We start from the raw sequence: 72,089 nt of genomic DNA, 5'->3' as shown, positions 1-72,089 counted from the left end.
CCCTATCCTATCCTCTATGCGATACTATACTGTATCCTATCCTCTATGCGATACTATCCTCTATCCTATCCTATCACCTATAATATGGTATCATGTGTCCTATCCTCTATCCTATCGTATCCTCTATCCTATCCTATCCTGTATCATAACCTATCCTCTATCCTATCCTATCCTCTATCCTATCCTATCCCCTATCCTATCGTATCCTCTATCCTATCCTATCCTTTATCCTATCCTATCCTCTATCCTATCCTATCCCCTATCGTATCCTATCCTCTATCCTATCCTCTATCCCGTCCTATTCTCTATCCTATCTAATACTCGATCCTATTCTATCATCTATAATATCGTATCCTCTATCCTATCCTATTCTCTATCCTATACCATCATCTATCCTATCCTCTATAATATCGTATCCTGTATCCTATCCTGTCCTCTTTTCTATCCTATCCTCAATCCTATCCTATCCTCTATCCCATCCTATTCTCTATCCAATCCTATCCTATCCTCTATCGTATCCTATTCTCTATCCTATCCAATCCTATATCGTATCCAGTATCCTATCCTATCCTCTATCCTATCCTATCCTGTATGCTATCCTATCCTATCCTCTATCCTATCCTATCCTCTATCCTATCCTATCCTCTATCCTATCCCATCCTCTATCCTATCCTATCCTCTATCCTATCCTATCCTTTATCCTATCCTATCCTCTATCCTATCGTATCCCCTATCCTATCGTATCCTCTATCCTATCCTATCCTTTATCCTATCCTATCCTCTATCCTATCCTATCCTCTATCCTATCCTATCCTCTATCCTATCCTCTATCCCGTCCTATTCTCTATCCTATCTAATACTCGATCCTATTCTATCATCTATAATATCGTATCCTCTATCCTATCCTATTCTCTATCCTATCCTATCCTTTATCGTATCCTATCCTCTATCCTATCCAATCCTATATCGTATCCTCTATCCTATCCTATCCTCTATCCTATCCTATCCTGTATCCTACCCTATCCTCGATCCTATCCTATCCTCTATCCTATCCTATCCTCTATCCTATCCTATCCTATCCTCTATGCTATCCTATAATCTATCCTATCCTATCCTCTATCCTATCCTATCCTCTATCCTATCCTATCCTCTATCCTATCCTATCCTCTATCCTATCCTCTATCCTATCCTATCCTCTATCCTATCCTATCCTGTATCCTATCCTATCCTGTATCCTATCCAATCCTCTATCCTATCCTATCCTCTATCCTATCCTATCCTCTATCCTATCCTATCCTCTATCCTATCCTATCCTCCATTCTATCCTATCCTCTATCCTATCCTATCCTATCTTATCCTCTATCCTATCCTATCCTCTATCCTATCCTATCCTCTATCCGATCCTATTGTCTATCCAATCCTATACTATCCTCTATCTTATCCTATTCTCTGTCCTATCCAATCCTATATCGTATCCTCTATCCTATCCTATCCTCTATACGATCCTATTGTCTATCCAATCCTATACTATTCTCTATCGTATCCTATTCTCTATCCTATCCAATCCTATATCGTATCCTCTATCCTATCCTATCCTCTATCCTATTCTATCCTGTATCCTATCCTATCCTCTATCCTATCCTATCCTCTATCCTATCCTATCCTATCCTCTATGCTATCCTATCCTCTATCCTATCCTATCCTCTATCCTATCCTATCCTCTATCCTATCCTATCCTGTATCCTATCCTATCCTATATCCTATGCTATCCTGTATCCTATCCGATCCTCTATCCTATCCTCGGTCCCATACGATCCTGTATCCTATCCTATCCTCTATCCCATCCTATTCTCTATCCAATCCTATCCTATCCTCTATCGTATCCTATTCTCTATCCTATCCAATCCTATATCGTATCCAGTATCCTATCCTATCCTCTATCCTATCCTATCCTGTATCCTATCCTATCCTATCCTCTATCCTATTCTATCCTCTATCCTATCCTATCCTCTATCCCGTCCTATTCTCTATCCTATCTAATACTCGATCCTATTCTATCATCTATAATATCGTATCCTCTATCCTATCCTATTCTCTATCCTATACCATCATCTATCCTATCCTCTATAATATCGTATCCTGTATCCTATCCTGTCCTCTTTTCTATCCTATCCTCAATCCTATCCTATCCTCTATCCCATCCTATTCTCTATCCAATCCTATCCTATCCTCTATCGTATCCTATTCTCTATCCTATCCTATCCTCTATCCGATCCTATCCTCTATCCTATCCTATCCTCTATCCTATCCTATCCTATCGTATCCTCTATCCTATCCTCTCCGCTATCCTATCCTATCCTCTATCGTATCCTATTCTCTATCTTATCCAATCCTATATCGTATCCTGTATCCTATCATATCCTCCATTCTATCCTATCCTCTATCCTATCCTATCCTATCTTATCCTCTATCCTATCCTATCCTCTATCCTATCCTATCCTCTATCCGATACTATTGTCTATCCAATCCTATACTATCCTCTATCGTATCCTATTCTCTGTCCTATCCAATCCTATATCGTATCCTCTATCCTATCCTATCCTCTATCCGATCATATTGTCTATCCAATCCTATACTATCCTCTATTGTATCCTATTCTCTATCCTATCCAATCCTATATCGTATCCTCTATCCTATCCTATCCTATCTTATCCTCTATCCTATCCTATCCTCTATCCTATCCTATCCTCTATCCGATACTATTGTCTATCCAATCCTATACTATCCTCTATCGTATCCTATTCTCTATCCTATCCAATCCTATATCGTATCCCCTATCCTATCCTATCCTGTATCCTATCCTATCCTCTATCCTATCCTATCCTCTATCCTATCCTATCCTCTATCCTATCATATCCTTTATCCTATCCTATTCTCTATCCTATCCTATCCTCTACCCTATCTTATCCTCTATCCTATCCTCTCCTCTATCCTATCCTATAATCTATCCTATATTATCCTCTATCCTATCCTATCCTCTATCCTATCCTATCCTCTACCCTATCCTATCCTCTACCCTATCCTATCCTATCCTCTATGCTATCCTATAATCTATCCTATCCTATCCTCTATCCTATCCTATCCTCTATCCTATCCTATCCTTTATCCTATCCTATCCTCTTTCCTATCCTATCTTCTATCGTATCCTATCCTCTATCCTATCCTCTATCCCGTCCTATTCTCTATCCTATCTAATACTCGATCCTATTCTATCATCTATAATATCGTATCCTCTATCCTATCGTATCCTCTATCCTATCCCATCCTCTATCCTATCCTATCCTCTACCCTATCCTATCCTCTATCCTATCCTATCCTCTATCTTGTCCTATCCTCTATCCTATCCTATCCTCTATCCCATCCTATTCTCTATCCAATCCTATCCTATTCCCTATCGTATCCTACGCTCTATCCTATCCAATCCTATATCGTATCCTCTATCCTATCCTATCCTCTATTCTATCATATCGTTTATCCTATCCTATCCTCTATCCTATCCTATCCTCTACCCTATCCTATCCTCTATCCTATCCTATAATCTATCCTATCCTATCATCTATACTATCCTATCCTCTATCCTATCCTATAATCTATCCTATCCTATCCTCTATCCTATCCAATAACCTATCCTATCCTCTATCCTATCCAATAACCTATCCTATCCTCAATCCAATCCTATACTCTATCCAATCCTATCCTCTATAATATCGTATCCCCTATCCTATAATATAATTTACCCTAACCTATTCTCTATCCTATCCTATCCTCTATCCTATCCTATCCTCTATCCTATCCTATCCTCTATCCTATCCTATCCTCTATCCTATCCACTCCTCTTTCCTATCCTATCCTCTATCCTATCCTATCCTGTATCCTATCCTATCCTATCCTCTATCCTATCCTATCCTTTATCCTATCCTATCCTCTATCCTATCCTATCCTCTATCCTATCCTATCCTCTATCCTATCCTATCCTCTATCCTATCCTATCCTATCCTATCCTATCCTCTATCCTATCCTATCCTCTATTCTATTATATCCTCTATCCTATCCTATCCTCTATCCTATCCTATCCTGTATCCTATCCTATCCTCGATCCTATCCTATCCTCTATCCTATCCTCTATCCTCTATCCTATCCTATCCTCTATCCTATCCTATCCTCTACCCTATCCTATCCTCTATCCTATCCTATCCTATCATCTATGCTATCCTATAATCTATCCTATCCTATCCTCTATCCTATCCTATCCTCTATCCTATCCTATTCCTCTATCCTATGCTATCCTCTATCCTATCATATCCACTATCCTATCCTATCCTATACCCTAGCCTATCTTCTATCTTATCATATCCTCTATCCCATCCTATCCTCCATCCTATCCTATCCTCTATCCAATACTATACTCTATCCTATCCTATTCCTCTATCTTATCCTATCCTCTATCCTATGCTATCCTATCCTCTATCCTATCCTATCCTCTATCCCATCCTATCCTCTATCTTATCGTATCCTCTACCCCATCCTATCCTCCATCCTATCCTATCCTCCATCAAATCCTATCCTTTATCCAATCCTATCCTCTATCGTATCCTATCCTTTATCCCATCCTATCCCCTATCCTATTCTATCCTCTATCGTATCCGATTATCTATCGTATCCTACCATCTATCCTATCCTATCCTCTATCCCATCCTATCCTCTATCCCATCCCATCCTCTATCCTACCCTATCCTCCACTTTATCCTATCCTCTATCCCATCCTATCCTCCATCCTAACCTATCCACTATCCTTTCCTATCCTCTATCTTATTCTACCCTCTATCCAAACCTATCCTCTATCCTATCCTATCCTCCATCCTATCCTAACCTCTATCCTATCCTATCCTCTATCGTATCCTATCCTATCCTCTATCCTATTCTATCCTTTATCGTATCCTATCCTCTATCCTCTCCAATCCTCTATCCTATCCTATCCTCTATCCAATCCTATCCTGTATCCTATCCGATCCTCTATCCTATCCCATCCTCTATCGTATCCTATCCTCTATCCTATCCTATTCCTCTATCCTATGCTATCCTATATCCCATCCTATCCTCCATTCTAACCTATCCACTATCCTATCCTATCCTCTATCCTATTCTACCCTCTATCCAAACCTATCCTCTATGATATCCTATCCTCTATCCAATCCTATCCTCTATCGTATCCTATCCTTTATCCTATCCTATCCTCTATTCTATCCTATCCTTTATCCTATCCTATCCTATATCCTATAAAATCCTCTATCCTATCCTATACATTATCCTATCCTATCCACTATCCTATCCTATCCTCTATCCTATCGTATCCTCTATCGTATCCCATCCTCTATCGTATCCTATCCTCTATCCTATCCAATCCTATATGCCATAATATCCTCTATCCTATCCCATCCTCTATCGTATCCTATCCTCTATCCTATCCCATCCTATATGCCATAATATCCTCTATCCTATCCCATCCTCTATCGTATCCTATCCTCTATCCTATCCTATTCCTCTGTCCCATCCTATCCTCCATCCTATCCTATCCTCTATCGTATCCTACCATCTATCCTATCCTCTATCATATCCTATCCTCTATCCTATCTTATCCTCTATCCTATCCTATCCTGTAGCCTATCGTATCCTCTATCATATCCTATCCTCTATCCTATCCTATCCTATCCTCTATCTCATCCTATCCTCTATCCTATCCTATCCTCCATCTTATCCTATCCTCTACCCCATCCTATCCTCCATCCTAACCTATCCACCATCCTATCCTATCCTCTATCCTATCCTATCCTCTATCCTATTCTGTCCGCTATAGTATCCTATCCTCTATCCAATCCTATCCTCTATCGTATCCTATCCTTTATCTCATCCTATCCTCTATCCTATCCTATCCTCTATCGTATCCTACCATCTATCCTATCCTCTATCATATCCTATCCTCTATCCTATCCTATCCTCTATCTTATCGTATCCTCAATCACATCCTATCCTACATCCTATCCTATCCTCCATCCTATCCTATCCTCTATCCAATATTATCCCCTATCGTATCCTATCCTTTATCCTATCCTATCCTCCATCCTATCCTATCCTCTATCCTATACCATCCCCTAGCCTATCCTATCGTCTATCCTATAATATCCTCTATCCTATCCAATCTTCTATCCTATCCTCTATCCTATCCTCTATCCTATCCTCTTTCCTATCCTATCCTCTATCTTATCGTATCCTCTATCCCATCCTATCCTACATCCTATCCTATCCTCCATCCTATCCTATCCTCTATCCAATCCTAAACTCTATCGTATCCTATCCTTTATCTTATCCTATCCTCTATCCTATCCTACCCTCTATCCTATCCTATCCTCTATCCTATCCTATCCTGTATCCTATCCTATCCTCTATCATATCCTATCCTCTATCCTATCCTATCCTATCCTCTATCTCATATTATCCATTACTCCATCCTATCCTCCATCCTATCCTATCCTCTATCCTATCTTATCCTCTGTCATATCCTATCCACTATCATATCCTATCCTCTATCCTATCCTCTTTCCTATCCTATCCTCTATCTTATCGTATCCTCTATCCCATCCTATCCTACATCCTATCCTATCCTCCATCCTATCCTATCCTCTATCCAATCCTATCCTCTATCGTATCCTATCCTTTATCTTATCCTATCCTCTATCCTATTCTATCCTCTATCGTATCCTATCCCCTATCGTATCCTACCATCTATCCTATCCTATCGTCCATCCCATCCTATCCTCTATCCTATCCTACCCTCTATCCTATCCTATCCTCTATCCTATCCTATCCTCTATCCTATCCTACCCTCTATCCTATCCTATCCTCTATCCTATCCTATCCTGTATCCTATCCTATCCTCTATCATATCCTATCCTCTATCCTATCCTATCCTATCCTCTATCTCATATTATCCATTACTTCATCCTATCCTCCATCCTATCCTATCCTCTATCCTATCTTATCCTCTGTCATATCCTATCCTCTATCATATCCTATCCTCTATCCTATCCTATCCTCTATCTTATCGTATCCTCTATCCCATCCTATCCTCCATCCTATCCTATCCTCTATCCTATCCTATCCTCTATCCTATCATATCCTCTATCTTATCCTATCCTCTATCGTATCCTATCCTTTATCTTATCCTATCCTCTATCCTATCCTATCCTCTATCTTATCGTATCCTCTATCCCATCCTATCCTCCATCCTATCCTATCCTCTATCGTATCCTACCATCTATCCTATCCTCTATCATATCCTATCCTCTATCTCATCCTATCATTTATCCTATACTATCCTCTATGCAATCCTATCCTGTATCCTATTCTAACCTCTATCCTATCCTATCCTCTATCCTATTCTATCCTCTATCGTATCCTTCCATCTATCCTATAATATCCTCTATCCCATCCTATCCTCCATCCTATCCTATCCTCCATCCTATACTATCCTCTATCCTATCCTATCCTCTACCGTATCCTACCATGTATCCTATCCTATCCTCTATCATATCCTATCCTCTGTCCTATCCTATCCTCTATCTTATCATATCCTCTATCCCATCCTATCCTCCATCCTATCCTATCCTCTATCGTATCCTACCATCTACCCTATCCTCTATCATATCCTATCCTCTATCCTATCCTATCCTCTATCCTATCCTACCCTCTGTCCTATCCTATCCTGTATCCTATCCTATCCTCTATCATATCCTGTCCTCTATCCTATCCTATCCTATCCTCTATCTCATCCTATCCATTATTCCATCCTATTCTCCATCCTATCCTATCCTCTGTCTCATCCTACCCTCTATCGAATCCTATCCTCTACCGTATCCTACCATGTATCCTATCCTATCCTCTATCATATCCTATCCTCTGTCCTATCCTATCCTCTATCTTATCGTATCCTCTATCCCATCCTATCCTACATCCTATCCTATCCTCCATCCTATCCTATCCTCTATCCAATCCTATCCTCTGTCCTATCCTATCCTCTATCTTACCATATCCTGTATCCCTTTTTTTTTTTTTTTTTTTTTTTTTTTTTTCGAGGAGGTAATCTCGTTACGGATACCCGAACCCCCCCGGGGGGGGTGGTCCGGGTTATGTGGGACTCCTCGGCTGGTTGGTGCAACGCCGAGTATACCCACTAACTCCTCCCCGTCCGTCCCTAGACTCCTGGGGGCACCCGTGCTCTGCGCGCGCATGTCAATCCGGTGTGCCCCCGCATCCTGTATCCCTTCCTATCCTCCATCCTATCCTATCCTCTATCGTATCCTACCATCTACCCTATCCTCTATCATATCCTATCCTCTATCCTATCCTATCCTCTATCCTATCCTACCCTCTATCCTATCCTATCTTCTATCCTATCCTATCCTGTATCCTATCCTATCCTCTATCATATCGTATCCTCTATCCTATCCTATCCTATTCTCTATCTCATCCTATACATTATTCCATCCTATCCTCCATCCTATCCTATCCTCTATCCTATCTTATCCTCTGTCCTATATTATCCTCTATCATATCCTATCCTCTATCCTATCCTATCCTCTATCTTATCGTATCCTCTATCCCATCCTATCCTCCATCCTATCCTATCCTCTATCCTATCCTATCCTCTTCCTATTCTATCCTGTATCATATCCTATCCTCTATCATATCCTATCCTCTATCCTATCCTATCCTCTACGTTATCCTATCCTCTATCCTATCCTATCCTCTATTCTATCCTATCGTCTATCCTATAATATCCTCTATCGTATCCATTCTTCTATCCTATCCTCTATCCGATCCTCTATCCTATCCTCTATCCTATCCTCTATCCTATCCTCTATCCTATCCTCTATCCTATCCTCTATCCTATCCTATCCTTTATCCTATCCTGTCCGCTATCGTATCCTATCCTCTGTCCTATTCTATCGTATATATTATAAAGTCCTATATCCTATCCTATACTCTATCCTATCCTATCCTCAATCCTATCCTATCCTCTATCCTATCGAATCCTCTATCGTATCCCATTCTCTATCGTATCCTATCCTCTATCCTGTCCCATCCTATCTGCCATAATATCCTCTATCTTATCCTATCCTCTGTCTCATCCTACCCTCTATCGAATCCTATCCTCTACCGTATCCTATCCTCTATCCTATCCCATCCTATATACCATAATATCCTCTATCCTATCCCATCCTCTATCGTATCCTATCCTCTATCCTATCCTATTCCTCTATCCAATCCTATCCTCCATCGTATCCTATCCTCTATCGTATCCTATCCTGTATCCAATCCTATCCTCTATCATATCATATCCTCAATCCTATCCTATGCTCTATCTTATCGTATCCTCTATCCCATTCTATCCTCCATCCTATCCTATCTTCCATCCTATCCTATCCACTATCGTATCCTATCCTCTATCCTATCCCATCCTATATGCCATAAAATCCTCTATCCTGTCCTATCCGCTATCCTATCCTATCCTCTATCTTATCGTATCCTCTATCCCATCCTATCCTACATCCGATCCTATCCTCTATCCCATCCTATCCTCTATCGTATCCTACCATCTATCCTATCCTATCCTCTATCTCATCCTATCATTTATCCTATACTATCCTCTATGGAATCCTATCCTGTATCCTATTCTAACCTCTATCCTATCCTATCCTCTATCCTATTCTATCCTCTATCGTATCCTTCCATCTATCCTATAATATCCTCTATCCCATCCTATCCTCCATCCTATCCTATCCTCCATCCTATCCTATCCACTATCCAATCCTATCGTCTATCGTATCCTATCCTTTATCCTATCCTATCCTTTATCCTATTCTATCCTCTATCGTATCCTTCCATCTATCCTATAATATCCTCTATCCCATCCTATCCTCCACCCTATCCTATCCTCTATCCTATACTATCCTCTATCCTATCCTATCCTCTACCGTATCCTACCATGTATCCTATCCTATCCTCTATCATATCCTATCCTCTGTCCTATCCTATCGTCTATCTTATCATATCCTCTATCCCATCCTATCCTCCATCCTATTCTATCCTCTATCGTATCCTACCATCTACCCTATCCTCTATCATATCCTATCCTCTATCCTATCCTATCCTCTATAATATCCTACCCCCTATCCTATCCTATCCTCTATCCTATCCTATCCTGTATCCTATCCTATCCTCTATCATATCCTATCCTCTATCCTATCCTATCCTATCCTCTATCTCATCCTATCCATTATTCCATCCTATTCTCCATCCTATCCTATCCTCTGTCTCATCCAACCCTCTATCGAATCCTATCCTCTACCGTATCCTACCATGTATCCTATCCTATCCTCTATCATATCCTATCCTCTGTCCTATCCTATCCTCTATCTTATCATATCTTCTATCCCATCCTATCCTCCATCCTATCTTATCCTCTATCGTATCCTACCATCTATCCTATCCTCTATCCTATCCAATCTTCTATCCTATCCTCTATCCTATCCTCTATCCTATCCTATCCTCTATCTTATCGTATCCTCTATCCCATCCTATCCTACATCCTATCCTATCCTCCATCCTATCCTATCCTCTATCCAATCCTATCCTCTGTCCTATCCTATCCTCTATCTTACCATATCCTCTATCCCATCCTATCCTCCATCCTATCCCATCCTCTATCGTATCCTACCATCTACCCTATCCTCTATCATATCCTATCCTCTATCCTATCGTATCCTCTATCCTATCCTACCCTCTATCCTATCCTATCCTCTATCCTATCCTATCCTGTATCCTATCCTATCCTCTATCCTATCCTATCCTCAATCCTATCCTATCCTCTACCCTATCCGAACATCTATCCTATCCTATCCTCTATCCTATCCTATCTTCTATTATATAATATCCTCTATCCTCTCCAATCCTCTATCCTATCCTATCCTCTATCCTATCCTATCCTATACTCAATCCTATCCTATCCAATCCCTTATCCCATCCTCTATCCTATCCGATCCTGCATCCTACCCAATCCCCTATCCTATCCTCTATCCTATCTTATCCTCTGTCATATCCTATCCTCTATCATATCCTATCCTCTATCCTATCCTATCCTCTATCTTATCGTATCCTCTATCCCATCCTATCCTCCATCCTATCCTATCCTCTATCCTATCCTATCCTCTATCCTATCATATCCTCTATCTTATCCTATCCTCTATCGTATCCTATCCTTTATCTTATCCTATCCTCTATCCTATCCTATCCTCTATCTTATCGTATCCTCTATCCCATCCTATCCTCCATCCTATCCTATCCTCTATCGTATCCTACCATCTATCCTATCCTCTATCATATCCTATCCTCTATCTCATCCTATCATTTATCCTATACTATCCTCTATGCAATCCTATCCTGTATCCTATCCTACCCTCTGTCCTATCCTATCCTGTATCCTATCCTATCCTCTATCATATCCTGTCCTCTATCCTATCCTATCCTAACCTCTATCCTATCCTATCCTCTATCCTATTCTATCCTCTATCGTATCCTTCCATCTATCCTATAATATCCTCTATCCCATCCTATCCTCCATCCTATCCTATCCTCCATCCTATACTATCCTCTATCCTATCCTATCCTCTACCGTATCCTACCATGTATCCTATCCTATCCTCTATCATATCCTATCCTCTGTCCTATCCTATCCTCTATCTTATCATATCCTCTATCCCATCCTATCCTCCATCCTATCCTATCCTCTATCGTATCCTACCATCTACCCTATCCTCTATCATATCCTATCCTCTATCCTATCCTATCCTCTATCCTATCCTACCCTCTGTCCTATCCTATCCTGTATCCTATCCTATCCTCTATCATATCCTGTCCTCTATCCTATCCTATCCTATCCTCTATCTCATCCTATCCATTATTCCATCCTATTCTCCATCCTATCCTATCCTCTGTCTCATCCTACCCTCTATCGAATCCTATCCTCTACCGTATCCTACCATGTATCCTATCCTCCATCCTATCCTATCCTCTATCCAATCCTATCCTCTGTCCTATCCTATCCTCTATCTTACCATATCCTGTATCCCTTTTTTTTTTTTTTTTTTTTTTTTTTTTTCGAGGAGGTAATCTCGTTACGGATACCCGAACCCCCCCGGGGGGGGTGGTCCGGGTTATGTGGGACTCCTCGGCTGGTTGGTGCAACGCCGAGTATACCCACTAACTCCTCCCCGTCCGTCCCTAGACTCCTGGGGGCACCCGTGCTCTGCGCGCGCATGTCAATCCGGTGTGCCCCCGCATCCTGTATCCCTTCCTATCCTCCATCCTATCCTATCCTCTATCGTATCCTACCATCTACCCTATCCTCTATCATATCCTATCCTCTATCCTATCCTATCCTCTATCCTATCCTACCCTCTATCCTATCCTATCTTCTATCCTATCCTATCCTGTATCCTATCCTATCCTCTATCATATCGTATCCTCTATCCTATCCTATCCTATTCTCTATCTCATCCTATACATTATTCCATCCTATCCTCCATCCTATCCTATCCTCTATCCTATCTTATCCTCTGTCCTATATTATCCTCTATCATATCCTATCCTCTATCCTATCCTATCCTCTATCTTATCGTATCCTCTATCCCATCCTATCCTCCATCCTATCCTATCCTCTATCCTATCCTATCCTCTTCCTATTCTATCCTGTATCATATCCTATCCTCTATCATATCCTATCCTCTATCCTATCCTATCCTCTACGTTATCCTATCCTCTATCCTATCCTATCCTCTATTCTATCCTATCGTCTATCCTATAATATCCTCTATCGTATCCATTCTTCTATCCTATCCTCTATCCGATCCTCTATCCTATCCTCTATCCTATCCTCTATCCTATCCTCTATCCTATCCTCTATCCTATCCTCTATCCTATCCTATCCTTTATCCTATCCTGTCCGCTATCGTATCCTATCCTCTGTCCTATTCTATCGTATATATTATAAAATCCTATATCCTATCCTATACTCTATCCTATCCTATCCTCAATCCTATCCTATCCTCTATCCTATCGAATCCTCTATCGTATCCCATTCTCTATCGTATCCTATCCTCTATCCTGTCCCATCCTATCTGCCATAATATCCTCTATCTTATCCTATCCTCTGTCTCATCCTACCCTCTATCGAATCCTATCCTCTACCGTATCCTATCCTCTATCCTATCCCATCCTATATACCATAATATCCTCTATCCTATCCCATCCTCTATCGTATCCTATCCTCTATCCTATCCTATTCCTCTATCCAATCCTATCCTCCATCGTATCCTATCCTCTATCGTATCCTATCCTGTATCCAATCCTATCCTCTATCATATCATATCCTCAATCCTATCCTATGCTCTATCTTATCGTATCCTCTATCCCATTCTATCCTCCATCCTATCCTATCTTCCATCCTATCCTATCCACTATCGTATCCTATCCTCTATCCTATCCCATCCTATATGCCATAAAATCCTCTATCTTGTCCTATCCGCTATCCTATCCTATCCTCTATCTTATCGTATCCTCTATCCCATCCTATCCTACATCCGATCCTATCCTCTATCCCATCCTATCCTCTATCGTATCCTACCATCTATCCTATCCTATCCTCTATCTCATCCTATCATTTATCCTATACTATCCTCTATGGAATCCTATCCTGTATCCTATTCTAACCTCTATCCTATCCTATCCTCTATCCTATTCTATCCTCTATCGTATCCTTCCATCTATCCTATAATATCCTCTATCCCATCCTATCCTCCATCCTATCCTATCCTCCATCCTATCCTATCCACTATCCAATCCTATCGTCTATCGTATCCTATCCTTTATCCTATCCTATCCTTTATCCTATTCTATCCTCTATCGTATCCTTCCATCTATCCTATAATATCCTCTATCCCATCCTATCCTCCACCCTATCCTATCCTCTATCCTATACTATCCTCTATCCTATCCTATCCTCTACCGTATCCTACCATGTATCCTATCCTATCCTCTATCATATCCTATCCTCTGTCCTATCCTATCGTCTATCTTATCATATCCTCTATCCCATCCTATCCTCCATCCTATTCTATCCTCTATCGTATCCTACCATCTACCCTATCCTCTATCATATCCTATCCTCTATCCTATCCTATCCTCTATAATATCCTACCCCCTATCCTATCCTATCCTCTATCCTATCCTATCCTGTATCCTATCCTATCCTCTATCATATCCTATCCTCTATCCTATCCTATCCTATCCTCTATCTCATCCTATCCATTATTCCATCCTATTCTCCATCCTATCCTATCCTCTGTCTCATCCAACCCTCTATCGAATCCTATCCTCTACCGTATCCTACCATGTATCCTATCCTATCCTCTATCATATCCTATCCTCTGTCCTATCCTATCCTCTATCTTATCATATCTTCTATCCCATCCTATCCTCCATCCTATCTTATCCTCTATCGTATCCTACCATCTATCCTATCCTCTATCCTATCCAATCTTCTATCCTATCCTCTATCCTATCCTCTATCCTATCCTATCCTCTATCTTATCGTATCCTCTATCCCATCCTATCCTACATCCTATCCTATCCTCCATCCTATCCTATCCTCTATCCAATCCTATCCTCTGTCCTATCCTATCCTCTATCTTACCATATCCTCTATCCCATCCTATCCTCCATCCTATCCCATCCTCTATCGTATCCTACCATCTACCCTATCCTCTATCATATCCTATCCTCTATCCTATCGTATCCTCTATCCTATCCTACCCTCTATCCTATCCTATCCTCTATCCTATCCTATCCTGTATCCTATCCTATCCTCTATCCTATCCTATCCTCAATCCTATCCTATCCTCTACCCTATCCGAACATCTATCCTATCCTATCCTCTATCCTATCCTATCTTCTATTATATAATATCCTCTATCCTCTCCAATCCTCTATCCTATCCTATCCTCTATCCTATCCTATCCTATACTCAATCCTATCCTATCCAATCCCTTATCCCATCCTCTATCCTATCCGATCCTGCATCCTACCCAATCCCCTATCCTATCCTCTATCCTATCTTATCCTCTGTCATATCCTATCCTCTATCATATCCTATCCTCTATCCTATCCTATCCTCTATCTTATCGTATCCTCTATCCCATCCTATCCTCCATTATATCCTATCCTCTATCCTATCCTATCCTCTATCCTATCATATCCTCTATCTTATCCTATCCTCTATCGTATCCTATCCTTTATCTTATCCTATCCTCTATCCTATCCTATCCTCTATCTTATCGTATCCTCTATCCCATCCTATCCTCCACCCTATCCTATCCTCTATCGTATCCTACCATCTATCCTATCCTCTATCATATCCTATCCTCTATCCTATCCTATCCTCTATCTTATCGTATCCTCTATCCCATCCTATCCTACATCCGATCCTATCCTCTATCCCATCCTATCCTCTATCGTATCCTACCATCTATCCTATCCTATCCTCTATCTCATCCTATCATTTATTCTATACTATCCTCTATGGAATCCTATCCTGTATCCTATTCTAACCTCTATCCTATCCTATCCTCTATCCTATTCTATCCTCTATCGTATCCTTCCATCTATCCTATAATATCCTCTATCCCATCCTATCCTCCATCCTATCCTATCCTCCATCCTATCCTATCCACTATCCAATCCTATCGTCTATCGTATCCTATCCTTTATCCTATCCTATCCTTTATCCTATTCTATCCTCTATCGAATCCTTCCATCTATCCTATAATATCCTCTATCCCATCCTATCCTCCACCCTATCCTATCCTCTATCCTATACTATCCTCTATCCTATCCTATCCTCTACCGTATCCTACCATGTATCCTATCCTATCCTCTATCATATCCTATCCTCTGTCCTATCCTATCGTCTATCTTATCATATACTCTATCCCATCCTATCCTCCATCCTATTCTATCCTCTATCGTATCCTACCATCTACCCTATCCTCTATCATATCCTATCCTCTATCCTATCCTATCCTCTATCCTATCCTACCCCCTATCCTATCCTATCCTCTATCCTATCCTATCCTGTATCCTATCCTATCCTCTATCATATCCTATCCTCTATCCTATCCTATCCTATCCTCTATCTCATCCTATCCATTATTCCATCCTATTCTCCATCCTATCCTATCCTCTGTCTCATCCAACCCTCTATCGAATCCTATCCTCTAACGTATCCTACCATGTATCCTATCCTATCCTCTATCATATCCTATCCTCTGTCCTATCCTATCCTCTATCTTATCATATCTTCTATCCCATCCTATCCTCCATCCTATCTTATCCTCTATCGTATCCTACCATCTATCCTATCCTCTATCCTATCCAATCTTCTATCCTATCCTCTATCCTATCCTCTATCCTATCCTATCCTCTATCTTATCGTATCCTCTATCCCATCCTATCCTACATCCTATCCTATCCTCCATCCTATCCTATCCTCTATCCAATCCTATCCTCTGTCCTATCCTATCCTCTATCTTACCATATCCTCTATCCCATCCTATCCTCCATCCTATCCTATCATCTATCGTATCCTACCATCTACCCTATCCTCTATCATATCCTATCCTCTATCCTATCGTATCCTCTATCCTATCCTACCCTCTATCCTATCCTATCCTCTATCCTATCCTATCCTGTATCCTATCCTATCCTCTATCCTATCCTATCCTCAATCCTATCCTATCCTCTACCCTATCCGAACCTCTATCCTATCCGATCCTCTATCCTATCCTATCCCCTATCCTATCGTATCCTCTATCGTATCCCATCCTCTATCGTATCCTATCCTGTATCCAATCCTATCCTCTATCATATCATATCCTCAATCCTGTCCTATCCTCTATTTTATCGTATCCTCTATCCCATCCTATCCTCCATCGTATCCTATCCTCCATCCTATCCTATCCACTATCCTATCCTCTCCACTATCCTATCCTATCCTCTATCCTATCGTATCCTCTATCGTATCCCATCCTCTATCGTGTCCTATCCCAGATATTATCCCATCCTATATGCCATAATATCCTCTATCCTATCCCATTCTCTATCGTATCCTATCCTCTATCCTATCCTATTCCTCTATCCTATGCTACCCTCTATCCTATCATATCCTCTATCCTATCCTATCCTCTATCCTATCCTGTCCTCTATCCTATCCTATCCTCTATCCTATCCTATCTTCTATTATATAATATCCTCTATCGTCTCCAATCCTCTATCCTATCCTATCCTCTATCCTATCCTATCCTATACTCAATCCTATCCTATCCAATCCCTTATCCCATCCTCTATCCTATCCGATCCTGAATCCTATCCTATCCTCTACCCTATCCTATCCTCTATCCTACACCATCTTCTATCCTATCCTATCGTCTATCCTATAATATCCTCTATCCTATCCAATCTTCTATCCTATCCTATCATCAATCCTATCCTATCCCCTATCCTATCCTATTCCTCTATCCTATCCTATCCTCTATCCTATCCCATCCTCTATCGTATCCTATCCTCTATCCTATCCTATTCCTCTATCCTATGCTACCCTCTATCCTATCATATCCTCTATCCTATCCTATCCTCCATCCTATCCTGTCCCCCGTCCTATCCTATCCTCTATCCTATCCTATCTTCTATTATATAATATCCTCTATCCTCTCCAATCCTCTATCCTATCCTATCCTCTATCCTATCCTATCCTCTATCCTATCCTATCCTATACTCAATCCTATCCGATCCTCTATCCTATCCAATCCCCTATCCTATCCTCTATCCTATCCTATCCTGTATACTACTCAATCCCCTAAGCTATCCTCTACCCTATCCTATCCTCAATCCTACCCTATCCTCTACCATATCCTATCCTCTATCCTATCCTATCCTCTATCCAATCCTATCCTCTATCGTATCCTACCATCTATCCTATCCTATCATCTATCATATCGTAACCTCTATCCAATCCTATCCTCTATCTTATCGTATCCTCTATCCCATCCTATCCTCCATCCTATCTTATCCTCTATCGTATCCTACCATCTATCCTATCCTATCATCTATCATATCGTATCCTCTATCCAATCCTATCCTCTATCGTATCGTATTCTCTATCCCATCCTATCCTCCATCCCATCTTATCCTCCAACCTATACTATCCTCTATCCTATCCTCTATCCTATCCTCTATCCTATCCTATCCTCTATCCTATCCTGTCCGCTATCGTATCCTATCCTCTATCCTATCCTATCCTATCCTCTATCTCATCCTATCCATTATTCCATCCTATCCTCCATCCTACTCTTTCCTCTATCCTATCTTATCCTCTGTCATATCGTATCCTCTATCCCATCCTATCCTCCATCCTATCCTATCCTCTATCCTATCCTATCCTCTATCTTATCATATCCTCCATCTTATACCATCCTCTGTTCCATCCTATCCTCCATCCTATCCTATCCTCTATCCTATACAATCCTCTATCCTATCCTCTCCTCTACCGTATCCTACTATCTATCCTATCCTATCCTCTATAATATCCTATCCTCTGTCCTATCCTATCCTCTATCTTATCCTATCCTCTATCCCATCCTATCCTCCATCCTATCCTATCCTCTATCGTATCCTACCATCTATCGTATCCAATCCTCTATCATATCGTATCCTCTATCCTATCCTATCCTCTATCTTATCATATCCTCTATCCGATTCTATCCTCCATCCTATACTATCCTCTATCGTAACCTATCCTCTATCCTATCCTATTCCTCTATCCTATGCTATCCTCTATCCTTTCCAATCCTCTGTCTCATGCAATCCTCTATGCAATCCTATCCTGTATCCTATACTACCCTCTATCCAATCCTATCCCCTATCCTTTCCTATCCTCTATCATATCCTATCCTCTATCCTATCCTATCCTCTATCTTATCATAACAACTATCCCATCCTATCCTCCAACATATCCTATCCTCTATCCTATCCTATCCTATATCCAAGTCTATCCTCTATCCTAGCCTGACCTCTATCCTATCCTATACTATATCCTATACTATCCTCTATCCTATCCTCTATCCTATCCAATCCCCTATCCTACCCTCTATCCTATCCTATCCTTTATCCTAGCCAAGCCGCTATCCTATCCTTATCCTATCCTATCCTCAATCCTATCCTATCCTCTACCCTATCCTATACTCTATCCTATCCTATCCTCTATCCTATACCATCCTCTATCCTATCCTATCGTCTATCCTATCGTATCCTCTATCCTATCCCATCCTCTATCCTATCCTATCCTCAACCCTATCCTATACTCTATCCTATACTATCCGGTATCCTATCCTATCCTCTATTACATAATATCCACTATCCTATCCAATCCTCTATCCTATCCTCTATACTATCCTATCCTCAATCCTATCCTATTCCCTATCCTATCCTATCCTCTATCCTATCCTATCCTCTATCCTATCCTCTATCCTATCCTATCCTGTATCCTATCGTATCCTCTATCCTATCCCATCCTCTATCCTATCCTATCGTCTATCCTATAATATCCTCTATCCTATCCTATCCTCTATCCTATAATATCCTGTATTCTATCCAATCCTCTATCCTATCCTATCCTCTATCCTATCCTATCCTCTATCCTATCCTACCCTCTGTTCTATCCTATCCTCCATCCTATCCTATCCTCTGTCCTATCCCATCCTCTATCGTAACCTATCCTCTATCCTATCCTATTCCTCTATCCTATGCTATCCTCTATCCTATCCAATCCTCTGTCTCATGCAATTCTCTATGCAATCCTATCCTGTATCCTATACTACCCTCTATCCAATCCTATCCCCTATCCTTTCCTATCCTCTATCATATCCTATCCTCTATCCTATCCTATCCTCTATCTTATCCTATCCTCTATACCATCCTATCGACCATCCTATCTTATCCTCTATCCTATCCTATCTTCTATCTTATCATATCCTCTATCCCATCCTATCCTCCAACCTATCCTATCCTCTATCCTATCCTATCCTCTATCCTATCCTACCCCCTATCCTATCCTATCCTCTATCCTATCCTATCCTGTATCCTATCCTATCCTCTATCATATCCTATCCTCTATCCTATCCTATCCTATCCTCTATCTCATCCTATCCATTATTCCATCCTATTCTCCATCCTATCCTATCCTCTGTCTCATCCAACCCTCTATCGAATCCTATCCTCTAACGTATCCTACCATGTATCCTATCCTATCCTCTATCATATCCTATCCTCTGTCCTATCCTATCCTCTATCTTATCATATCTTCTATCCCATCCTATCCTCCATCCTATCTTATCCTCTATCGTATCCTACCATCTATCCTATCCTCTATCCTATCCAATCTTCTATCCTATCCTCTATCCTATCCTCTATCCTATCCTATCCTCTATCTTATCGTATCCTCTATCCCATCCTATCCTACATCCTATCCTATCCTCCATCCTATCCTATCCTCTATCCAATCCTATCCTCTGTCCTATCCTATCCTCTATCTTACCATATCCTCTATCCCATCCTATCCTCCATCCTATCCTATCATCTATCGTATCCTACCATCTACCCTATCCTCTATCATATCCTATCCTCTATCCTATCGTATCCTCTATCCTATCCTACCCTCTATCCTATCCTATCCTCTATCCTATCCTATCCTGTATCCTATCCTATCCTCTATCCTATCCTATCCTCAATCCTATCCTATCCTCTACCCTATCCGAACCTCTATCCTATCCGATCCTCTATCCTATCCTATCCCCTATCCTATCGTATCCTCTATCGTATCCCATCCTCTATCGTATCCTATCCTGTATCCAATCCTATCCTCTATCATATCATATCCTCAATCCTGTCCTATCCTCTATTTTATCGTATCCTCTATCCCATCCTATCCTCCATCGTATCCTATCCTCCATCCTATCCTATCCACTATCCTATCCTCTCCACTATCCTATCCTATCCTCTATCCTATCGTATCCTCTATCGTATCCCATCCTCTATCGTGTCCTATCCCAGATATTATCCCATCCTATATGCCATAATATCCTCTATCCTATCCCATTCTCTATCGTATCCTATCCTCTATCCTATCCTATTCCTCTATCCTATGCTACCCTCTATCCTATCATATCCTCTATCCTATCCTATCCTCTATCCTATCCTGTCCTCTATCCTATCCTATCCTCTATCCTATCCTATCTTCTATTATATAATATCCTCTATCGTCTCCAATCCTCTATCCTATCCTATCCTCTATCCTATCCTATCCTATACTCAATCCTATCCTATCCAATCCCTTATCCCATCCTCTATCCTATCCGATCCTGAATCCTATCCTATCCTCTACCCTATCCTATCCTCTATCCTACACCATCTTCTATCCTATCCTATCGTCTATCCTATAATATCCTCTATCCTATCCAATCTTCTATCCTATCCTATCATCAATCCTATCCTATCCCCTATCCTATCCTATTCCTCTATCCTATCCTATCCTCTATCCTATCCCATCCTCTATCGTATCCTATCCTCTATCCTATCCTATTCCTCTATCCTATGCTACCCTCTATCCTATCATATCCTCTATCCTATCCTATCCTCCATCCTATCCTGTCCCCCGTCCTATCCTATCCTCTATCCTATCCTATCTTCTATTATATAATATCCTCTATCCTCTCCAATCCTCTATCCTATCCTATCCTCTATCCTATCCTATCCTCTATCCTATCCTATCCTATACTCAATCCTATCCGATCCTCTATCCTATCCAATCCCCTATCCTATCCTCTATCCTATCCTATCCTGTATACTACTCAATCCCCTAAGCTATCCTCTACCCTATCCTATCCTCAATCCTACCCTATCCTCTACCATATCCTATCCTCTATCCTATCCTATCCTCTATCCAATCCTATCCTCTATCGTATCCTACCATCTATCCTATCCTATCATCTATCATATCGTAACCTCTATCCAATCCTATCCTCTATCTTATCGTATCCTCTATCCCATCCTATCCTCCATCCTATCTTATCCTCTATCGTATCCTACCATCTATCCTATCCTATCATCTATCATATCGTATCCTCTATCCAATCCTATCCTCTATCGTATCGTATTCTCTATCCCATCCTATCCTCCATCCCATCTTATCCTCCAACCTATACTATCCTCTATCCTATCCTCTATCCTATCCTCTATCCTATCCTATCCTCTATCCTATCCTGTCCGCTATCGTATCCTATCCTCTATCCTATCCTATCCTATCCTCTATCTCATCCTATCCATTATTCCATCCTATCCTCCATCCTACTCTTTCCTCTATCCTATCTTATCCTCTGTCATATCGTATCCTCTATCCCATCCTATCCTCCATCCTATCCTATCCTCTATCCTATCCTATCCTCTATCTTATCATATCCTCCATCTTATACCATCCTCTGTTCCATCCTATCCTCCATCCTATCCTATCCTCTATCCTATACAATCCTCTATCCTATCCTCTCCTCTACCGTATCCTACTATCTATCCTATCCTATCCTCTATAATATCCTATCCTCTGTCCTATCCTATCCTCTATCTTATCCTATCCTCTATCCCATCCTATCCTCCATCCTATCCTATCCTCTATCGTATCCTACCATCTATCGTATCCAATCCTCTATCATATCGTATCCTCTATCCTATCCTATCCTCTATCTTATCATATCCTCTATCCGATTCTATCCTCCATCCTATACTATCCTCTATCGTAACCTATCCTCTATCCTATCCTATTCCTCTATCCTATGCTATCCTCTATCCTTTCCAATCCTCTGTCTCATGCAATCCTCTATGCAATCCTATCCTGTATCCTATACTACCCTCTATCCAATCCTATCCCCTATCCTTTCCTATCCTCTATCATATCCTATCCTCTATCCTATCCTATCCTCTATCTTATCATAACAACTATCCCATCCTATCCTCCAACATATCCTATCCTCTATCCTATCCTATCCTATATCCAAGTCTATCCTCTATCCTAGCCTGACCTCTATCCTATCCTATACTATATCCTATACTATCCTCTATCCTATCCTCTATCCTATCCAATCCCCTATCCTACCCTCTATCCTATCCTATCCTTTATCCTAGCCAAGCCGCTATCCTATCCTTATCCTATCCTATCCTCAATCCTATCCTATCCTCTACCCTATCCTATACTCTATCCTATCCTATCCTCTATCCTATACCATCCTCTATCCTATCCTATCGTCTATCCTATCGTATCCTCTATCCTATCCCATCCTCTATCCTATCCTATCCTCAACCCTATCCTATACTCTATCCTATACTATCCGGTATCCTATCCTATCCTCTATTACATAATATCCACTATCCTATCCAATCCTCTATCCTATCCTCTATACTATCCTATCCTCAATCCTATCCTATTCCCTATCCTATCCTATCCTCTATCCTATCCTATCCTCTATCCTATCCTCTATCCTATCCTATCCTGTATCCTATCGTATCCTCTATCCTATCCCATCCTCTATCCTATCCTATCGTCTATCCTATAATATCCTCTATCCTATCCTATCCTCTATCCTATAATATCCTGTATTCTATCCAATCCTCTATCCTATCCTATCCTCTATCCTATCCTATCCTCTATCCTATCCTACCCTCTGTTCTATCCTATCCTCCATCCTATCCTATCCTCTGTCCTATCCCATCCTCTATCGTAACCTATCCTCTATCCTATCCTATTCCTCTATCCTATGCTATCCTCTATCCTATCCAATCCTCTGTCTCATGCAATTCTCTATGCAATCCTATCCTGTATCCTATACTACCCTCTATCCAATCCTATCCCCTATCCTTTCCTATCCTCTATCATATCCTATCCTCTATCCTATCCTATCCTCTATCTTATCCTATCCTCTATACCATCCTATCGACCATCCTATCTTATCCTCTATCCTATCCTATCTTCTATCTTATCATATCCTCTATCCCATCCTATCCTCCAACCTATCCTATCCTCTATCCTATCCTATCCTATATCCAATTCTATCCTCTATCCTATCCTGACCTCTATCCTATCCTATACTATATCCTATACTATCCTCTATCCTATCCTCTATCCTATCCAATCCCCTATCCTACCCTCTATCCTATCCTATCCTTTATCCTAGCCAAGCCGCTATCCTATCCTTATCCTATCCTATCCTCAATCCTATCCTATCCTCTACCCTATCCTATACTCTATCCTATCCTATCCTCTATCCTATACCATCCTCTATCCTATCCTATCGTCTATCCTATCGTATCGTCTATCCTATCCCATCCTCTATCCTATCCTATCCTCTACCCTATCCTATACTCTATCCTATACTATCCGGTATCCTATCCTATCCCCTATTACATAATATCCACTATCCTATCCAATCCTCTATCCTATCCTCAATCCTATCCTATTCCCTATCCTATCCTATCCTCTATCCTATCCTATCCTCTATCCTATCCAATAATCTATCCTATCCTATCGTTTATCCTATCCTATCCTCTAACCTATCCTATCCTCTATCCTATCCTATCCTGTATCCTATCGTATCCTCTATCCTATCCCATCCTCTATCCTATCCTATCGTCTATCCTATAATATCCTCTATCCTATAATATCCTGTATTCTATCCAATCCTCTATCCTATCCTATCCTCTATCCTATCCTATCCTCTATCCTATCCTACCCTCTGTTCTATCCTATCCTCCATCCTATCCTATCCTCTGTCCTATCCCATCCTCTATCGTAACCTATCCTCTATCCTATCCTATCCTCAATCCTATCCTATCCTCTATCCTATCGAATCCTCTATCGTATCCCATTCTCTATCGTATCCTATCCTCTATCCTGTCCCATCCTATCTGCCATAATATCCTCTATCTTATCCTATCCTCTGTCTCATCCTACCCTCTATCGAATCCTATCCTCTACCGTATCCTATCCTCTATCCTATCCCATCCTATATACCATAATATCCTCTATCCTATCCCATCCTCTATCGTATCCTATCCTCTATCCTATCCTATTCCTCTATCCAATCCTATCCTCCATCGTATCCTATCCTCTATCGTATCCTATCCTGTATCCAATCCTATCCTCTATCATATCATATCCTCAAACCTATCCTATGCTCTATCTTATCGTATCCTCTATCCCATTCTATCCTCCATCCTATCCTATCTTCCATCCTATCCTATCCGCTATCCTATCCTGTCCTCTATCGTATCCTACCCTCTAACCTATCCTATCCTATATTCTATAAAATCCTCTATCCTATCCTATACTTTATCCTATTCTATCCTCTGTCTTATCCTATCCTCTATCCTATCCTATCCTCTATCCTATCCCGTCCTCTATCCTATCCAATCCTCTATCCTATCCTGAATCCTATCCTATCCTCTATCCTATAATATCCTCTATCCAATCCTATCCTCTATCCTATCCTATCCTCAATCCTATCCTATCCTCTACCCTATCCGAACCTCTATCCTATCCTATCCTCTATCCTATCCTATCCCCTATCCTATCGTATCCTCTATCGTATCCCATCCTCTATCGTATCCTATCCTGTATCCAATCCTATCCTCTATCATACCATATCCTCAATCCTGTCCTATCCTCTATTTTATCGTATCCTCTATCCTATCCTATCCTCCATCCTATCCTATCCTCCATCCTATCCTATCCACTGTCCTATCCTATCCACTATCCTATCCTATCCTCTATCCTATCGTATCCTCTATCGTATCCCATCCTCTATCGTGTCCTATCCCAGATATTATCCCATCCTATATGCCATAATATCCTCTATCATATCCCATCCTCTATCGTATCCTATCCTCTATCCTATCCTATTCCTCTATCCTATCCTATCCTCTATCCTATCCCATCCTCTATCCTATCCTATCCTCTATCCTATCCTATTCCTCTATCCTATGCTACCCTCTATCCTATCATATCCTCTATCCTATCCTATCCTCTATCCTATCCTGTCCTCTATCCTATCCTATCCTCTATCCTATCCTATCTTCTATTATATAATATCCTCTATCCTATCCAATCCTCTATCCTATCCTATCCTCTATCCTATCCTATCCTATACTCAATCCTATCCTATCCAATCCCTTATCATCTAATAATAATACACCATCTTCTATCCTATCCTATCGTCTATCCTATAATATCCTCTATCCTATCCAATCTTCTATCCTATCCTATCGTCTATCCTATAATATCCTCTATCCTATCCAATCTTCTATCCTATCCTATCATCAATCCTATCCTATCCCCTATCCTATCCTATTCCTCTATCCTATCCTATCCTCTATCCTATCCCATCGTCTATCGTATCCTATCCTCTATCCTATCCTATTCCTCTATCCTATGCTACCCTCTATCCTATCATATCCTCTATCCTATCCTATCCTCCAGCCTATCCTGTCCCCCTTCCTATCCTATCCTCTATCCTATCCTATCTTCTATTATATAATATCCTCTATCCTCACCAATCCTCTTTCCTATCCTATCCTCTATCCTATCCTATCCGATACTCAATCCTATCCGATTCTCTATCCTATCCAATCCCCTATCCTATCCTCTATCCTATCCTATCCTGTATACTACTCAATCCCCTAAGCTATCCTCTACCCTATCCTATCCTCAATCCTACCCTATCCTCTACCATATCCTATCCTCTATCCTATCCTATCCTCTATCCAATCCTATCCTCTATCGCATCCTATCCTCTATCCTATCCTATTCCTCTATCCTATCCTATCCTCTATCCTATCCCATCCTCTATCGTATCCTATCCTCTATCCTATCTTATTCCTCTATCCTATGCTACCCTCTATCCTATCATATCCTCTATCCTATCCTATCCTCTATCCTATCCTGTCCTCTATCCTATCCTATCCTCTATCCTATCCTATCTTCTATTATATAATATCCTCTATCCTATCCAATCCTCTATCCTATCCTATCCTCTATCCTATCCTATCCTATACTCAATCCTATCCTATCCAATCCCTTATCATCTAATAATAATACACCATCTTCTATCCTATCCTATCGTCTATCCTATAATATCCTCTATCCTATCCAATCTTCTATCCTATCCTATCGTCTATCCTATAATATCCTCTATCCTATCCAATCTTCTATCCTATCCTATCATCAATCCTATCCTATCCCCTATCCTATCCTATTCCTCTATCCTATCCTATCCTCTATCCTATCCCATCGTCTATCGTATCCTATCCTCTACCCTATCCTATCCTCAATCCTACCCTATCCTCTACCATATCCTATCCTCTATCCTATCCTATCCTCTATCCAATCCTATCCTCTATCGCATCCTATCCTCTATCCTATCCTATTCCTCTATCCTATCCTATCCTCTATCCTATCCCATCCTCTATCGTATCCTATCCTCTATCCTATCTTATTCCTCTATCCTATGCTACCCTCTATCCTATCATATCCTCTATCCTATCCTATCCTCTATCCTATCCTGTCCTCTATCCTATCCAATCCTCTATCCTATCCTATACTTTATCCTATTCTATCCTCTGTCTTATCCTATCCTCTATCCTATCCTATCCTCTATCCTATCCTATCCTGTATCCTATCCTATCCTCTATCATATCCTATCCTCTATCCTATCCTATCCTATCCTCTATCTCATCCTATCCATTATTCCATCCTATCCTCCATCCTATCCTATCCTCTATCCTATCTTATCCTCTGTCATATGCTATCCTCTATCATATCCTATCCTCTATCCTATCCTATCCTCTATCTTATCATATCCTCTATCCCATCCTATCCTCCATCCTATCCTATCCTCTATCCTATCCTATCCTCTATCCTATCATATCCTCTATCTTATCCTATCCTCTATCGTATCCTATCCTTTATCTTATCCTATCCTCTATGATATCCTATCCTCTATCCTATCCTATCCTCTATCTTATCGTATCCTCTATCCCATCCTATCCTACATCCTATCCTATCCTCTATCCAATCCTATCCTCTATCGTATCCTACCATCTATCCTATCCTATCCTCTATCTCATCCTATCATTTATCCTATACTATCCTCTATGCAATCCTATCCTGTATCCTATTCTAACCTCTATCCTATCCTATCCTCTATCCTATTCTATCCTCTATCGTATCCTTCCATCTATCCTATAATATCCTCTATCCCATCCTATCCTCCATCCTATCCTATCCTCCATCCTATCCTATCCACTATCCAATCCTATCGTCTATCGTATCCTATCCTTTATCCTATCCTATCCTTTATCCTATTCTATCCTCTATCGTATCCTTCCATCTATCCTATAATATCCTCTATCCCATCCTATCCTCCATCCTATCCTATCCTCTATCCTATACTATCCTCTATCCTATCCTATCCTCTACCGTATCCTACCATGTATCCTATCCTATCCTCTATCATATCCTATCCTCTGTCCTATCCTATCCTCTATCTTATCCTATCCTCTGTCTCATCCTACCCTCTATCGAATCCTATCCTCTACCGTATCCTATCCTCTATCCTATCCCATCCTATATACCATAATATCCTCTATCCTATCCCATCCTCTATCGTATCCTATCCTCTATCCTATCCTATTCCTCTATCCAATCCTATCCTCCATCGTATCCTATCCTCTATCGTATCCTATCCTATCATCAATCCTATCCTATCCCCTATCCTATCCTATTCCTCTATCCTATCCTATCCTCTATCCTATCCCATCGTCTATCGTATCCTATCCTCTACCCTATCCTATCCTCAATCCTACCCTATCCTCTACCATATCCTATCCTCTATCCTATCCTATCCTCTATCCAATCCTATCCTCTATCGCATCCTATCCTCTATCCTATCCTATTCCTCTATCCTATCCTATCCTCTATCCTATCCCATCCTCTATCGTATCCTATCCTCTATCCTATCTTATTCCTCTATCCTATGCTACCCTCTATCCTATCATATCCTCTATCCTATCCTATCCTCTATCCTATCCTGTCCTCTATCCTATCCAATCCTCTATCCTATCCTATACTTTATCCTATTCTATCCTCTGTCTTATCCTATCCTCTATCCTATCCTATCCTCTATCCTATCCTATCCTGTATCCTATCCTATCCTCTATCATATCCTATCCTCTATCCTATCCTATCCTATCCTCTATCTCATCCTATCCATTATTCCATCCTATCCTCCATCCTATCCTATCCTCTATCCTATCTTATCCTCTGTCATATGCTATCCTCTATCATATCCTATCCTCTATCCTATCCTATCCTCTATCTTATCATATCCTCTATCCCATCCTATCCTCCATCCTATCCTATCCTCTATCCTATCCTATCCTCTATCCTATCATATCCTCTATCTTATCCTATCCTCTATCGTATCCTATCCTTTATCTTATCCTATCCTCTATGATATCCTATCCTCTATCCTATCCTATCCTCTATCTTATCGTATCCTCTATCCCATCCTATCCTACATCCTATCCTATCCTCTATCCAATCCTATCCTCTATCGTATCCTACCATCTATCCTATCCTATCCTCTATCTCATCCTATCATTTATCCTATACTATCCTCTATGCAATCCTATCCTGTATCCTATTCTAACCTCTATCCTATCCTATCCTCTATCCTATTCTATCCTCTATCGTATCCTTCCATCTATCCTATAATATCCTCTATCCCATCCTATCCTCCATCCTATCCTATCCTCCATCCTATCCTATCCACTATCCAATCCTATCGTCTATCGTATCCTATCCTTTATCCTATCCTATCCTTTATCCTATTCTATCCTCTATCGTATCCTTCCATCTATCCTATAATATCCTCTATCCCATCCTATCCTCCATCCTATCCTATCCTCTATCCTATACTATCCTCTATCCTATCCTATCCTCTACCGTATCCTACCATGTATCCTATCCTATCCTCTATCATATCCTATCCTCTGTCCTATCCTATCCTCTATCTTATCCTATCCTCTGTCTCATCCTACCCTCTATCGAATCCTATCCTCTACCGTATCCTATCCTCTATCCTATCCCATCCTATATACCATAATATCCTCTATCCTATCCCATCCTCTATCGTATCCTATCCTCTATCCTATCCTATTCCTCTATCCAATCCTATCCTCCATCGTATCCTATCCTCTATCGTATCCTATCCTGTATCCAATCCTATCCTCTATCATATCATATCCTCAATCCTATTCTATGCTCTATCTTATCGTATCCTCTATCCCATTCTATCCTCCATCCTATCCTATCTTCCATCCTATCCCATCCACTATCCTATCCTATCCACTATCCTATCCTATCCTCTATCGTATCCTATCCTCTATCCTATCCCATCCTATATGCCATAAAATCCTCTATCCTGTCCTATCCGCTATCCTATCCTGTCCTCTATCGTATCCTACCCTCTAACCTATCCTATCCTATATTCTATAAAATCCTCTATCCTATCCTATACTTTATCCTATTCTATCCTCTGTCTTATCCTATCCTCTATCCTATCCTATCCTCTATCCTATCCTGTCCTCTATCCTATCCAATCCTCTATCCTATCCTGAATCCTATCCTATCCTCTATCCTATAATATCCTCTATCCAATCCTATCCTCTATCCTATCCTATCCTCAATCCTATCCTATCCTCTACCCTATCCGAACCTCTATCCTATCCTATCCTCTATCCTATCCTATCCCCTATCCTATCGTATCCTCTATCGTATCCCATCCTCTATCGTATCCTATCCTGTATCCAATCCTATCCTCTATCATACCATATCCTCAATCCTGTCCTATACTCTATTTTATCGTATCCTCTATCCCATCCTATCCTCCATCCTATCCTATCCTCCATCCTATCCTATCCACTATCCAATCCTATCGTCTATCGTATCCTATCCTTTATCCTATCCTATCCTTTATCCTATTCTATCCTCTATCGTATCCTTCCATCTATCCTATAATATCCTCTATCCCATCCTATCCTCCATCCTATCCTATCCTCTATCCTATACTATCCTCTATCCTATCCTATCCTCTACCGTATCCTACCATGTATCCTATCCTATCCTCTATCATATCCTATCCTCTGTCCTATCCTATCCTCTATCTTATCATATCCTCTATCCCATCCTATCCTCCATCCTATCCTATCCTCTATCGTATCCTACCATCTACCCTATCCTCTATCATATCCTATCCTCTCTCCTATCCTATCCTATCTTCTATTATATAATATCCTCTATCCTCACCAATCCTCTTTCCTATCCTATCCTCTATCCTATCCTATCCGATACTCAATCCTATCCGATTCTCTATCCTATCCAATCCCCTATCCTATCCTCTATCCTATCCTATCCTGTATACTACTCAATCCCCTAAGCTATCCTCTACCCTATCCTATCCTCAATCCTACCCTATCCTCTACCATATCCTATCCTCTATCCTATCCTATCCTCTATCCAATCCTATCCTCTATCGCATCCTATCCTCTATCCTATCCTATTCCTCTATCCTATCCTATCCTCTATCCTATCCCATCCTCTATCGTATCCTATCCTCTATCCTATCTTATTCCTCTATCCTATGCTACCCTCTATCCTATCATATCCTCTATCCTATCCTATCCTCTATCCTATCCTGTCCTCTATCCTATCCTATCCTCTATCCTATCCTATCTTCTATTATATAATATCCTCTATCCTATCCAATCCTCTATCCTATCCTATCCTCTATCCTATCCTATCCTATACTCAATCCTATCCTATCCAATCCCTTATCATCTAATAATAATACACCATCTTCTATCCTATCCTATCGTCTATCCTATAATATCCTCTATCCTATCCAATCTTCTATCCTATCCTATCGTCTATCCTATAATATCCTCTATCCTATCCAATCTTCTATCCTATCCTATCATCAATCCTATCCTATCCCCTATCCTATCCTATTCCTCTATCCTATCCTATCCTCTATCCTATCCCATCGTCTATCGTATCCTATCCTCTACCCTATCCTATCCTCAATCCTACCCTATCCTCTACCATATCCTATCCTCTATCCTATCCTATCCTCTATCCAATCCTATCCTCTATCGCATCCTATCCTCTATCCTATCCTATTCCTCTATCCTATCCTATCCTCTATCCTATCCCATCCTCTATCGTATCCTATCCTCTATCCTATCTTATTCCTCTATCCTATGCTACCCTCTATCCTATCATATCCTCTATCCTATCCTATCCTCTATCCTATCGAATCCTCTATCGTATCCCATTCTCTATCGTATCCTATCCTCTATCCTGTCCCATCCTATCTGCCATAATATCCTCTATCTTATCCTATCCTCTGTCTCATCCTACCCTCTATCGAATCCTATCCTCTACCGTATCCTATCCTCTATCCTATCCCATCCTATATACCATAATATCCTCTATCCTATCCCATCCTCTATCGTATCCTATCCTCTATCCTATCCTATTCCTCTATCCAATCCTATCCTCCATCGTATCCTATCCTCTATCGTATCCTATCCTGTATCCAATCCTATCCTCTATCATATCATATCCTCAAACCTATCCTATGCTCTATCTTATCGTATCCTCTATCCCATTCTATCCTCCATCCTATCCTATCTTCCATCCTATCCTATCCGCTATCCTATCCTGTCCTCTATCGTATCCTACCCTCTAACCTATCCTATCCTATATTCTATAAAATCCTCTATCCTATCCTATACTTTATCCTATTCTATCCTCTGTCTTATCCTATCCTCTATCCTATCCTATCCTCTATCCTATCCCGTCCTCTATCCTATCCAATCCTCTATCCTATCCTGAATCCTATCCTATCCTCTATCCTATAATATCCTCTATCCAATCCTATCCTCTATCCTATCCTATCCTCAATCCTATCCTATCCTCTACCCTATCCGAACCTCTATCCTATCCTATCCTCTATCCTATCCTATCCCCTATCCTATCGTATCCTCTATCGTATCCCATCCTCTATCGTATCCTATCCTGTATCCAATCCTATCCTCTATCATACCATATCCTCAATCCTGTCCTATCCTCTATTTTATCGTATCCTCTATCCTATCCTATCCTCCATCCTATCCTATCCTCCATCCTATCCTATCCACTGTCCTATCCTATCCACTATCCTATCCTATCCTCTATCCTATCGTATCCTCTATCGTATCCCATCCTCTATCGTGTCCTATCCCAGATATTATCCCATCCTATATGCCATAATATCCTCTATCATATCCCATCCTCTATCGTATCCTATCCTCTATCCTATCCTATTCCTCTATCCTATCCTATCCTCTATCCTATCCCATCCTCTATCCTATCCTATCCTCTATCCTATCCTATTCCTCTATCCTATGCTACCCTCTATCCTATCATATCCTCTATCCTATCCTATCCTCTATCCTATCCTGTCCTCTATCCTATCCTATCCTCTATCCTATCCTATCTTCTATTATATAATATCCTCTATCCTATCCAATCCTCTATCCTATCCTATCCTCTATCCTATCCTATCCTATACTCAATCCTATCCTATCCAATCCCTTATCATCTAATAATAATACACCATCTTCTATCCTATCCTATCGTCTATCCTATAATATCCTCTATCCTATCCAATCTTCTATCCTATCCTATCGTCTATCCTATAATATCCTCTATCCTATCCAATCTTCTATCCTATCCTATCATCAATCCTATCCTATCCCCTATCCTATCCTATTCCTCTATCCTATCCTATCCTCTATCCTATCCCATCGTCTATCGTATCCTATCCTCTATCCTATCCTATTCCTCTATCCTATGCTACCCTCTATCCTATCATATCCTCTATCCTATCCTATCCTCCAGCCTATCCTGTCCCCCTTCCTATCCTATCCTCTATCCTATCCTATCTTCTATTATATAATATCCTCTATCCTCACCAATCCTCTTTCCTATCCTATCCTCTATCCTATCCTATCCGATACTCAATCCTATCCGATTCTCTATCCTATCCAATCCCCTATCCTATCCTCTATCCTATCCTATCCTGTATACTACTCAATCCCCTAAGCTATCCTCTACCCTATCCTATCCTCAATCCTACCCTATCCTCTACCATATCCTATCCTCTATCCTATCCTATCCTCTATCCAATCCTATCCTCTATCGCATCCTATCCTCTATCCTATCCTATTCCTCTATCCTATCCTATCCTCTATCCTATCCCATCCTCTATCGTATCCTATCCTCTATCCTATCTTATTCCTCTATCCTATGCTACCCTCTATCCTATCATATCCTCTATCCTATCCTATCCTCTATCCTATCCTGTCCTCTATCCTATCCTATCCTCTATCCTATCCTATCTTCTATTATATAATATCCTCTATCCTATCCAATCCTCTATCCTATCCTATCCTCTATCCTATCCTATCCTATACTCAATCCTATCCTATCCAATCCCTTATCATCTAATAATAATACACCATCTTCTATCCTATCCTATCGTCTATCCTATAATATCCTCTATCCTATCCAATCTTCTATCCTATCCTATCGTCTATCCTATAATATCCTCTATCCTATCCAATCTTCTATCCTATCCTATCATCAATCCTATCCTATCCCCTATCCTATCCTATTCCTCTATCCTATCCTATCCTCTATCCTATCCCATCGTCTATCGTATCCTATCCTCTACCCTATCCTATCCTCAATCCTACCCTATCCTCTACCATATCCTATCCTCTATCCTATCCTATCCTCTATCCAATCCTATCCTCTATCGCATCCTATCCTCTATCCTATCCTATTCCTCTATCCTATCCTATCCTCTATCCTATCCCATCCTCTATCGTATCCTATCCTCTATCCTATCTTATTCCTCTATCCTATGCTACCCTCTATCCTATCATATCCTCTATCCTATCCTATCCTCTATCCTATCCTGTCCTCTATCCTATCCAATCCTCTATCCTATCCTATACTTTATCCTATTCTATCCTCTGTCTTATCCTATCCTCTATCCTATCCTATCCTCTATCCTATCCTATCCTGTATCCTATCCTATCCTCTATCATATCCTATCCTCTATCCTATCCTATCCTATCCTCTATCTCATCCTATCCATTATTCCATCCTATCCTCCATCCTATCCTATCCTCTATCCTATCTTATCCTCTGTCATATGCTATCCTCTATCATATCCTATCCTCTATCCTATCCTATCCTCTATCTTATCATATCCTCTATCCCATCCTATCCTCCATCCTATCCTATCCTCTATCCTATCCTATCCTCTATCCTATCATATCCTCTATCTTATCCTATCCTCTATCGTATCCTATCCTTTATCTTATCCTATCCTCTATGATATCCTATCCTCTATCCTATCCTATCCTCTATCTTATCGTATCCTCTATCCCATCCTATCCTACATCCTATCCTATCCTCTATCCAATCCTATCCTCTATCGTATCCTACCATCTATCCTATCCTATCCTCTATCTCATCCTATCATTTATCCTATACTATCCTCTATGCAATCCTATCCTGTATCCTATTCTAACCTCTATCCTATCCTATCCTCTATCCTATTCTATCCTCTATCGTATCCTTCCATCTATCCTATAATATCCTCTATCCCATCCTATCCTCCATCCTATCCTATCCTCCATCCTATCCTATCCACTATCCAATCCTATCGTCTATCGTATCCTATCCTTTATCCTATCCTATCCTTTATCCTATTCTATCCTCTATCGTATCCTTCCATCTATCCTATAATATCCTCTATCCCATCCTATCCTCCATCCTATCCTATCCTCTATCCTATACTATCCTCTATCCTATCCTATCCTCTACCGTATCCTACCATGTATCCTATCCTATCCTCTATCATATCCTATCCTCTGTCCTATCCTATCCTCTATCTTATCCTATCCTCTGTCTCATCCTACCCTCTATCGAATCCTATCCTCTACCGTATCCTATCCTCTATCCTATCCCATCCTATATACCATAATATCCTCTATCCTATCCCATCCTCTATCGTATCCTATCCTCTATCCTATCCTATTCCTCTATCCAATCCTATCCTCCATCGTATCCTATCCTCTATCGTATCCTATCCTGTATCCAATCCTATCCTCTATCATATCATATCCTCAATCCTATTCTATGCTCTATCTTATCGTATCCTCTATCCCATTCTATCCTCCATCCTATCCTATCTTCCATCCTATCCCATCCACTATCCTATCCTATCCACTATCCTATCCTATCCTCTATCGTATCCTATCCTCTATCCTATCCCATCCTATATGCCATAAAATCCTCTATCCTGTCCTATCCGCTATCCTATCCTGTCCTCTATCGTATCCTACCCTCTAACCTATCCTATCCTATATTCTATAAAATCCTCTATCCTATCCTATACTTTATCCTATTCTATCCTCTGTCTTATCCTATCCTCTATCCTATCCTATCCTCTATCCTATCCTGTCCTCTATCCTATCCAATCCTCTATCCTATCCTGAATCCTATCCTATCCTCTATCCTATAATATCCTCTATCCAATCCTATCCTCTATCCTATCCTATCCTCAATCCTATCCTATCCTCTACCCTATCCGAACCTCTATCCTATCCTATCCTCTATCCTATCCTATCCCCTATCCTATCGTATCCTCTATCGTATCCCATCCTCTATCGTATCCTATCCTGTATCCAATCCTATCCTCTATCATACCATATCCTCAATCCTGTCCTATACTCTATTTTATCGTATCCTCTATCCCATCCTATCCTCCATCCTATCCTATCCTCCATCCTATCCTATCCACTATCCAATCCTATCGTCTATCGTATCCTATCCTTTATCCTATCCTATCCTTTATCCTATTCTATCCTCTATCGTATCCTTCCATCTATCCTATAATATCCTCTATCCCATCCTATCCTCCATCCTATCCTATCCTCTATCCTATACTATCCTCTATCCTATCCTATCCTCTACCGTATCCTACCATGTATCCTATCCTATCCTCTATCATATCCTATCCTCTGTCCTATCCTATCCTCTATCTTATCATATCCTCTATCCCATCCTATCCTCCATCCTATCCTATCCTCTATCGTATCCTACCATCTACCCTATCCTCTATCATATCCTATCCTCTCTCCTATCCTATCCTATCTTCTATTATATAATATCCTCTATCCTCACCAATCCTCTTTCCTATCCTATCCTCTATCCTATCCTATCCGATACTCAATCCTATCCGATTCTCTATCCTATCCAATCCCCTATCCTATCCTCTATCCTATCCTATCCTGTATACTACTCAATCCCCTAAGCTATCCTCTACCCTATCCTATCCTCAATCCTACCCTATCCTCTACCATATCCTATCCTCTATCCTATCCTATCCTCTATCCAATCCTATCCTCTATCGCATCCTATCCTCTATCCTATCCTATTCCTCTATCCTATCCTATCCTCTATCCTATCCCATCCTCTATCGTATCCTATCCTCTATCCTATCTTATTCCTCTATCCTATGCTACCCTCTATCCTATCATATCCTCTATCCTATCCTATCCTCTATCCTATCCTGTCCTCTATCCTATCCTATCCTCTATCCTATCCTATCTTCTATTATATAATATCCTCTATCCTATCCAATCCTCTATCCTATCCTATCCTCTATCCTATCCTATCCTATACTCAATCCTATCCTATCCAATCCCTTATCATCTAATAATAATACACCATCTTCTATCCTATCCTATCGTCTATCCTATAATATCCTCTATCCTATCCAATCTTCTATCCTATCCTATCGTCTATCCTATAATATCCTCTATCCTATCCAATCTTCTATCCTATCCTATCATCAATCCTATCCTATCCCCTATCCTATCCTATTCCTCTATCCTATCCTATCCTCTATCCTATCCCATCGTCTATCGTATCCTATCCTCTACCCTATCCTATCCTCAATCCTACCCTATCCTCTACCATATCCTATCCTCTATCCTATCCTATCCTCTATCCAATCCTATCCTCTATCGCATCCTATCCTCTATCCTATCCTATTCCTCTATCCTATCCTATCCTCTATCCTATCCCATCCTCTATCGTATCCTATCCTCTATCCTATCTTATTCCTCTATCCTATGCTACCCTCTATCCTATCATATCCTCTATCCTATCCTATCCTCTATCCTATCCTGTCCTCTATCCTATCCAATCCTCTATCCTATCCTATACTTTATCCTATTCTATCCTCTGTCTTATCCTATCCTCTATCCTATCCTATCCTCTATCCTATCCTATCCTGTATCCTATCCTATCCTCTATCATATCCTATCCTCTATCCTATCCTATCCTATCCTCTATCTCATCCTATCCATTATTCCATCCTATCCTCCATCCTATCCTATCCTCTATCCTATCTTATCCTCTGTCATATGCTATCCTCTATCATATCCTATCCTCTATCCTATCCTATCCTCTATCTTATCATATCCTCTATCCCATCCTATCCTCCATCCTATCCTATCCTCTATCCTATCCTATCCTCTATCCTATCATATCCTCTATCTTATCCTATCCTCTATCGTATCCTATCCTTTATCTTATCCTATCCTCTATGATATCCTATCCTCTATCCTATCCTATCCTCTATCTTATCGTATCCTCTATCCCATCCTATCCTACATCCTATCCTATCCTCTATCCAATCCTATCCTCTATCGTATCCTACCATCTATCCTATCCTATCCTCTATCTCATCCTATCATTTATCCTATACTATCCTCTATGCAATCCTATCCTGTATCCTATTCTAACCTCTATCCTATCCTATCCTCTATCCTATTCTATCCTCTATCGTATCCTTCCATCTATCCTATAATATCCTCTATCCCATCCTATCCTCCATCCTATCCTATCCTCCATCCTATCCTATCCACTATCCAATCCTATCGTCTATCGTATCCTATCCTTTATCCTATCCTATCCTTTATCCTATTCTATCCTCTATCGTATCCTTCCATCTATCCTATAATATCCTCTATCCCATCCTATCCTCCATCCTATCCTATCCTCTATCCTATACTATCCTCTATCCTATCCTATCCTCTACCGTATCCTACCATGTATCCTATCCTATCCTCTATCATATCCTATCCTCTGTCCTATCCTATCCTCTATCTTATCCTATCCTCTGTCTCATCCTACCCTCTATCGAATCCTATCCTCTACCGTATCCTATCCTCTATCCTATCCCATCCTATATACCATAATATCCTCTATCCTATCCCATCCTCTATCGTATCCTATCCTCTATCCTATCCTATTCCTCTATCCAATCCTATCCTCCATCGTATCCTATCCTCTATCGTATCCTATCCTGTATCCAATCCTATCCTCTATCATATCATATCCTCAATCCTATTCTATGCTCTATCTTATCGTATCCTCTATCCCATTCTATCCTCCATCCTATCCTATCTTCCATCCTATCCCATCCACTATCCTATCCTATCCACTATCCTATCCTATCCTCTATCGTATCCTATCCTCTATCCTATCCCATCCTATATGCCATAAAATCCTCTATCCTGTCCTATCCGCTATCCTATCCTGTCCTCTATCGTATCCTACCCTCTAACCTATCCTATCCTATATTCTATAAAATCCTCTATCCTATCCTATACTTTATCCTATTCTATCCTCTGTCTTATCCTATCCTCTATCCTATCCTATCCTCTATCCTATCCTGTCCTCTATCCTATCCAATCCTCTATCCTATCCTGAATCCTATCCTATCCTCTATCCTATAATATCCTCTATCCAATCCTATCCTCTATCCTATCCTATCCTCAATCCTATCCTATCCTCTACCCTATCCGAACCTCTATCCTATCCTATCCTCTATCCTATCCTATCCCCTATCCTATCGTATCCTCTATCGTATCCCATCCTCTATCGTATCCTATCCTGTATCCAATCCTATCCTCTATCATACCATATCCTCAATCCTGTCCTATACTCTATTTTATCGTATCCTCTATCCCATCCTATCCTCCATCCTATCCTATCCTCCATCCTATCCTATCCACTATCCAATCCTATCGTCTATCGTATCCTATCCTTTATCCTATCCTATCCTTTATCCTATTCTATCCTCTATCGTATCCTTCCATCTATCCTATAATATCCTCTATCCCATCCTATCCTCCATCCTATCCTATCCTCTATCCTATACTATCCTCTATCCTATCCTATCCTCTACCGTATCCTACCATGTATCCTATCCTATCCTCTATCATATCCTATCCTCTGTCCTATCCTATCCTCTATCTTATCATATCCTCTATCCCATCCTATCCTCCATCCTATCCTATCCTCTATCGTATCCTACCATCTACCCTATCCTCTATCATATCCTATCCTCTCTCCTATCCTATCCTATATTCTATCCTACCCTCTATCCTATCCTATCCTCTATCCTATCCTATCCTGTATCCTATCCTATCCTCTATCATATCCTATCCTCTATCCTATCCTATCCTATTCTCTATCTCATCCTATACATTATTCCATCCTATCCTCCATCCTATCCTATCCTCTATCCTATCTTATCCTCTGTCCTATCCTATCCTCTATCATATCCTATCCTCTATCCTATCCTATCCTCTATCTTATCGTATCCTCTATCCCATCCTATCCTCCATCCTATCCTATCCTCTATCCTATCCTATCCTCTTCCTATTCTATCCTGTATCCTAGCCTATCCTCTATCCTATCCTATCCTCTACGTTATCCTATCCTCTATCCTATCCTATCCTCTATCCTATCCTATCGTCTATCCTATAATATCCTCTATCGTATCCAATCTTCTATCCTATCCTCTATCCCATCCTCTATCCTATCCTCTATCCTATCCTCTATCCTATCCTCTATCCTATCCTCTATCCTATCCTCTATCCTATCCTATCCTTTATCCTATCCTGTCCGCTATCGTATCCTATCCTCTGTCCTATTCTATCGTATATCCTATAAAATCCTATATCCTATCCTATACTCTATCCTATCCTATCCTCAATCCTATCCTATCCTCTATCCTATCGAATCCTCTATCGTATCCCATTCTCTATCGTATCCTATCCTCTATCCTGTCCCATCCTATCTGCCATAATATCCTCTATCTTATCCTATCCTCTGTCTCATCCTACCCTCTATCGAATCCTATCCTCTACCGTATCCTATCCTCTATCCTATCCCATCCTATATACCATAATATCCTCTATCCTATCCCATCCTCTATCGTATCCTATCCTCTATCCTATCCTATTCCTCTATCCTATCCTATCCTCTATCCTATCCCATCCTCTATCGTATCCTATCCTCTATCCTATCCTATTCCTCTATCCTATGCTACCCTCTATCCTATCATATCCTCTATCCTATCCTATCCTCTATCCTATCCTGTCCTCTATCCTATCCTATCCTCTATCCTATCCTATCTTCTATTATATAATATCCTCTATCCTCTCCAATCCTCTATCCTATCCTATCCTCTATCCTATCCTATCCTATACTCAATCCTATCCTATCCAATCCCTTATCCCATCCTCTATCCTATCCGATCCTGCATCCTACCCAATCCCCTATCCTATCCTCTATCCTATCCTATCCTGAATCCTATCCTATCCTCTACCCTATCCTATCCTCTATCCTACACCATCTTCTATCCTATCCTATCGTCTATCCTATAATATCCTCTATCCTATCCAATCTTCTATCCTATCCTATCATCAATCCTATCCTATCCCCTATCCTATCCTATTCCTCTATCCTATCCTATCCTCTATCCTATCCCATCGTCTATCGTATCCTATCCTCTATCCTATCCTATTCCTCTATCCTATGCTACCCTCTATCCTATCATATCCTCTATCCTATCCTATCCTCCAGCCTATCCTGTCCCCCTTCCTATCCTATCCTCTATCCTATCCTATCTTCTATTATATAATATCCTCTATCCTCTCCAATCCTCTTTCCTATCCTATCCTCTATCCTATCCTATCCGATACTCAATCCTATCCGATCCTCTATCCTATCCAATCCCCTATCCTATCCTCTATCCTATCCTATCCTGTATACTACTCAATCCCCTAAGCTATCCTCTAGCCTATCCTATCCTCAATCCTACCCTATCCTCTACCATATCCTATCCTCTATCCTATCCTATCCTCTATCCAATCCTATCCTCTATCGTATCCTACCATCTATCCTATCCTATCATCTATCATATCGTAACCTCTATCCAATCCTATCCTCTATCTTATCGTATCCTCTATCCCATCCTATCCTCCATCCTATCTTATCCTCTATCGTATCCTACCATCTATCCTATCCTATCATCTATCATATCGTATCCTCTATCCAATCCTATCCTCTATCGTATCGTATCCTCTATCCCATCCTATCCTCCATCCCATCTTATCCTCCAACCTATACTATCCTCTATCCTATCCTCTATCCTATCCTCTATCCTATCCTCTATCCTATCCTATCCTCTATCCTATCCTGTCCGCTATCGTATCCTATCCTCTATCCTATCCTATCCTATCCTCTATCTCATCCTATCCATTATTCCATCCTATCCTCCATCCTACTCTATCCTCTATCCTATCTTATCCTCTGTCATATCGTATCCTCTATCCCATCCTATCCTCCATCCTATCCTATCCTCTATCCTATCCTATCCTCTATCTTATCATATCCTCCATCTTATCCTATCCTCTATCCCATCCTATCCTCCATCCTAACCTATCCACTATCCTATCCTATCCTCTATCCTATTCTACCCTCTATCCAAGCCTATCCTATATCCTATCCTATCCTCTATCCAATCCTATCCACTGTCTCATCCTATCCTCTATGCAATCGTATCCTGTGTCTAATTCTACCCTCTATCCAATCCTATCCTCTATCCTTTCCTATCCTCTATCCTATCCTATCCTCTATCCAATACTATCCTCAATCTTATCCCATCCTCTATCTTATCCCCTCCTCTATCCCATCCTATCCTCCATCCTATCCTATCCTCTATCCTATACAATCCTCTATCCTATCCTCTCCTCTACCGTATCCTACTATCTATCCTATCCTATCCTCTATAATATCCTATCCTCTGTCCTATCCTATCCTCTATCTTATCCTATCCTCTATCCCATCCTATCCTCCATCCTATCCTATCCTCTATCGTATCCTACCATCTATCGTATCCAATCCTCTATCATATCGTATCCTCTATCCTATCCTATCCTCTATCTTATCATATCCTCTATCCGATCCTATCCTCCATCCTATACTATCCTCTATCCTATCCTATCCTCTATCCTATCCTATCCTCTGTCCTATCCCATCCTCTATCGTAACCTATCCTCTATCCTATCCTATTCCTCTATCCTATGCTATCCTCTATCCTTTCCAATCCTCTGTCTCATGCTATCCTCTATGCAATCCTATCCTGTATCCTATACTACCCTCTATCCAATCCTATCCCCTATCCTTTCCTATCCTCTATCATATCCTATCCTCTATCCTATCCTATCTTCTATCTTATCATATCCTCTATCCCATCCTATCCTCCAACCTATCCTATCCTGTATCCTATCCTATCCTATATCCAATTCTATCCTCTATCCTATCCTGACCTCTATCCTATCCTATACTGTTGGAATTTATTTCATAAATGTAGAACAAAATCAATCTATTACGTCTTTACAAGGTAGGATCGATTGAACCGGCTATTGACCTGTATATGTATACATTGTATCTTCAGTTAATATACATTGTATGTTGTCCCCGGCATGGGACCCTCGATCTTCAGTTGTTAATATTGAACTGTTGCTCCTCTGTTTCGATCTCTTGTGTTTCATTCGTAACGTTTCTTTCGCTGTGTAAAGACGTGTCTCACAACGTGCTTTGAGAGTTACCATTCTGATATAAATCTTATTTCGTATTTAATAATAGTGTGGTTTTCTTTAATACCCATACTCCCAAAAGGTTATGGGCCCAGGTTACTTTACATACCGTATTACGTCGTGTACCTAGTTACGTTGTGTGTAAGAAACATTTTCTGCAAAAATTAAGTTGTGAGAAAGTGCGTTTACCGTGTGTTAAATATCGTGCATAGACATAGTGAATTTAAGAAACTCAAAAAGACGATGGTTAAAGCGAGAAGGAATATTAAACCTTTCGACGGCGAAAAATATAGTACCTGGAAGTTCAGAATTCGCGCTTTGTTAACCGAGTTAGACGTAATCAAAGTGATTGATGACAACACCCCGCAAACGCTAACTACGGAATGGATTCGGGCTGAGAATGTCGCCAAAAATGTAATTATAGAATATTTGTCGGACTCATTACTTAGTTTAGTAAAGAAAAATAATAGTGCAAAGGAAGTGTTGTGTAGTTTGGACGCTATTTATGAGCGAAAGAGTATGGCTACGCAGTTAGCAGTGCGAAAAAGACTATTAGCACTAAAACTTCAAAGTGACGCGTCGCTAATCAAACATTTTACGGTCTTCGATGAAATGACTTCAGAACTATTGTCCGCGGGTACACATTTAGAAGAAAGTGACAAAGTGGCGCACTTGCTATTAACATTACCCGCGTCTTACGATGGAGTAATAACCGCGATTGAAACATTATCTGAAGATAATTTAACACTAGAGTTTGTAAAGACGAGACTTTTGGACCATGAGGTCAAATTGACGAGTGAGAACCGTGATACCAGCCTAAAGGTGCTTCACGCCGAATTTAGGGGAAAGAAACGAGAATTCAATTTCTCAAAACCTCAACCAAAATTGAAACGATATAAGACAAACAGGAACCAAGAAGTGAAATGCCACCACTGTGGCAGAAAAGGCCACATTAAACCAAATTGCATTTATTATAAACGAGGCATCCAACAACAGAGTGGTGAAAGAAATAAAACTGTGCAAACCGTTCAAATGACTGAACCTGCGACAAATACGTCAACGCCCACGTCAAGTTTTGCATTCATGGTGGGAGATTATCAATCAGAAATGCACGGGACAAACAAAATAACCTTCCTCTTGGATTCGGGGGCATCGGATCACCTGATTAACAGGGAAGACCTGACCCAAAATTTCAAGGTGTTGCAAACGCCAGTACGAATTTCTGTGGCGAAAAATGGGACATACATTGCAGCGACAAAACAAGGAACGCTGAATGTTACTACTAATTTGGGCATCCAGGGAACCGTGGACGATGTATACTACTGCCCAGATGTGCCGTACAATTTACTGTCCGTTCGAAGGATCCAGCAGGCGGGCATGACAGTTGTTTTCGACAAGGAAGGCGTTAAGATAAGTAAAAATGAAAATGTCATAATGTCAGGTAAGCCCCTAAACAATTTAACTGGCATAGAATTTTTGATAAATACTTTTCCTACTGTCCATGTCTCTAGAACGGTGAAAGATAATTATGAATTATGGCATCAGCGTTTAGGCCATATCGGAAAATCAAAATTTTTAGAATTAAAGAATAGAAAAATGTTTGCTGATATAAATCGAGTAGAGAATGTTGTGGTTAACGACAATCTTTGTGAAGCTTGTATAAACGGCAAACAAGCGCGATTACCATTTCGAAACTCGAAAGATAAGAAATATGTAAAACGACCGTTATTCATTGTTCATTCAGATGTTTGTGGTCCGATCACTCCTACTACAATTAACGAAAAAAATTATTTTCTACTGTTCGTTGACGAATATACCCACTATTGTGTAACATATTTGATGTCACATAAATCAGACGTATTTTCAATGTTTAAAGATTATGTTGCAAAGAGCGAGGCACATTTTAATTCTAAAGTAGTAAACTTGTATAGCGATAATGGCAGGGAGTACTTGTCAAACGAAATGAAAGATTATTGTGTTGAAAAAGGCATTACATACCACTTAACAGTTCCACGAACCCCACAGTTAAATGGTGTATCGGAACGTATGGTAAGGACGATAACAGAAAAGGCTCGAACTTTAATTGCTGGAGCTAGTTTGTATAAAGTTTTCTGGGGAGAAGCTGTCCTTACCGCTACGTTTTTAATTAATATAACTCCGACGAAAGCCTTGAAACAATCAAAAACACCATACGAAATGTGGCATAACAAAAAGCCACAATTAAGATATTTGAAAGTGTTCGGTTCAACAGTATATATACATAATAAAACTAGACAATCAAAATTCGAAGAAAAATCTTCGAAAGGTATTTTAGTTGGTTATGAACCGAACGGGTATAAAGTGTGGAATGTGGAAACTGCTAAGTTTGTTATTGTGAGAGATGTAATAGTTGATGAAACTAATTTTTTGATATCAAGCCCTGTAATGGTACAGCCTGAAACTGATGCATCTGACGTGCAGTCAAAATCAGTAGATAATCATAAATCTGATAGTACTAAATCAGATAAATCTCCACCATTAAATACTGTTATTGAAAATGTCGAATTAAGTCGTGGACTTAATAAATCTGTAGTTGAAGCAGATTCACACAATGATACTTCCATAAATAATCATCGAAAAAGACAAGTACCTTCTGAGTTAAGAAGAAGCGATCGAATTAAATGTCGACCAAGTGTTTCATACAATGAAGACAATATGTCGGACGATTATCTTTTATGTGCTCAATCGATTATTTGTAAAATCCCTACATCATATAGGGACATTGAAAATATGAATGATAAAATTCAGTGGGAACAGGCTGTTACAGAAGAGATCAATTCACTTTTAACAAATAATACGTGGACCTTAGTCTCAAGGCCTGAACATAAAAATATTGTTGATTGTAAATGGGTGTTCACAGTTAAGAACGATGAATTTGGAAACCCATTGAGATATAAAGCTCGGCTTGTTGCTCGAGGATTCAGTCAACAATATTTAGAAGATTACAATGAAACCTTTGCACCGGTTGCTAGAATTTCTAGTTTTAGATTTATATTAGCTTTTTCAAACCAGTTTAACTTGTTGATTCATCACATGGACGTCAAAACTGCCTTTCTAAATGGAACGTTAAAAGAAGAGATATATATGAAAGTTCCTGAGGGAGTTAATTGTGATAATAATCAAGTGTGCAAATTAAATAAAGCGTTGTATGGATTAAAGCAAGCAGCCAGATGCTGGTTTGAAATCTTTGAACAAGTTCTTCAAGAAAAAGGGTTTAAAAATTCACCTGTTGATAGATGCATTTATATTTTAGATAAAGGAGATATATCGGAAAATATATATGTTGTGTTGTATGTAGATGACCTAGTGATTGCAACCGCAAAAATCGACACAATGAATAGCTTTAAGAATTACCTTAAGATAAAATTTTGCATGACAGATTTAAACGAAATAAAACTTTTCTTAGGTATTAAGATTGAGAGAAATGGAAGTAGGATAAGTTTGGATCAAAGTGCTTATATTAAAACGATTTTGCACAAATTCAATATGTCAGATTGTAACCCTATTAATACGCCTCTTGAATATAAATTAGATTACACGGCATTGAATTCCGCTGAGGAGTATGATGCTCCTTGCCGAAATCTTGTCGGATGTTTGATGTATGTGATGCTGTGTACGAGGCCTGATTTAAGCACAGCTGTTAATATTTTAAGCAGATATCTGAACAAAAATAACAAAGAACTTTGGCAGTGCTTGAAAAGAGTACTTAGATATCTGAAAGGTTTGCAAAATATCAAATTAATTTACGAAGGAGGAAATTATATTAATCTTCTGAGCGGCTACGTTGATTCAGATTGGGGAGGCAACGATTTAAATGATAGAAGAAGTACAACAGGATATCTGTTTAAATTATTTGAAAGATGCACAATATGCTGGAACACAAAACGGCAAGCATCTGTAGCAGCTTCATCTACGGAAGCTGAATATATGGCCCTCTTTGAAGCTGTTAGAGAAGCTCTTTGGTTGAGATCTTTGGCAAAGGGTTTAAATATAGATGTTTTGCAATCAATTGTAATCTATGAGGATAACAATGGCTGCATTAGTATTGCTAACAACCCAACGAATCATAAAAGATCAAAACACATAGATATAAAGTACCATTTTTCTAGAGAGCAGGTTGAAAAAGGCATAATTAGATTGTTACATATGCCCACAGGTAGTCAGCTGGCCGATATTTTGACCAAGCCGTTGCCAGCAGCCAGGTTCCTAGAACTGAGAAATGGACTGGATTTGCAATAATAAATTAACTATATTAATATTGATAATTTTTTGTTTGCAAGTAATTACAATTGTTATTCTTATATGTGTATACATACATGTGTGTGTATGTACTGGTCTGATTAGGTTTTTCTGGGTTTCCCTAATCCTAAGCAACAAATGTTGGACCATATGTAATTAGCCCCAGATGAAGCACAAGGAAGACATGTCTTTGCTAGAATAATAGATTTATTTTGAGGGGGCGTGTTGGAATTTATTTCATAAATGTAGAACAAAATCAATCTATTACTTCTTTACAAGGTAGGATCGATTGAACCGGCTATTGACCTGTATATGTATACATTGTATCTTCAGTTAATATACATTGTATCTTGTCCCCGGCATGGGACCCTCGATCTTCAGTTGTTAATATTGAACTGTTGCTCCTCTGTTTCGATCTCTTGTGTTTCATTCGTAACGTTTCTTTCGCTGTGTAAAGACGTGTCTCACAACGTGCTTTTAGAGTTACCATTCTGATATAAATCTTATTTCGTATTTAATAATAGTGTGGTTTTCTTTAATACCCATACTCCCAATATATACTATATCCTATACTATCCTCTATCCTATCCTCTATCCTATCCAATCCCCTATGCTACCCTCTATCCTATCCTATCCTTTATCCTAGCCAAGCCGCTATCCTATCCTTATCCTATCCTATCCTCAATCCTATCCTATCCTCTACCCTATCCTATACTCTATCCTATCCTATCCTCTATCCTATACCATCCTCTATCCTATCCTATCGTCTATCCTATCGTATCCTCTATCCTATCCCATCCTCTATCCTATCCTATCCTCTACCCTATCCTATACTCTATCCTATACTATCCGGTATCCTATCCTATCCTCTATTACATAATATCCACTATCCTATCCAATCCTCTATCCTACCCTCTATACTATCCTATCCTCAATCCTATCCTATTCCCTATCCTATTCTATCCTCTATCCTATCCTATCCTCTATCCTATCCAATAATCTATCCTATCCTATCCTCTAACCTATCCTATCCTCTATCCTATCCTATCCTGTATCCTATCGTATCCTCTATCCTATCCCATCCTCTATCCTATCCTATCGTCTATCCTATAATATCCTCTATCGTATCCTATCCTCTATCCTATAATATCCTGTATTCTATCCAATCCTCTATCCTATCCTATCCTCTATCCTATCCTATCCTCTATCCTATCCTACCCTCTGTTCTATCCTATCCTCCATCCTATCCTATCCTCTGTCCTATCCCATCCTCTATCGTAACCTATCCTCTATCCTATCCTATCCTCAATCCTATCCTATCCTCTATCCTATCGAATCCTCTGTCTCATGCTATCCTCTATGCAATCCTATCCTGTATCCTATACTACCCTCTATCCAATCCTATCCCCTATCCTTTCCTATCCTCTATCATATCCTATCCTCTATCCTATCCTATCCTCTATCTTATCCTATCCTCTATACCATCCTATCGACCATCCTATCTTATCCTCTATCCTATCCTATCTTCTATCTTATCATATCCTCTATCCCATCCTATCCTCCATCCTATCCTATCCTCTATCCTATAGTATCCTCTATCCTATAGTATCCTCTATCCTATCCTATTGTTTATGCCCGTGGTTGATCCTTGGGTGATCTTTCGGACCTGTGATGTTTTTGCACTGCGAGGTGCCCGCTAATTAACTACTGCTAGTTCGAAGGACCACCTTCCAATGGTCGGAAGGAAAATAAATGAATCGAAAGCGAGAATGTATTAAACCAACTATAATTCAACTAATGATGCGAGAAAGCTGCTGGAAGGAGCCAAATCCCGTCGAGGCTACAAACTAGATAACTAAGGAACTATACTGCGCTAGTTGGACTTCCAGAGCGATCTGCTTGGGAGAACGCGCGTCACCAGAAATCTCACCTCCGTTCTCCCCACCATTCTAGCTTTTTAACCCTGCTTCGGGGATTTGGTGGGAGGATCTAGGGGCTGGGTGCTTGAAGCAGGCCCAGGGCGCGCCAAGGCCACACACGCTTGGCGACCGAACCCTGGGTTTTTCCAAACATCTGCAAACTATACAAACTGCAATTTCAAGCACCCGGATGCGCTGAGCCTAAGGGGCGAACAGTTTCGAGTGTTTTATGACAAGGGATGCATTGACGGGACCCAGGCACGGACGGTAACGTTATTATCTAAGTGGCGATGACAGGCCCATCGCCGTAGCCAAACTACGAAAAGTCACGTACCGGGTCCGCTGGCAAATGTCAAGGCCCCTGCCATAAAACCGTCGCCCAACGCGAGCCCCTACACCTATCCTCTACCGTATCCTACCATCTATCCTATCCTATCTTCTATCATATTCTATCCTCTATCCTATCCTATCCTCTATCTTATCTTATCCTCTATCCAATCCTATGCTCCATCCAATCTTATCCTCTATCGTATCCTATCCTCTATCCAATCCTATCCTCTATCATATCCTATCCTCAATCCTATCCTATCCTGTATCTTATCGTATCCTCTATCCCATCCTATCCTCCATCCTATCCTATCCTATCCTCTATCCTATCCTATCCTCTATCCTATAGTATCCTCTATCGCATCCTATCCTCTACCGTATCCTACCATCTATCCTATCCTATCCTCTATCATATCGTATCCTTTATCCTATCCTATCCTCTATCTTATCGCATCCTCTATCCCATCCTGTCCTCCAACCCATCTTACCCTCCATCGTATACTATCCTCTATCCTATCCTATCCTCTATCCCATCCTGTCCTCTATCCTATCCCATCCTCTATCCTATCCTATCCTCAATCCTATCCCATACTCTATCCTATCCTACCCTCTGTCCTATCCTATCCTCTATCCTATCCTATCCTCTATCCTATCTTGTCCTCTACCCTATCCTATACTCTATCCTATACTATCCGGTATCCTATCCTATCCTCTATTATATAATATCCTCTATCCTATCCAATCCTCTATCCTATCCTCCATACTATACTATCCTCAATCCTATCCTATTTCCTATCCTATCCTATCCACTATCCTATCCTATCCTCTATCCTTTCCAATAATCTATCCTATCCTATCCTCTATCCTATCCTATCCTCTACCCTATCCTATCCTCTATCCTATCCTATCCTCTATCCTATCGTATCCTCTATCCTATCCCTTCCTGTATCCTATCCTATCGTCTATCCTATAATATCCTCTATCCTATTCTATCCTCTATCCTATCCTATCCTCTAGCCTATCCTATCATTTATCCTATCCTATCCTCTATCGCATCCTGCCATATATCCGATACTATTCTCTATCCTATCCTATCCGCTTTGCAATCCTATCCTCTATCCTATTCTAGTCTCCATCCTATCCTATCGTCTATCCTTTCCTATCCTCTATACTCTCCTCTATCGTATCCTATCCTCTATCGTATCCTACCATCTATCCTATCCTATCCTCTATCCTATCCTATCCTCTATCTCATCCTATCCTCTATTCCATCCTATCCTCTATTCCATCCTATCCTCCATCCTATCCTATCCTCTATCCTATCCTATCCTCTATCCAATCCTATCCTCTACCGTATCCTATCCTTTATCCTCTCCTATCCTCTATCCTATTCTATCCTCTATCGTATCCTATCCTCTATCGTATCCTACCATCTATGCTATCCTATCCTCTATCAAATCCTATCCAATAATCTATCCTATTCTATCCTCTATCCTATCCTATCCTCTACCCTATCCTATCCTCTATCCTATCCTATCCTGTATCCTATCGTATCCTCTATCCTTTCCCATCCTCTATCCTATCCTATCGTCTATCCTATAATATCCTCTATCCTATACTATCCTCTATCCTATCCTATCATCTATTATATAATATCCTCTATCCAATGCAATCCCCTATCCTATCCTCTATCCTATCCTATCCTGTATCCTATCCAATCCCCTATCCTATACTCTATCCTATCCTATCCTCTATCCTATCGTATACTCTATCCTATCGTATCCTGTATCCTATCCCATCCTCTATCCTATCCTCTAGCCTATCCTATCCTCTATCCTACGATATCCTCTATCCTATCCTATCCTGTATCCTATCCAATCCTCTATCCTATCCTATATTCTATTCTCTATCCAATCCCCTCCTCTATCCTATCCTATCCCCTGTCCTATCCTACCCTCTGTCCTATCCTATCCTCTATCTTATCATATCCTCTATCCCATCCTATCCTCCATCCTATCCTATCATCTATCGTATCCTACCATCTATCCTATCCTCTATCATATCCTATCCTCTATCCTATCCCATCCTCTTTCCTATCCTATCCTCAATCCTATCCCATACTGTATCCTATCCAATCCTCTATCCTATCCTCTATCCTATCCTATCCTCAATCCTATCCTATTCCCTATCCTATCCGATCCTCTATCCTATCCTATCCTGTATCCTATCCAATAATCTACCCTATCCTATCCTCTATCCTATCCTATCCTCTACCCTATCCTATCCTCTATCCTATCCTATCCTCTATCCTATCGTATCCTCTATCCTATCCCATCCTCTATCCTATCCTATCGTCTATCCTATAATATCCTCTATCCTATTCTATCCTCTATCCTATCCTATCCTCTAGCCTATCCTATCATTTATCCTATCCTATCCTCTATCTCATCCTATCCTCTATTCCATCCTATCCTCTATTCCATCCTATCCTCCATCCTATCCTATCCTCTATCCTATACCACCCTCTATCCAATCCTACCCTCTATCCAATCCTATCCTCTATCCTATCCGGACCTCTATCCTATCCTATACTATATCCTATACTATCCTCTCTCCTATCCGTTATCCTATCCAATCCCCTATCCTATCCTCTATCCTATCCTATCCTGTATCCTACCCAAGCCGCTATCCTATCCTCTATCCTATCCTATCCTCAATCCTATCCTATCCTCTACCCTATCCTATACTCTATCCTATCGTATCCTCTATCCTATCGTATCCTCTATCCTATCCCATCCTCTATCCTATCCTATCCTCTAGCCTATCCTATCCTCTATCCTACGATATCCTCTATCCTATCCTCTATCCTATCCTACCATCTATCCTATCCTATCCTCTATCCTATCCTATCCTCTATAATATCCTATCCTCTGTCCTGTCCTATCCTCTATCTTATCCTATACTCTATCCCATCCTATCCTCCATCCTATCCTATCATCTATCGTATCCTACCATCTATCCTATCCTATCCTCTATCATATCGTATCCTTTATCCTATCCTATCCTCTATCCCATCCTGTCCTCCAACCCATCTTATCCTCCATCCTTTACTATCCTCTATCCTATCCTATCCTCTATCCTATCCTCTAGCCTATCCTATCCTCTATCCTACGATATCCTCTATCCTATCCTATCCTGTATCCTATCCAATCCTCTATCCTATCCTATATTCTATTCTCTATCCAATCCCCTCCTCTATCCTATCCTATCCCCTGTCCTATCCTACCCTCTGTCCTATCCTATCCTCTATCTTATCATATCCTCTATCCCATCCTATCCTCCATCCTATCCTATCATCTATCGTATCCTACCATCTATCCTATCCTCTATCATATCCTATCCTCTATCCTATCCCATCCTCTTTCCTATCCTATCCTCAATCCTATCCCATACTGTATCCTATCCAATCCTCTATCCTATCCTCTATCCTATCCTATCCTCAATCCTATCCTATTCCCTATCCTATCCGATCCTCTATCCTATCCTATCCTGTATCCTATCCAATAATCTACCCTATCCTATCCTCTATCCTATCCTATCCTCTACCCTATCCTATCCTCTATCCTATCCTATCCTCTATCCTATCGTATCCTCTATCCTATCCCATCCTCTATCCTATCCTATCGTCTATCCTATAATATCCTCTATCCTATTCTATCCTCTATCCTATCCTATCCTCTAGCCTATCCTATCATTTATCCTATCCTATCCTCTATCTCATCCTATCCTCTATTCCATCCTATCCTCTATTCCATCCTATCCTCCATCCTATCCTATCCTCTATCCTATACCACCCTCTATCCAATCCTACCCTCTATCCAATCCTATCCTCTATCCTATCCGGACCTCTATCCTATCCTATACTATATCCTATACTATCCTCTCTCCTATCCGTTATCCTATCCAATCCCCTATCCTATCCTCTATCCTATCCTATCCTGTATCCTACCCAAGCCGCTATCCTATCCTCTATCCTATCCTATCCTCAATCCTATCCTATCCTCTACCCTATCCTATACTCTATCCTATCGTATCCTCTATCCTATCGTATCCTCTATCCTATCCCATCCTCTATCCTATCCTATCCTCTAGCCTATCCTATCCTCTATCCTACGATATCCTCTATCCTATCCTCTATCCTATCCTCTATCCTATCCTACCATCTATCCTATCCTATCCTCTATCCTATCCTATCCTCTATAATATCCTATCCTCTGTCCTGTCCTATCCTCTATCTTATCCTATACTCTATCCCATCCTATCCTCCATCCTATCCTATCATCTATCGTATCCTACCATCTATCCTATCCTATCCTCTATCATATCGTATCCTTTATCCTATCCTATCCTCTATCCCATCCTGTCCTCCAACCCATCTTATCCTCCATCCTTTACTATCCTCTATCCTATCCTATCCTCTATCCTATCCTATCCTCTATCTTATCCTATCCTCTATCCCATCCTATCCTCCATCTTATCCTATCCTCTATCCCATCCTATTCTCCATCCTATCCTATCCTCTATCCAATCCTATCCTCTATCGTATCCTATCCTTTATCCTATCCTCTATCCTATTCTATCCTCTATCGTATCCTATCCTCTATCGTATCCTACTATCTATCCTATCCTATCCTCTATCCCATCCTATCCTCTATCCCATCCTATCCTCCATCCTGTCCTATCCTCTATCCTATACTATCCTCTATCCTATCCTATCCTCTACCGTATCCTACCATCTATCCTATCCTATCTTCTATCATATCCTATCCTCTGTCCTATCCTATCCTCTATTTTATCGTATCCTCTATCCCATCCTATCCTCCCTCCTATCCTATCCTCCATCCGATACTATCCTCTATCCAATCCTATCCTCTATCGTATCCTATCCTTTATCCTATCCTATCCTCTATCCTATCCTATCCTCTATCCTATCCTATCCTCTATCCTATCATATCCTCTATCTTATCCTATTCTCTATCCCATCCTATCCTCCATCCTATCATATCCTCTACCATATCCTATCCTCTATCCTATCCTATCCTCTATACTATACCATCCTCTATCCTATCCTATCGTCTATCCTATAATATCCTCTATCCTCTCCAATCTTCTATCCTATCCTCTATCATATCCTCTATCCTATCCTCTATCCTATCCTCTATCCTATCCTGTCCGCTATCGTATCCTATCCTCTATCCTATCCTATCCTATATCCTATAAAATCCTCTATCCTATCCTACACTCTATCCTATCCTATCCTCTATCCTATCCTATCCTCTATCGTATCCCATTCTCTATCGTATCCTATCCTCTGTCCTATCCCATCCTATGTACCATAATATCCTCTATCCTATCCTATCCTCTGTCTCATCCTACCCTCTATCCAATCCTATGCTCTACCGTATCCTACCATGTATCCTATCCTATCCTCTATCATATCCTATCCTCTGTCCTATCCTATCCTCTATCTTATCGTATCCTCTATCCCATCCTATCATACATCCTATCCTATCCTCCATCCTATCCTATCCTCTATCACATTGTATCCTCCATCCTATCCTTTCCTCCATCCTATCCTATCCTCTATCCAATCCTAACCTCTATCGTATCCTGTCCTTTATCCTATCCTATCCTCTATCCTATTCTATCCTCTTTCGTATCCTATCCTCTATCGTATCCTACCATCTATCCTATCCTATCCTCTATCCCATTTTATCCTCTATCGTATCCTATCCTCTATCGTATCCTACCATCTATCCTATCCTATCCTCTATCCCATCCTATCGTCTATCCTATGATATCCTCTATCCTATCCTATCCTCTATCCTATCCTATCCTGTATCCTATCCTATCCTCTAACCTATCCTGTCCTCTATCCTATCCTATACTCTATCCTATATTATCCGGTATCCTATCCTATCCTCTATTATATAATATCCTCTATCCTATCCAATCCTCTATCCTATCCGCTATCCTATCCTATCCTCAATCCTATCCTATCCCCTATCCTATCCTATCCTCAGTCCTATCCTATCCTCTATCCTATCCAATACTCTATCCTATCCTATCCCCTATCCTATCCTAGCCTCTACCCTATCCTATCCTCTATCCTATCCTATCCTCTATCCTATCGTGTCCTCTATCCAATCCCATCCTCTATCCAATCCTATCCTCTATCCTATCCTATCCTCAATCCTATCCTATCCTCTATCGTATCCTATCCTCTATCGTATCCTACCATCTATCCTATCCTATCCTCTATCCCATCCTATCGTCTATCCTATGCTATCCTCTATCCTATCCTATCCTCTATCCTATCCTATACTCTGTCCTATCCTACCCTCTGTCCTATCCTATCCTATATCCAATCCTATCCTCTATCCTATCCTGACCTCTGTCCTATCCTATACTATATCCTATACTATCCTCTATCCTATCCTCTATCCTATCCAATACCCTATCCTATCCTCTATCCTATCCTATCCTGTATCCTACCCAATCCGCTATCCTATCCTCTACCCTATCCTATCCTCTATCCTATCCTATCCTCTATCCTATACCATCCTCTATCCTATCCTATCGTCTATCCTATAATATCCTCTATCCTATAAAATCTTCTATCCAATCTTCTATCCTATCCTCTATCCTATCCTCTATCCCATTCTATCCTCTATCCTATCCTATCCTCTATCCTATCCTATCCTCTATCCAATACTATACTCTATCCTATCCTATTCCTCTATCCTATGCTATCCTCTATCCTATCCTATCCTCTATCTTATCCTATCCTCTATCCCATCCTATCCTCCATCCTATCCTATCCTCTATCGTATCCTATCCTCTATCGTATCCTACCATCTATCCTATCCTATTCCTCTATCCTATCCTATACTCTATCCTATGCTATCCTCTATCCTATCCTATCCTCTATCTTATCCTATCCTCTATCCCATCCTATCCTCCATCCTATCCTATCCTCTATCGTATCCTCCATCCTATCCTATCCTATCCTCTATCCCATCCTATCCTCTATCCTATCGTATCCTCTATCCTATCCCATCCTCTATCCTATCCTATCCTCTAGCCTATCCTATCCTCTATCCTACGATATCCTCTATCCTATCCTCTATCCTATCCTCTATCCTATCCTACCCTCTGTCCTACCCTATCCTCAATCCTATCCCATACCGTATTATATCCTACCTTCTGTCCGATCCTATCCTCTATCATATCCTATCCTCTATCCCATCCTATCCTCCATCCTATCCTATCCTCTATCGTATCCTCCATCCTATCCTATCCTATCCTCTATCCTATCGTATCCTCTATTCTATCCAATCCTCTATCCTATCCTATCCTCTATCCAATCCTATTTTACACTCTATCCTATCCAATCCTCTATCCTATCCAATCCTCTATCCTATCCTATCCTCTATCCCATTCTATCCTCTATCCTATCCTATCCTCTATCCTATCCTATCCTCTATCCAATACTATACTCTATCCTATCCTATTCCTCTATCCTATGCTATCCTCTATCCTATCCTATCCTCTATCTTATCCTATCCTCTATCCCATCCTATCCTCCATCCTACCCTTTCCTCTATCGTATCCTCCATCCTATCCTATCCTATCCTCTATCCCATCCTATCCTCTATCCTATAGTATCCTCTATCCTATCCTATCCTCTATCCTATCCTATCCTCAATCCTATCCCATACCGTATTATATTCTACCTTCTGTCCGATCCGATCCTCTATCCTACCCTATCCTCTATCCCATCCTGTCCTCTATCCTATCCCATCCTCTATCCTATCCTATCCGCAATCCTATCCCATACTCTATCCTATCCTACCCTCTGTCCTACCCTATCCTCTATCCTATCCAATCTTCTATCCTATCCTCTATTCTATCCTCTAGCCTATCCTCTATCCTATCCTATCCTCTATCCTATCCTATCCTCTACCCTATCCTATCCTCTATCCTATCCTATCGTCTATCCTATAGTATCCTCTATCCAATCCCATCCTCTATCCTATCCTATCGTCTATCCTATAATATCCTCTATCCTATCCTGTCCTATATCCTATAAAATCCTCTATCCTATCCTGTACTCTATCCTATCCTATCCTCTGTCCTATCCTATCCTCTACCCTATCCTATCCACTATCCCCTCCTATCCTCTATCCAATACTATACTCTATCCTATCCTATTCCTCTATCCTATCCTATACTCTATCGTATCCTATCCTTTATCCTATCCTATCCTCTATCCTATTCTATCCTCTATCGTATCCTATCCTCTATCCTATCCTACCATCTATCCTATCCTATCCTCTATCCCATTCTATCCTCTATCCTATCCTATCCTCTATCCTATCCTATCCTCTATCCTATCCTATCCTCTATCCAATACTATACTCTATCCTAACCTATTCCTCTATCCTATGCTATCCTCTATCCTATCCTATCCTCTATCTTATCCTATCCTCTATCCCATCCTATCCTCCATCCTATCCTTTCCTCTATCGTATCCTCCATCCTATCCTATCCTATCCTCTATCCCATCCTATCCTCTATCCTATAGTATCCTCTATCCTATCCTATCCTCTACCGTATCCTACCATCTATCCTATCCTATCTTCTATCATATCCTATCCTCTGTCCTATCCTATCCTCTATCATATCCTATCCTCTATCCTATCCTATCCTCTACCGTATCCTACCATCTATCCTATACTATCCTCTATCATATCCTATCATCTACCGTCTCCTACCATCTCTCCTATGCTATCTAATATCATATCCTATCCTCTGTTCCATCGTATCCTCTATCTTATCCTATCGTCTATCCGATCCTATCCTCCATCCTATCCTATCCTCTATCCTATACTATCCCCTATCCTATCCTATCTTCTACCATATCCTATCCTCTATTCTATCGTATCATCTATCCTATCCTATCCTCTATCCCATCCTATCCTCCATCCTATCCTATCATTTATCGTATCCTACCATCTATCCTATCCTATCCTCTATCATATCGTATCCTTTATCCTATCCTATCCTCGATCTTATCGTATCCTCTATCCCATCCTGTCCTCCAACCCATCTTATCCTCCATCCTATACTATCCTTTATCCTATCCTATCCACTATCCTATTCTATCCTCTATCGTATCCTATCCTCTATCGTATCCTACCATCTATCCTATCCTATCCTCTATCCAATCCTATGCTCCATCCTATCTTATCCTCTATCGTATCCTATCCTCTATCCAATCCTATCCTCTATCATATCCTATCCTCAATCGTATCCTATCCTCTATCTTATCGTATCCTCGATCCCATCCTATCCTCCATCCTATCCTATCCTATCCTCTATCCTATCCTATCCTCTATCCTATAGTATCCTCTATCCTATCCTATCCTCTATCCTATCCTATCCTCTATCCTATCCTATCCTCTATCCTATCCTATCCTCTATCCTATCCTATCCTCTATTATATATTATCCTCTATCCTATCCCATCCTCTATCCTATCCTATCCTCTATCCTATCCTATCCTCTATCCTATCCTATCCTATTCTCTATCCTATCCTATCCTCTATCCTATCCTATCCTCTATCATATCCTATCCTCTATCCTATCCTATCCTGTATCCTATCCTATCCTCTATCCTATCCTATCCTCTATCCTATCCTATCCTGTATCATATCCTATCCTCTATCCTATCCTATCCTCTATCCTATTCTATCCTCTATCCTATCCAATCCTATATCCTATTCTCTATCCTATCCAATCCCCTATCCTATCCTATCCGCTATCCTATCCAATCCTATATCCTATCCTCTATCCTATCCTATCCTTTATCGTTTCCTATCCTCTATCCTATTAAATCCTATATCGTATCCTCTATCCTATCCTATCCTCTATCGTATCCTATCCTCTATCCTATCCTATCCTCTATCCTATCCTATCCTCTATCCTATCCTATCCTCTATCCTATATTATCTTCTATCCTATCCTATCCTCTATCCCATCCTATCCTCCATCTTATCATATCCTCTATCCTATACTATCCTCTATCCTATCCTATCCTCTATCCTATCCTATCTTCTATCTTATCATATCCTCTATCCGATCCTATCCTCCATCCTATCCTATCCTCTATCCTTAACTATCCTCTATCCTATCCTATTCAATATCCTATCCTATTATCTATCCTATCCTATCCTGTATCCTATCCAATAATCTATCCTTTCCTATCCTCTATACTCTCCTCTATCGTATCCTATCCTCTATCGTATCCTACCATCTATCCTATCCTATCCTCTATCCTATCCTATCCTCTATCTCATCCTATCCTCTATTCCATCCTATGCTCCATCCTATCCTATCCTCTATCCTATACCACCCTCTATCCAATCCTATCCTCTATCCTATCCTATCCTCTATCCTATCCTATCCACTATCCCATCCTATCCTCTATCCTATTCTACCCTCTATCCAACCCTATCCTCTATCCTATCCTATCCTCTATCCAATCCTATCCTCTATCGTATCCTATCCTCTATCCTATTCTATCCTCAATCGTACCCTATCCTCTATCGTATCCTACTATCTATCCTATCCTATCCTCTATCCCATCCTATCCTCTATCCTATCCTATCCTCTGTCGTATCCCATCCTCTATCGTAACCTATCCTCTATCCTATCCTATTCCTCTATCCTATGCTATCCTCTATCCTTTCCAATCCTCTGTCTCATGCTATCCTCTATGCAATCCTATCCTGTATCCTATACTACCCTCTATCCAATCCTATCCCCTATCCTTTCCTATCCTCTATCATATCCTATCCTCTATCCTATCCTATCCTCTATCTTATCATATCCTCTATCCCATCCTATCCTCCAACCTATCCTATCCTCTTTCCTATCCTATCCTATATCCAATTCTATCCTCTATCCTATCCTGACCTCTATCCTATCCTATACTATATCCTATACTATCCTCTATCCTATCCTCTATCCTATCCAATCTCCTATCCTACCCTCTATCCTATCCTATCCTTTATCCTAGCCAAGCCGCTATCCTATCCTTATCCTATCCTATCCTCAATACTATCCTATCCTCTACCCTATCCTATACTCTATCCTATCCTATCCTCTATCCTATACCATCCTCTATCCTATCCTATCGTCTATCCTATCGTCTATCCTATCGTATCCTCTATCCTATCCCATCCTCTATCTTATCCTATCCTCTACCCTATCCTATACTCTATCCTATACTATCCTGTATCCTATCCTATCCTCTATTACATAATATCCGCTATCCTATCCAATCCTCTATCCTATCCTCTATACTATCCTATCCTCAATCCTATCCTATTCCCTATCCTATCCTATCCTCTATCCTATCCTATCCTCTATCCTATCCAATAATCTATCCTATTCTATCGTTTATCCTATCCTATCCTCTAACCTATCCTATCCTCTATCCTATCCTATCCTGTATCCTATCGTATCCTCTATCCTATCCCATCCTCTATCCTATCCTATCGTCTATCCTATAATATCCTCTATCCTATCCTATCCTCTAACTTATCCTATCCTCTATCCTATCCTATTCTGTATCCTATCGTATCCTCTATCCTATCCCATCCTCTATCCTATCCTATCGTCTATCCTATAATATCCTCTATCCTATCCTATCCTCTATCCTATAATATCCTGTATTCTATCCAATCCTCTATCCTATCCTATCCTCTATCCTATCCCATCCTCTATCCTATCCTATCGTCTATCCTATAATATCCTCTATCCTATCCTATCCTCTATCCTATAATATCCTGTATTCTATCCAATCATCTATCCTATCCTATCCTCTATCCTATCCCATCCTCTATCCTATCCTATCGTCTATCCTATAATATCCTCTATCCTATCCTATCCTCTATCCTATAATATCCTGTATTCTATCCAATCCTCTATCCTATCCTATCCTCTATCGTATCATATCCTCTATCCTATCCTATCCTCTATCCTATCCTATCCTCTATCGTATCCTATTCTCTATCCTATCATATCCTCTATCATATTCTATCCTCTATCGTATCCTATCCTCTATCGTATCCTCTATCATATCCTATCCCCTATCCTATCCAATCCTCTATCCTATCCTTATCCTCTATCGTATCCTATCCTCTATCCTATCCTATCCTCTATCCTATCCTATCCTCTATCCTATCCTATCCTCTATCCTATCCTATCCTCCATCCTATCCTATCCTATCCTCTATCCTATCCTATCCTCTATCCTATCCTATCCTCTATCCTATCCTATCCTCTATCCTATCCTATCCTCTATCCTATCCTATCCTCTATCCTATCCTATCCTCTATCCTATCCTATCCTCTATCCTATCCTATCCTCTATCCTATCCTATCCTCTATCCTATTCTATCCTCTATCCTATCCTATCCTCTATCCTATCCTATCCTCTATCCTATCCCATCCTCTATCCTATCCTATCCTCTATCCTATCCTATTCTCTATCCTATCCTATCCTCTATCCTATCCTATCCTCTATCCTATCCTATCCTCTATCGTATCCTATCCTCTATCCTATTAAATCCTATATCGTATCCTCTATCCTATCCTATCCTCAATCGTATCCTATCCTCTATCCTATCCTATCCTCTATCCTATCCTATCCTCTATCCTATCCTATCCTCTATCCTATCCTATCCTCTATCCTATCCTATCCTCTATCCTATCCTATCCTCTATCCTATCCTATCCTCTATTATATATTATCCTCTATCCTATCCCATCCCCTATCCTATCCTATCCGCTATCCTATCCAATCCTATATCCTATCCTCTATCCTATCCTATCCTTTATCGTTTCCTATCCTCTATCCTATTAAATCCTATATCGTATCCTCTATCCTATCCTATCCTCTATCGTATCCTATCCTCTATCCTATCCTATCCTCTATCCTATCCTATCCTCTATCCTATCCTATCCTCTATCCTATATTATCTTCTATCCTATCCTATCCTCTATCCTATCCTGTCCTCTATCCTATCCTATCCTCTATCCTATCCTATCCTCTATCCTATCCTATCCTCTATCCTATCCTATTCTCTATCCTATCCTATCCTCTATCGTATCCTATCCTCTATCCTATTAAATCCTATATCGTATCATCTATCCTATCCTATCCTCTATCGTATCATATCCTCTATCCTATCCTATCCTCTATCGTATCCTATTCTCTATCCTATCCTATCCTCTATCATATCCTATCCTCTATCGTATCCTATCCTCTATCGTATCCTCTATCATATCCTATCCTCTATCCTATCCAATCCTCTATCCTATCCTTATCCTCTATCGTATCCTATCCTCTATCCTATCCTATCCTCTATCCTATCCTATCCTCTATCCTATCCTATCCTCTATCCTATCCTATCCTCTATCCTATCCTATCCTCTATCCTATCCTATCCTCTATCCTATCCTATCCTCTATCCTATCCTATCCTCTATCCTATCCTATCCTCTATCCTATCCTATCCTCTATCCTATCCTATCCTCTATCCTGTATTATCCTCTATCCTATCCCATCCTCTATCCTATCCTATCCTCTATCCTATCCTATCCTCTATCCTATCCTTTCCTCTATCCTATCCTATTCTCTATCCTATCCTATCCTCTATCCTATCGTATCCTCTATCGTATCCTATCCTCTATCCTATTAAATCATATATCGTATCCTCTATCCTATCCTATCCTCTATCCTATCCTATCCTCTATCCTATCCTATCCTCTATCCTATCCTATTCTCTATCCTATCCTATCCTCTATCCTATCCTATCCTCTATCATATCCTATCCTCTATCCTACCCTATCCTGTATCCTATCCTATCCTCTATCCTATCCTATCCTCTATCCTATCCTATCCTGTATCATATCCTATCCTCTATCCTATCCTATCCTTTATCGTATCCTATCCTCTATCCTATTAAATCCTATATCGGATCCTCTATCCTACCCTCTATCCTATATTATCCTCTATCCTATCCTATCCTCTATCCTATATTATCCTCTATCCTATCCTATCCTCTATCCTATCCTATCCTCTATCCTATCCTATCCTCTATCCTATCCTATCCTCTATCCTATCCTATCCTCTATCCTATCCTATCCTCTATCCTATAATATCCTCTATCCTATATTATCCTCTATCCTATCCCATCCTCTATCCTATCCTATCCTCTATCCTATCCTATCCTCTATCCTATACTTTCCTCTATCCTATCCTATTCTCTATCCTATCCTATCCTCTATCCTATCCTATCCTCTATCCTATCCAATCCTATATCCTATTCTCTATCCCATCCTATCCTCTATCCTATCCTATCCTTTATCGTATCCTATCCTCTATCCTATTATATCCTATATCGGATCCTCTATCCTATCCTCTATCCTATCCTATCCTCTATCCTATATTATCCTCTATCCTATCCTATCCTCTATCCTATCCTATCCTCTATCCTATCCTATCCTCTATCCTATCCTATCATCTATCCTATCCTATCCTCTATCCTATCCTATCCTCTATCCTATCCTATCCTCTATCCTATATTATCCTCTATCCTATCCCATCCTCTATCCTATCCTATCCTCTATCCTATCCTATCCTCTATCCTATACTTTCCTCTATCCTATCCTATTCTCTATCCTATCCTATCCTCTATCCTATCCTATCCTCTATCCTATCCTATCCTCTATCCTATCCTATCCTCTATCCTATCCTATCCTCTATCCTATCCTATCCTCTATCATATCCTATCCTCTATCCTATCCTATCCTGTATTCTATCCTATCCTCTATCCTATCCTATCCTCTATCCTATCCTATCCTGTATCATATCCTATCCTCTATCCTATCCTATCCTTTATCGTATCCTATCCTCTATCCTATCAAATCCTATATCGGATCCTCTATCCTATATTATCCTCTATCCTATCCTATCCTCTATCGTATCCTATCCCCTATCCTATCCAATCCTCTATCCTATCCTATCCGCTATCCTATCCAATCCTATATCCTATTCTCAATCCTATCCTATCTTCTATCCTATCCTATCCTTTATCGTATCCTATCCTCTATCCTATTAAATCCTATATCGGATCCTCTATCCTATCCTCTATCCTATATTATCCTCTATCCTATCCTATCCTCTATCCTATCCTATCCTCTATCCTATTAAATCCTATATCGTATCCTCTATCCTATCCTATCCTCAATCGTATCCTATCCTCTATCCTATCCTATCCTCTATCCTATCCTATCCTCTATCCTATCCTATCCTCTATCCTATCCTATCCTCTATCCTATCCTATCCTCTATCCTATCCTATCCTCTATCCTATCCTATCCTCTATTATATATTATCCTCTATCCTATCCCATCCCCTATCCTATCCTATCCGCTATCCTATCCAATCCTATATCCTATCCTCTATCCTATCCTATCCTTTATCGTTTCCTATCCTCTATCCTATTAAATCCTATATCGTATCCTCTATCCTATCCTATCCTCTATCGTATCCTATCCTCTATCCTATCCTATCCTCTATCCTATCCTATCCTCTATCCTATCCTATCCTCTATCCTATATTATCTTCTATCCTATCCTATCCTCTATCCTATCCTGTCCTCTATCCTATCCTATCCTCTATCCTATCCTATCCTCTATCCTATCCTATCCTCTATCCTATCCTATTCTCTATCCTATCCTATCCTCTATCGTATCCTATCCTCTATCCTATTAAATCCTATATCGTATCATCTATCCTATCCTATCCTCTATCGTATCATATCCTCTATCCTATCCTATCCTCTATCGTATCCTATTCTCTATCCTATCCTATCCTCTATCATATCCTATCCTCTATCGTATCCTATCCTCTATCGTATCCTCTATCATATCCTATCCTCTATCCTATCCAATCCTCTATCCTATCCTTATCCTCTATCGTATCCTATCCTCTATCCTATCCTATCCTCTATCCTATCCTATCCTCTATCCTATCCTATCCTCTATCCTATCCTATCCTCTATCCTATCCTATCCTCTATCCTATCCTATCCTCTATCCTATCCTATCCTCTATCCTATCCTATCCTCTATCCTATCCTATCCTCTATCCTATCCTATCCTCTATCCTATCCTATCCTCTATCCTATCCTATCCTCTATCCTGTATTATCCTCTATCCTATCCCATCCTCTATCCTATCCTATCCTCTATCCTATCCTATCCTCTATCCTATCCTTTCCTCTATCCTATCCTATTCTCTATCCTATCCTATCCTCTATCCTATCGTATCCTCTATCGTATCCTATCCTCTATCCTATTAAATCATATATCGTATCCTCTATCCTATCCTATCCTCTATCCTATCCTATCCTCTATCCTATCCTATCCTCTATCCTATCCTATTCTCTATCCTATCCTATCCTCTATCCTATCCTATCCTCTATCATATCCTATCCTCTATCCTACCCTATCCTGTATCCTATCCTATCCTCTATCCTATCCTATCCTCTATCCTATCCTATCCTGTATCATATCCTATCCTCTATCCTATCCTATCCTTTATCGTATCCTATCCTCTATCCTATTAAATCCTATATCGGATCCTCTATCCTACCCTCTATCCTATATTATCCTCTATCGTATCCTATCCTCTATCCTATATTATCCTCTATCCTATCCTATCCTCTATCCTATCCTATCCTCTATCCTATCCTATCCTCTATCCTATCCTATCCTCTATCCTATCCTATCCTCTATCCTATCCTATCCTCTATCCTATAATATCCTCTATCCTATATTATCCTCTATCCTATCCCATCCTCTATCCTATCCTATCCTCTATCCTATCCTATCCTCTATCCTATACTTTCCTCTATCCTATCCTATTCTCTATCCTATCCTATCCTCTATCCTATCCTATCCTCTATCCTATCCAATCCTATATCCTATTCTCTATCCCATCCTATCCTCTATCCTATCCTATCCTTTATCGTATCCTATCCTCTATCCTATTATATCCTATATCGGATCCTCTATCCTATCCTCTATCCTATCCTATCCTCTATCCTATATTATCCTCTATCCTATCCTATCCTCTATCCTATCCTATCCTCTATCCTATCCTATCCTCTATCCTATCCTATCATCTATCCTATCCTATCCTCTATCCTATCCTATCCTCTATCCTATCCTATCCTCTATCCTATATTATCCTCTATCCTATCCCATCCTCTATCCTATCCTATCCTCTATCCTATCCTATCCTCTATCCTATCCTATCCTCTATCCTATCCTATCCTCTATCCTATCCTATCCTCTATCCTATCCTATCCTCTATCCTATCCTATCCTCTATCCTCTCCTTATCCTCTATCGTATCCTACCCTCTATCCTATCCCATCCTCTATCATATCCTATCCTCTATCCTATCCTATCCTCTATCCTATCCTATCCTCTATCCTATCCTATCCTCTATCCTATATTATCCTCTATCCTATCCCATCCTCTATCCTATCCTATCCTCTATCCTATCCTATCCTCTATCCTATACTTTCCTCTATCCTATCCTATTCTCTATCCTATCCTATCCTCTATCCTATCCTATCCTCTATCCTATCCTATCCTCTATCCTATCCTATCCTCTATCCTATCCTATCCTCTATCCTATCCTATCCTCTATCCTATCCTATCCTCTATCCTATCCTTATCCTCTATCGTATCCTACCCTCTATCCTATCCCATCCTCTATCATATCCTATCCTCTATCCTATCCTATCCTCTATCCTATCCTATCCTCTATCCTATCCTATTCTCGATCCTATCCTATCCTCTATCCTATCCTATCCTCTATCATATCCTATCCTCTATAATATCCTATCCTGTATCCTATCCTATCCTCTATCCTATCCTATCCTCTATCCTATCGTATCCTGTATCATATCCTATCTTCTATCCTATCCTATCCTCTATCCTATTCTATCCTCTATCCTCTATCCTATTCTATCCTCTATCCTATCAAATCCTATATCCTATTCTCTATCCTATCCAATCCCCTATCCTATCCTATCCGCTATCCTATCCAATCCTATATCCTATCCTCTATCCTATCCTATCCTTTATCGTATCCTATCCTCTATCCTATTAAATCCTATATCGTATCCTCTATCCTATCCTATCCTCTATCGTATCCTATCCTCTATCCTATCCTATCCTCTATCCTATCCTATCCTCTATCCTATCCTATCCTCTATCCTATCCTATCCTCTATCCTATCCTATTCTCTATCCTATCCTATCCTCTATCCTATCCTATCCTCTATCCTATCCTATCCTCTATCCTATCCTATCCTCTATCATATCCTATCGTCGATCCTATCCTATCCTCTATCCTATCCTTATCCTCTATCGAATCCTATCCTCTATCCTATCCTATCCTCTATCCTATCCTATCCTATCCTATCCTATCCTCTATCCTATCCTATCCTTTATCGTATCCTATCCTGTATCCTATTAAATCCTATATCGGATCCTCTATCCTATCCTATCCTCTATCGTATCCTATCCTCTATCTTATCCTATCCTCTGTCCTATCCTATCCTCTATCCTATCCTATCCTCTATCCTATATTATCCTCTATCCTATCCTATCCTCTATCCTATCCTATCCTCTATTTATCCTTATCCTCTATCGTATCCTACCCTCTATCCTATCCCATCCTCTATCCTATCCTATCCTCTATCCTATCCTATCCTCTATCCTATCCTATCCTCTATCCTATCCTATTCTCTATCCTATCCTATCCTCTATCCTATCCTATCCTCTATCATATCCTATCCTCTATAATATCCTATCCTGTATCCTATCCTATCCTCTATCCTATCCTATCCTCTATCCTATCGCATCCTGTATCATATAATATCCTCTATCCTATCCTATCCTCTATCCTATCCAATCCTATATCCTATTCTCTATCCTATCCAATCCCCTATCCTATCCTATCCGCTATCCTATCCAATCCTATATCCTATCCTCTATCCTATCCTATCCTCTATCCTATCCTATCCTCTATCCTATCCTATCCTCTATCCTATCCTTATCCTCTATCGTATCCTATCCTCTATCGTATCCTATCCTCTATCCTATCCTATCCTCTATCCTATCCTATCCTCTATCCTATCCTATCCTCTATCCTATCCTATCCTCTATCCTATCCTCTATCCTCTATCCTCTATCCTATCCTATCCTCTATCGTATCCTATCCTCTATCCCATTAAATCCTATATCATATCCTCTATCCTATCCTATCCTCTATCGTATCCTATCCTCTATCCTATCCTATCCTCTATCCTATCCTATCCTCTATCCTATCGTATCCTCTATCGTATCCTATCCTCTATCCTATTAAATCCTATATCGTATCCTCAATCCTATCCTATCCTCTATCCTATCCTATCCTCTATCCTATCCTATCCTCTATCCTATCCTATCCTCTATCCTATCCTATCCTCTATCCTATCCTATCCTCTATCCTATCCTATCCTCTATCCTATCCTATCCTCTATCCTATCGTATCCTCTATCCTATCCTATCCTCTATCCTATCCTATCCTCTATCCTATCCTATCCTCTATCCTATCCTATCCTGTATCATATCCTATCCTCTATCCTATCCTATCCTCTATCCTATTCTATCCTCTATCCTATCCAATCCTATATCCTATTCTCTATCCTATCCTATCCTCTATCGTATCCTATCCCCTATCCTATCCAATCCTCTATCCTATCCTACCCGCTATCCTATCCAATCCTATATCCTATCCTCTACCCTATCCTATCCTCTATCGTATCCTATCCTCTATCCTATTAAATCCTATATCCTATCCTCTATCCTATATTATCCTCTATCCTATCCCATCCTCTATCCTATCCTATCCTCTATCCTATATTATCCTCTATCCTATCCCATCCTCTATCCTATCCTATCCTCTATCCTATCCTATCCTCAATCCTATCCTTTCCTCTATCCTATCCTATTCTCTATCCTATCCTATCCTCTATCCTATCGTATCCTCTATCGTATCCTATCCTCTATCCTATCCTATCCTCTATCCTATCCTATCCTCTATCGTATCCTATCCTCTATCCTATCCTATCCTGTATCCTATCCTATCCTCTATCCTATCCTATCCTCTATCCTATCCTATCCTCTATCGTATCCTATCCTCTATCCTATTAAATCCTATATCGTATCCTCTATCCTATCCTATCCTTTATCGTATCCTATCCTCTATCCTATTAAATCCTATATCGGATCCTCTATCCTATCCTATCCTCTATCGTATCATATCCTCTATCCTATCCTATCCTCTATCGTATCCTATCCTCCATCCTATCCTATCCTCTATCCTATATTATCCTCTATCCTATCCCATCCTCTATCCTATCCTATCCTCTATCCTATCCTATCCTCTATCCTATCCTATCCTCTATCCTATCCTATCCTCTATCCTATTAAATCTTATATCGTATCCTCTATCATATCCTATCCTCTATCCTATCCTATCCTCTATCCTATCCTTATCCTCTATCGTATCCTATCCTCTATCCTATCCCATCCTCTATCCTATCCTATCCTCTATCCTATCCTATCCTCTATCCTATCCTATCCTCTATCCTATCCTATCCTCTATCCTATCCTATCCTCTATCGTATCCTATCCTCTATCCTATCCTATCCTGTATCCTATCCTATCCTCTATCCTATCCTATCCTCTATCCTATCCTATCCTCTATCGTATCCTATCCTCTATCCTATTAAATCCTATATCGTATCCTCTATCCTATCCTATCCTTTATCGTATCCTATCCTCTATCCTATTAAATCCTATATCGGATCCTCTATCCTATCCTATCCTCTATCGTATCATATCCTCTATCCT

Source organism: Halictus rubicundus, unplaced genomic scaffold (assembly GCF_050948215.1).
Source record: "Halictus rubicundus isolate RS-2024b unplaced genomic scaffold, iyHalRubi1_principal scaffold0184, whole genome shotgun sequence".
NCBI classification, from domain to species: domain Eukaryota; kingdom Metazoa; phylum Arthropoda; class Insecta; order Hymenoptera; family Halictidae; genus Halictus; species Halictus rubicundus.
The sequence above is the reverse complement of the archived record's forward strand: the minus strand, read 5'-3'. Positions refer to the sequence as shown.